Below are 72,089 nucleotides of genomic sequence, written 5' to 3'. Positions count from 1 at the left end.
AATATCAGTAGTTTTCATACCTCAGACTGACTCATATAACAAAATTACTGACCGCGTCAACAAAAACTGACCATATTTGCACTTTATTATGTAAATCTTAATAGCCGCATAGTAAATCAGTTATATTTTTTCTATATAAGGACGGATTGTATAATACAAATGACAGCAATATTGAAAAAAAATTACTAAAAAATGACAGCAATATTGAAAAAAAAATTACTAAATAATTTGGTTCGCATCAATATATAGTGCCAGCATGTCCTCTTTTTATTCAAAATATTGAATCATAAACAAATATCAGTAGTTTTCATACCTCAGACTGACTCATATAACGAAATTATTTGTCCGTGTCAACCAAAACTGACCATATTTGCACTTTATTATGTAAATCTTAATAGACGCATAGTACATCAGTTATATTTTTATATCAGGACGGATTGTATAATACAAATGACAGCAATATTGAAAAAAAATTACGAATAAATTTTGTTAGCATCAATTTATAGTGCCATCATGCCCTCTTTTTATTCAAAATATTGAATCGTCAATAAATATCAGAAGTTTTCATACGTTAGACTGACTTGTATAACAAAATTATTTGCCCGCATCAACAAAAACTGACCATATTTGCACTTTATTATGTAAATCTCATTAGCTGCATTGTAAATCAGTTATATTTTTATATCAGAATGGATTGTATAATACAAATGACAGCAATATTGGAAAACAATGACTTAGAAATTTGGTTCGCATTAATTTATAGTGCCAGCATGTCCTCTTTTTATTCAAAATATTGAATCGTAAACAAATATCAGTAGTTTTCATACCTCAGACTGACTCATATAACAAAATTATTTGTCCGCGTCAACCAAAACGGACCATATTTGCACTTTATTATGTAAATCTTTATAACCGCATAGTAAATAAGTTATATTTTAATATCAGGATGGGTTGTATGAAACACATGACAGCAATTTTGGAAAATAATGACTACCAAATTTTGTTCGCATCAATTTATAGTGCCAGCATGTCCTCTTTTTATTCAAAATATTGAATCGTAAACAAATATAAGTAGTTTTCATACCTCAGACTGACACTCATAACGAAATTATTTTTCCGTGTCAACCAAAACGGACCATATTTGCACTTTATTATGTAAATCTTTATAACCGCATAGTAAATAAGTTATATTTTAATATCAGGATGGGTTGTATAATACAAATGACAGCAATATTGGACAATAATGACTACCAAATTTTGTTCGCATGAATTTATAGTGCCAGCATGTCCTCTTTTTATTCAAAATATTGAATCGTAAACAAATATCAGTAGTTTTCATACTTCAGACTGACACTCATAACAAAATTATTTGTCCGCGTCAACCAAAATGGACCATATTTGCACTTTATTATGTACATCTTTATAGCCGCATAGTAAATGAGATATATTTTTATATCAGGATGAGTTGTATAATACAAATGACAGCAATATTGGAAAATAATGACTACCAAATTTTGTTCGCATGAATTTATAGTGCCAGCATGTCCTCTTTTTATTCAAAATATTGAATCGTAAACAAATTTATCAGTAGTTTTCATACCTCAAACTGACTCTTATAACAAAATTATTTCACCGCATCAACCAAAACTGACAATATTTGCACAATATTATGCAAATCTATATAGCTGCATAGTAAATGAATTATGTGTTTAGGCCAGGAGCGACTGAACAATACAAATGACAGTAATATTAGAAAATAATGACTACAAAATATTGTTCGCATGAATAATGGTGCCAGCATGTCCTCTTTTTATTCAAAATATTGAATCGTAAACAAATATGAGAAGTTTTCATACGTCAGACTGACTTGTATAACAAAATTATTTGTCCGCATCAAACAAAACTGACCATATTGACACTTTATTATGTAAATCTTATTAGATCCATAGTAAATCAGTTATATTTTTATATCAGGATGGATTGTATAATACAAATAACAGCAATATTGAAAAAAAATTACTAAAAACTTTGGTTCGCATCAATTTATAGTGCCAGCATGTCCTCTTTTTATTCAAAATATTGAATCGTAAACAAATATCAGTAGTTTTCATACCTCAGACTGACTCATATAACAAAATTACTGACCGCGTCAACAAAAACTGACCATATTTGCACTTTATTATGTAAATCTTAATAGCCGCATAGTAAATCAGTTATATTTTTTCTATATAAGGACGGATTGTATAATACAAATGACAGCAATATTGAAAAAAAATTACTAAAAAATGACAGCAATATTGAAAAAAAAATTACTAAATAATTTGGTTCGCATCAATATATAGTGCCAGCATGTCCTCTTTTTATTCAAAATATTGAATCATAAACAAATATCAGTAGTTTTCATACCTCAGACTGACTCATATAACGAAATTATTTGTCCGTGTCAACCAAAACTGACCATATTTGCACTTTATTATGTAAATCTTAATAGCCGCATAGTACATCAGTTATATTTTTATATCAGGACGGATTGTATAATACAAATGACAGCAATATTGAAAAAAAATTACGAATAAATTTTGTTAGCATCAATTTATAGTGCCATCATGCCCTCTTTTTATTCAAAATATTGAATCGTCAATAAATATCAGAAGTTTTCATACGTTAGACTGACTTGTATAACAAAATTATTTGCCCGCATCAACAAAAACTGACCATATTTGCACTTTATTATGTAAATCTCATTAGCTGCATTGTAAATCAGTTATATTTTTATATCAGAATGGATTGTATAATACAAATGACAGCAATATTGGAAAACAATGACTTAGAAATTTGGTTCGCATTAATTTATAGTGCCAGCATGTCCTCTTTTTATTCAAAATATTGAATCGTAAACAAATATCAGTAGTTTTCATACCTCAGACTGACTCATATAACAAAATTATTTGTCCGCGTCAACAAAAACTGACCATATTTGCACTTTATTATGTAAATCTTAATAACTGCATAGTAAATCAGTTATATTTTTATATCAGGATGGATTGTATAATACAAATGACAGCAATATTGGTAAAAAATTACAAAATAATTTGGTTCCCATCAATATATAGTGCCAGCATGTCCTCTTTTTTATTCAAAATATTGAATCATAAACAAATATCAGTAGTTTTCATAGCTCAGACTGACTCATATAACAAAATTATTTGTCTGCGTCAACCAAAACTGACCACATTTGCACTTTATTTTGTAAATCTTTATAGCCGCATAGTAAATCAGTTATATTTTTATATCAGGATGGATTGTATTATACAAATGACAGCAATATTGGAAAAAAATGACTAAAAAATTTGGTTCGCATCAATTTATAGTGCCAGCATGTCCTCCTTTTATTCAAAATATTGAATTCTAAACAAATATCAGTAGTTTTCATACCTCAGACTGACTCAAATACCATAATTATTTGACTGCATCATTCAAAACTGACCATATTTGCACTTTATAATGTAAATTTTAATAGCTGCATAGTAAATCAGTTATATTTTTATATCACGACGGATTGTATAATACAAATGACAGCAATATTGAAAAAAAATTACTAAAAAATGACAGCAATATTGAAAAAAAATTACTAAATAATTTGGTTCGCATCAATATATAGTGCCAGCATGTTCTCTTTTATTCAAAATATTGAATCATAAACAATTATCAGTAGTTTTCATATCTCAGACTGACTCATATAACAAAATTATGTGTCCGTGTCAACCAAAACTAACCATATTTGCACTTTATTATGTAAATCTCATTAGCTGCATTGTAAATCAGTTATATTTTTATATCAGGATGGATTGTATAATACAAATGACAGCAATATTGAAAAAAAATTACGAATAAATTTTGTTAGCATCAATTTATAGTGCCAGCATGCCCTCTTTTTATTCAAAATATTGAATCGTCAATAAATATCAGAAGTTTTCATACGTTAGACTGACTTGTATAACAAAATTATTTGCCCGCATCAACAAAAACTGACCATATTTGCACTTTATTATGTAAATCTCATTAGCTGCATTGTAAATCAGTTATATTTTTATATCAGGATGGATTGTATAATACAAATGACAGCAATATTGGAAAACAATGACTTAGAAATTTGGTTCGCATCAATTTATAGTGCCAGCATGTCCTCTTTTTATTCAAAATATTGAATCGTAAACAAATATCAGTAGTTTTCATACCTCAGACTGACTCATATAACAAAATTAATGTCCGCATCAACAAAAACTGACCATATTTGCACTTTATTATGTAAATCTTAATAACTGCATAGTAAATCAGTTATATTTTTATATCAGGATGGATTGTATAATACAAATGACAGCAATATTGGTAAAAAATTACAAAATAATTTGGTTCGCATCAATATATAGTGCCAGCATGTCCTCTTTTTTATTCAAAATATTGAATCATAAACAAATATCAGTAATTTTCATAGCTCAGACTGACTCATATAACAAAATTATTTGTCTGCGTCAACCAGAACTGACCACATCTGCACTTTATTCTGTAAATCTTTATAGCCGCATAGTAAATCAGTTATATTTTTATATCAGGATGGATTGTATTATACAAATGACAGCAATATTGGAAAAAATGACTAAAAAATTTGGTTTGCATCAATTTATAGTGCCAGCATGTCCTCCTTTTATTCAAAATATTGAATTCTAAACAAATATCAGTAATTTTCATACCTCAGACTGACTCAAATAACATAATTATTTGACTGCATCATTCAAAACTGACCATATTTGCACTTTATAATGTAAATTTTAATAGCTGCATAGTAAATCAGTTATATTTTTATATCACGACGGATTGTATAATACAAATGACAGCAATATTGAAAAAAGATTACGAATAAATTTGGTTAGCATCAATTTATAGTGCCAGCATGTCCTCTTTTTATTCAAAATATTGAATCGTCAATAAATATCGGAAGTTTTCTTACGTTAGACTGACTTGTATAACAAAATTATTTGCCCGCATCAACAAAAACTGACCATATTTGCACTTTATTATGTAAATATCATTAGCTGCATTGTAAATCAGTTATATTTTTATATCAGGATGGATTGTATAATACAAATGACAGCAATATTGGAAAACAATGACTAAAACATTTGGTTCGCATCAATTTATAGTGCCAGCATGTCCTCTTTTTATTCAAAATATTGAATCGTAAACAAATATCAGTAGTTTTCATACCTCAGACTGACTCATATAACAAAATTATTTGTCCGCTTCAACAAAAACTGACCATATTTGCACTTTATTATGTAAATCTTAATAACTGCATAGTAAATCAGTTATATTTTTATATCAGGATGGATTGTATAATACAAATGACAGCAATATTGGTAAAAAATTACTAAATAATTTGGTTCGCATCAATTTATAGTGCCAGCATGTCCCCTTTTTATTCAAAATATTGAATCGTAAACAAATATCAGTAGTTTTCATACCTCAGACTGACTCATATAACAAAATTATTCGACTGCATCATTCAAAACTGACCATATTTGCACTTTATTATGTAAATTTTAATAGCTGCAGAGTAAACCAGTTATATTTTTATATCAGGATGGATTGTATAATACAAATGACAGCAATATTGAAAAAAAAATACTAAAAAATTTGGTTAGCATCAATTTATAGTGCCAGAATGTCCTCTTTTTATTCAAAATATTGAATCGTAAACAAATATCAGTAGTTTTCATACCTCAGACTGATTCATATAACAAAATTACTGTCCGCGTCAACAAAAACTGATCATATTTGCACTTTATTATGTACATCTTAATAACCGCATAGTAAATCAGTTATATTTTTATATCAGGATGGATTGTATAATACAAATGACAGCAATATTGAAAAAAATTACTAAAAAAATTTGGTTAGCATCAATTTATAGTGCCAGCATGTCCTCTTTTTATTCAAAATATTGAATCGTCAATAAATATCAGAAGTTTTCATACGTTAGACTGACTCATAAAACAAAATTATTTGTCTGCATCAACAAACACTGACCGTATTTGCACTTTATTATGTAAATCTCATTAGCTGCATTGTAAATCAGTTGTATTTTTATATCACGACGGATTGTATAATACAAATGACAGCAATATTGAAAAAAGATTACGAATAAATTTGGTTAGCATCAATTTATAGTGCCAGCATGTCCTCTTTTTATTCAAAATATTGAATCGTCAATAAATATCAGAAGTTTTCATATGTTAGACTGACTCGTATAACAAAATTATTTGTCCGCATCAACAAAAACTGACCATATTTGCACTTTATTATGTAAATTTTAATAGCTGCATAGTAAATCAGTTATATTTTTATATCAGGATGGATTGTATAATACAAATGACAGCAATATTGAAAAAAAATTACTAAAAAATTTTGTTCGCATCAATTTATAGTGCCAGCATGTCCTCTTTTGATTCAAAATATTGAATCGTAAACAAATATCAGTAGTTTTCATACCTCAGACTGACTCATATAACAAAATTATTTGTCCGCTTCAACAAAAACTGACCATATTTGCACTTTATTATGTAAATCTTAATAACCGCATAGTAAATCAGTTATATTTTTATATCAGGATGGATTGTATAATACAAATGACAGCAATATTGGTAAAAAATTCCTAAATAATTTGGTTCCCATCAATTTATAGTGCCAGCATGTCCTCTTTTTATTCAAAATGTTGAATCGTAAACAAATATCAGTAGTTTTCATACCTCAGACTGACTCATATAACAAAATTATTTGACTGCATCATTCAAAACTGACCATATTTGCACTTTATTATGTAAATTTTAATAGCTGCATAGTAAATCAGTTATATTTTTATATCACGACGGATTGTATGATACAAATGACAGCAATATTGAAAAAAAATTACTAAAAAATGACAGCAATATTGAAAAAAAATTACTAAATAATTTGGTTCGCATCAATATATAGTGCCAGCATGTCCTTTTTTTATTCAAAATATTGAATCATAAACAAATATCAGTAGTTTTCATATCTCAGACTGACTCATATAACAAAATTATTTGTCCGTGTCAACCAAAACTGACCATATTTGCACTTTATTATGTAAATCTCATTAGCTGCATTGTAAATCAGTTATATTTTTATATCAGGATGGATTGTATAATACAAATGACAGCAATATTGGAAAACAATGACTTAGAAATTTGGTTAGCATCAATTTATAGTGCCAGCATGTCCTCTTTTGATTCAAAATATTGAATCGTCAATAAATATCAGAAGTTTTCATACGTTAGAATGACTCGTATAACAAAATTATTTGTCCGCATCAACAAAAACTGACCATATTTGCACTTTATTATGTAAATTTAATAGCTGCATAGTAAATCAGTTATATTTTTATATCAGGATGGATTGTAAAATTAATAAAATTGAGAATGGAAATGGGGAATGTGTCAAAGAGACAACAACCCGACCATAGATCAGACAACAGCAGAAGGTCACTAACAGGTCTTCAATGCAGCGAGAAATTCCCGCACCCGGAGGCGTCCTTCAGCTGGCCCCTAAACAAATATATATACTAGTTCAGTGATAATGAACGCCATACTAAACTCCAAATTGTACACAAGAAACTAAAATTAAAAATAATACAAGACTGACAAAGGCTAGAGGCTCCTGACTTGGGACAGGCGCAAAAATGCGGCGGAGTTAAACATGTTTATGAGATCTCAACCCTCCCCCTATACCTCTAGCCAATGTAGAAAAGTAAACGCATAACAATACGCATTATTTGTCATGTTTGTATAATACAAATGACAGCAATATTGCCAATCATGCTGCAGTTGCGTAATGCTATCAATAATTCTGCGAAGAAATACTCTCCCGCCATGAACCACTGTAGATGCCCAATTAAGCTTGCCAGCTAAAAATTGCAGCTGTTTTTTCGAAGCACGCTTGCGATTGCCAAAATCAGTTAATTCTTGTTTAAGCAGGGACAGCTTATCCCCCGGAAGCCGGAGCTCCATAGCGATAGAGTCTATCTCAACTCCTAAAAATGTAAGTTAAGTGGTAGGGTCAACCACTTTTTGCCAATTAATCATAAATCCCAGCTCTCGAAGTAAAAAAATTAGAGAATTCAGTGCTTGTATACATCTGAATTCAGATTGTTCACACAAGAAAAAATCGTCTAGGTAAGCAACTACAGTAAAACCTCTGTGAGACATCATGCGTCGCACAGCTTGAGTTAGTCTGTGAAAAATGCCAGGGGCTAATTTAGAGCCAAAAGGTAATTTAGTATCATAGAGTGTAAATTCTTGCCCTTCTGGGAAGGTCCAATTGAAACCAGTAACCTTTTGACTTCTCTTACTTAACTTAACAGATCTGTACGCAGACTTTAGGTCCACTTTACTCATAAAACAATTTTTTGTTACTAGCTTAGCAGCATCATCAAGGGTTTGAAAACGCTGCTTTTCAATTTCAGATACAAGAGAATTTACCGAAGAGCCTTTTGGCCTGCTACAATCATGAATGAGACGTATTCCCCCATCCTGCTTTGGTATCACCCCAATAGGACTAATTATACTTGGATCTGAAGAAGTGAATTTGTAGTTGCCACACTCTTTCTCATTAAGAACCTGAGTATGGGCCTTTCCATACAAAGGATTATTTGGTGAGGCTGACGGATGGTTTTTGGAAACAATGACGGAAGGGAGTTGGTCACAATCTATAATATCAAACCCAAATTCAATTCCATTTAATAAAAATTCTCTATCAAAATCATTGGTCAGTTCTCGACTCCAGACATGCAAGTCAAAAGCCCGCAAAGGTTTTACTGTATTGCCTAGTTTTTTGGATTTGAGCTCTGATGACTACCTGCAGAGTGCTTCTGCCCACATCCAAATATGCTACACGCATGCTCAAACTTACAAGAAGCAAGAGTGCAGCCATATCTAGAGTTAAACTTCCTACAAATCTCTTTACCACTGCAGGTATGGGACGCATAATTTCTGGCCCCTCTAGTACTAGCTCCCGATCCCTTCTGCTGGGTATTGGCCTGCTGTGGGTATCGGGCCGCTCTAGGCTTCAAGTAAACCATCTGAATGTGCGGTATATCAGTGCCCCACCTAAACCTATGCATGCTCTGTAGCCGTCGATACTCCCTGTCATAAAAGAATACTGATACCATATCATGGGAAGTAATCAGCTGGTAAACTCGGGTGGTATAGGACAAATAGTCTAATACTTGTCCCTGGTCCAATAACCCCTCCCCCAATAACTTGTGCAAAATGGCTAGGTTTGCCATTGACCATTGGCACATGGCTACAGTTTCTTACTTTGGCTTTGAGGGCCCTGATTTAAATACTAATTGACCACAATCAGACTTAGATATAAGTTTTTCTTCATCAAAAACCCCCCTGAAGATTGAACAAAATCAACAATATCATGATATACAACCGAACTACTACTGCTATTTAAGGATTTTAAATAAATTTGAGGGTCTTGCCATGAAATATTGTCATTTAAATTAAGACTGCTACCTGCGTTGTTCGTTGTACTAACGTGTCCACCATGTTGCGGCTGCTGTTTTTGAAGCTGTCCCAGTACTTCCCGAATGTAATTGTCTGTTACTTCCGGTTCCGTGGGTGCCGGAAGTCCGTTGTTGGTTCCTGACGACACATTTATATCTGCGTGCGCACCTGCACTAGAAGATGCCGGAAGTTCTTCACTGTTGTCCGCTATACTTGATCGCTTCGGCAAACCGCCATCGTTTTCCTCTTCCGATTGCAAGAATGTCCGACAGACAGATTTAATCAAAAGTTTCTGTTGACCGATCGGCAGTTTAGATTTAGATAAGTCCTCCTGCGTTAACAAAGCCAGCGCCTCCAGTGAATCAAATCCGAGTTGCAGAATTGTGCTTGCCGTCGCTTCACTAAGTTTTTTGACCTCGGCCCACTTCAAAACTTCATCCGCGTCACTCATTTGTGACTTTTCTATATCGTTCATATTGGGTCCGCAGTAAACTTTAAATAATTGCGTGATGCTCTCAAAACGTTAAACTGTCAACAACTTCTCTGGCTTGAACAAGCGGAACAAACGGCCTCAATGTCTTCGCAGAAAATACATCCTTCACAAAAGGCTGAACAGTCCAATTTAATCATGAAGATCACTTTGCTTAAATCGGCCTCAGACTCGGTTATATACGCACTGTATCTGTAAACTTCTTCAAAGCTCAACACATACCATGACGGTAAACGAAGAAAGTTAGACACAACTTTAGAAAAGAAGACGTGATCCAAATATTGATCATTAGTATCCATTAAACTTAGTTTAGCTTAACGTTTGTGTAACAATTGTCTGTAAAATGCCTTACTAATCGGCAATCAAAAATAAAGAAATACGATTATGCTTGATCGATTTGACATACAACTTGCTTGCTCCTTGCAAAATTTTTGAATGTTGCGAGATGCTGGGATGCATACTGTGCAAGATAAATTTGATTGAATTTATTGGATTAGGTTAAACCGGGAAATTCGAAAAATCAAAGCTGATTGGTAGATAAATATATCCCAGACAAAGCAAGATTCAAATAGGACAATCCGATTGGCTGTTGTCCGTAACCAGCCAAAACAAACGTGAAAAGGAGGTGCAGGGTTTTATAAAAAATAGCAATCAAATAATACGAAACTAAAGAATGTACAAATGCTTCTACAATACATGTATCTATATTAATACTGTATTTTCAAAAAAATACTTCCATGACAGCAATATTGGAAAACAATGACTTAGAAATTTGGTTAGCATCAATTTATAGTGCCAGCATGTCCTCTTTTGATTCAAAATATTGAATCGTCAATAAATATCAGAAAGTTTCATACGTTAGACTGACTCGTATAACAAAATTATTTGTCCGCATCAACAAAAACTGACCATATTTGCACTTTATTATGTAAATTTTAATAGCTGCATAGTAAATCAGTTATATTTTTATATCAGGATGGATTGTATAATACAAATGACAGCAATATTGAAAAAAAATTACTAAAAAATTTGGTTTGCATCAATTTATAGTGCCAGCATGTCCTCTTTTTATTCAAAATATGCAATCGTAAACAAATATCAGTAGTTTTCATACCTCAGACTGACTCATATAACAAAATTATTTGTCCGCTTCAACAAAAACTGACCATATTTGCACTTTATTATGTAAATCTTAATAGCCGCATAGTAAATCAGTTATATTTTTATATCAGAATGGATTGTATAATACAAATGACAGCAATATTGGTAAAAAATTCCTAAATAATTTGGTTCGCATCAATTTATAGTGCCAGCATGTCCTCTTTTTATTCAAAATGTTGCATCGTAAACAAATATCAGTAGTTTTCATAACTCAGATTGACTCATATAACAAAACTATTTGACTGCATCATTCAAAACTGACCATATTTGCACTTTATTATGTAAATTTTAATAGCTGCATAGTAAATTTGTTATATTTTTATATCACGACGGATTGTATAATACAAATGACAGCAATATTGATAAAAAATTACTAAAAAATGACAGCAATATTGAAAAAAATTTACTAAATAATTTGGTTCGCATCAATATATAGTGCCAGCATGTCCTTTTTTTATTCAAAATATTGAATCATAAACAAATATCAGTAGTTTTCATATCTCAGATTGACTCATATAACAAAATTATTTGTCCGTGTCAACCAAAACTGACAATATTTGCACTTTAGTAAATCTCATTAGCTGCATTGTAAATCAGTTATATTTTTATATCAGGATTGATTGTATAATACAAATGACCCTATATTTAAAAAAATGACTTAGAAATTTGGTTAGCATCAATTTATAGTGCCAGCATGTCCTCTTTAGATTCAAAATATTGAATCGTCAATAAATGTCAGAAGTTTTCATACGTTAGAATGACTCGTATAACAAAATTATTTATCCGTATCAACAAAAACTGACCATATTTGCACTTTATTATGTAAATTTTAATAGCTGCATAGTAAATCAGTTATATTTTTATATCAGGATGGATTGTATAATACAAATGACAGCAATATTGAAAAAAAATTACTAAAAAATTTGGTTCGCATCAATTTATAGTGCCAGCATGTCCTCTTTTTATTCAAAATATTGAATCGTTAACAAATACCAGTAGTTTTCATACCTCAGACTGACTCATATAACAAAATTATTTGTCCGCTTCAACAAAAACTGACCATATTTGCACTTTATTATGTAAATCTTAATAACCGCATAGTTAATCAGTTATATTTTTATATCAGGATGGATTGCATAATACAAATGACAGCAATATTGGTAAAAAATTACTAAATAATTTGGTTCGCATCAATTAATAGTGCCAGCATGTCCTCTTTTTATTCAAAATATTGAATCGTAAACAAATATCAGTAGTTTTCATACCTCAGACTGACTCATATAACAAAATTATTTGACTGCATCATTCAAAACTGACCAAATTTGCACTTTATTATGTAAATTTTAATAGCTGCATAGTAAATCAGTTATATTTTTATATCAGGATGGATTGTTTAATACAAATGACAGCAATATTGAAAAAAAATTACTAAAAAATTTGGTTAGCATCAATTTATAGTGCCAGAATGTCCTCTTTTTATTCAAAATATTGAATCGTAAACAAATATCAGTAGTTTTCATACCTCAGACTGACTTATATAACAAAATTACTGTCCGCGTCAACAAAAACTGACCATATTTGCACTTTATTATGTAAATCTTAATAACCGCATAGTAAATCAGTTATATTTTTATATCAGGATGGATTGTATAATACAAATGACAGCAATATTGAAAAAAAATTACGAATAAATTTGGTTCGCATCAATTTATAGTGCCAGCATGTCCTATTTTTATTCAACATATTGAATCGTCAATAAATATCAGAAGTTTTCATACGTTAGACTGACTCATATAACAAAATTATTTGTCCGCATCAACAAAAACTGACCATATTTGCACTTTATTATGTAAATTTTAATAGCTGCATAGTAAATCAGTTATATTTTTATATCACGACGGATTGTATAATACAAATGACAGCAATATTGAAAAAAAATTTCAACAAATAAACAAATATCAGTAGTTTTCATACCTCAGACTGACTCATATAACATAATTATTTGACTGCATCATTCAAAACTGACCATATTTGCACTATATCATGCAAATCTATATAGGGGCACATTTGTTATTCATGTTCAACGAGTATATTTTTTCGGACGTCCCCGATATCATTTATAATCGTAATGGATAAGTCTGTCTAAATTGACGAGATGGTACAAATGTACATACTTATACAACACCTTATCAATATCCCTATATATACACTGTACAATTTTCGATTGAACATTTGGCAAAACAGAATCTCAAATCATGTATGTCCAATGCAAACAAGGTGAATTACGATTAAAAATCCATGTATTATGGAAGAGACTGTTAAAAATGGGGAACGAAGCAACGAAAATCATGATGTTGATATCCCATCATATAAAAATATTTTCGATGTGTTGGATAACCTATATATCCGCCACGATTTTTGTAAATGTAACTTTTTAAAACTTAAAATAGCAAATCTGCTACTCAGTAAAGTTATTGGAACTGATTTTATGTAATTAATAAAAGTTAATATTTAGAATTAAAAGTGATGTTGAATTGTTCTGGTTTGAAACAGATATACGTAAAATATTAAGATAAAAGTCGTTTTTAAAACAAACTTTAAATTACAAATGAACACGAAGTTTATTTCTTAATATACACAATCAGTTAAAGCGAAAAGTAAACGTGCGTTTACTTTCAAGTGCACGTAATAATACAGTTGTGAAATCTGTAGTAAACGCCCGTTTACTTTTAAGTGCACGTAAAAATCAACTTGTGAAATCTGAAGTAAACGCCAGTTTACTACTGACTAAACGGACACAGAGTAAACGTGCGTTTACTCGAGTAGACATTAGAAATTTCCATTTTGACCAAGTTAACGTAATTATAGTAAACGCGCGTTTACTAGTAAACGCGAAAATTGAAGTGAACTAACGGAATATGTGCACGCGGCGTTAACGTGCGTTTACTTTATGTAATGCTTTGTCTGCACCCAACTGTAATTCATAGCCAATGCCATGAAAAAGTATCAAAAATTCTTTCAAACTCTATGAAAACTGCAATTAACCTGTCATCTTTTTATAACAAACAGCTGACGATGTTTGAAAAAAATTGTTTTTGTGGTATCTAGAACGAATTCCACGAAATCATTGAATTTCATTAAAATAAATTTTTCAACAAATGGCTTAGACATTTCATTCAAAAGTACATTGGAATATTCATACCATGCTTTCATATGGTAGTGCTGTGATATATCAAATGAACATTTGTGATATACTAAAGATTCTACCACTGTATTGAGTGTGATATAATATTTCTTTTCTCGAAGACAGTTAAATGTTCATATTGAACAAATGCGAGGCTTGCCGAGCATTTTAAATATTGAAATGTTACTGTCGTGAGAGAAAAATATCGTTTTACACGAGATGCAGTGGTAGAATAAATATATATACTCGGTGAAATCTGTTTCTCTATTGGTTTATTTATTACAGCATAATAAATTGACATCATAATTGAATTTTGACCAACGAAGAACTCAGATTGAACACATCAAAACATTGATTATTTTATGTACATATATTTCACAAACAAATTGTTCATTTGAAATGAAGAAATATAAACTAATGTCTTACCTGCAGAAATTTCAAAAGTGAAGAACATCAAATATACAAACATTTTTGTGTGCATATTGCTTGCTCCTAACAGTACGTCTGTATCACATAAATTCAGTATACACGTAAATCAAGAGGACGTGCTATCTATAAATATATACCTTAGTTGAGTGATTTGATATTTTTTTTCAAACCTGTTGCAACTTACAACTTCCTTGGTTACATTAAACAAAATAATCAATTGTAATTACGTTTTTAGTTAGTTGATAACAAGTGTGGATACAGAATTGTGTTGTCTGATGAAGTGGCAAATTCAAGACAGCAGGCTCATATGTCTCTCCAAAATTAGTATTTCTGTTTTGTCTTCTGATGGGCGATTTTGGACACCAATAGTACTACGGAAATTTCAGAAAGTCATCTATACTATTCAATAAGAAAACCTCATTTTGTGTGTCGATTCTCTTCCTTCCACAATAAATTAATCATCATGCCTCTGTGTCCTAAATCTGAGCGTCACTGGATGGTCTTGTGTGGACGAGACGCACGTCTGGCGTATTGAATTTTTTTAGCTATTATTCGTGTGTTTCTTTGTCCTATATGTTCTCTCATTTATTTGTATTGTGGTCCTGTCATGTGGTGTTGTCGTTTTGGTGTTGTGTTTGACGTTGCCATTAAAGCGGGAGGTTTGGCATGCCACAAAACCAGGTTCAACCCACCATTTTTTTCTTAAAATGTCCTGTACCAAGTCAGGAAAAATGGCCATTGTTATATTATAGTTGGTTTCAGTGTGTGTTACATTTTAATGTTGAGTTTTTGTTGTGTCGTTGTTCTCCTCTTATATTTGATGCGTTTCCCTCAGTTTTAGTTTGTAACCCGGATTTGTTTTTATCTCTATCGATTTATGAGTTTCGAACAGCGGTATACTACTGTTGCCTTTATCTATAGGTACCATGCATAGTCGCATTTGTCATCTATTCTAATGATTATTCAGTTTGGGTTATTTTGGGAGAAAAACGAAAATAAAGGCGTCCGGATATTGTTTCCGTCATCGGACGGACTTTTAAGTCATAGACAAGACTTTCGCTTAGGACTGTTTTAATTACACATAATTTTCATAAGTACTCGGGGACAGGACACTTATTTTCGCGTTTATCTGCATGTATACTATGATCATACTACTATAAAATATAGAGACTCTCTATATAATATATCAGTGACCGCCGTGGATGATAAAGTTGGAATTGATAGTAAATAGCAAATATACTTTATTTATGATAAACAATTATGTATGTTCATAGTATACAGAAAACGCGAAAATAATTGAAATTAACAGAAAACAAAAAAATAACGGACTTTGGAAAAAAGGGAGCGGGCTAGAAAATATTGTCCTGTCGCAGTACCTATGACTTTTGATACCTTTCCTGAAATTCTCCAGTCATAAAATCTTTTACAAAAATTCATCCTACTACAGTTTGCATACTTTCAACCACACTCTAAATGCCCGCGATTTCGCGGGTGTGTTCTAGTAATACATTAATACTGCTTGTCAACTCTCAGGGTATACAATTACGATCACTTATGTGGTTCTACAATTATGTTGTTTATTGAATTTTGTAATGCTTAAACTCCCAAGACTAAACTAAACTTTAAAGGATTGGAATAGAAATAAATTGTCATTGAATCTTTGAAAGTTGTTAACACTTCAGAATATCAGTGATTTTTTTTTATAAAGATACTAAAATTGTAATGAATACAGAAATCTTTTGATATTTGCATTTACAAGTTATAAAAAGCCTCCTAATATCATTATATTAATTAATTAAGGCATATGCTAAATACACGTCATTTGTTCATCTCGGTTGCGAAATATTTCATAAGATAGTTAATTTCATGAAAAAAGAAATGAAAGTTATACAAAATTCGGAGACGTCTTGTATTGATAAAAGTAAAAATATCCAACTCTTTTAAGTTTAATTTGAACATTTATGGACCGTGCTTATAATGACAATAGGAATAAGAATGCACAGTATTTATCGTTGAAATCTCGTTTTGGAATTATTTCCAAAACATGTGATACATGCAGAAAATATCAATGAATTTTAAAAATTTGATAACAAGCTTAACTCTGTGAAAAAAATGTGTATTTACAATAAGTAGTTTTTGAGTAATTTTTTTTATTTAATTTAATACAAATCAAGTCAGTCTCATTAGCCAAAAAGCTGAGAAAATTGATGGAGGGGTACAAGAAATGATTTTATCAGAAACATGTATGTGGCACCGTTAAAGTCCACAATTCCTCTAAAGCCCACAACACCGCTAAAGTCCACAACAAATTTCCGCTATAGTCCACAACGCCGTTAAAGTCCACAATTTTTCCGCTAAAGTCCACAATTTTTCCGCTAAAGTCCACAAAATGACCTCCGCTAAAGTCCACAAAAAAACACCGTAAAAGTCCACAATAACAAGTTCCGCTTAAGTCCATAAAAAAACACCGATAAAGTCCACACAATTTTTTTTTTATTATCTAATAATCAATTCGCTTTTTTTTTACTCCCGATTTTATAAAGATCTAAGAAAAATCACGGATTTTTGTTTTTTGAAGGTATTTTTTATCAGCTTGAATTATATTTTTTGATAAATGAAAAGATTATAGTATATTATTTTGATACCCATAAATTTGATCTTTGTATTGCGATTTTCTATCAATGAAACAGACAACATTTCTGAAAAATTTTCTGGCTATGGTGCTCTTTTTGTATTTTTAAGTAAACATTTGTACACCCACAAGAAACTCCAACATAGCGTTCTCTTTATGTATATGCTGGAAACACTGACATATGTTGGAGCCTATATTTGACATTGAAATTTCCTTTGCAAATTCTATAAAACAAGAAATAAATCCATTCAGTGTCTGTTATGATCCACAACACCGGTCCAGACCGTACGCGTACTTTTTGAGTACGCACACAGTCTGTCAGATTATAAGAAGTTTTCACTCGCAGACAAAAATTACAATAAACCTGAATACTTGAATCTTTAAAAAAACATAGTTTATCTATTACTTATAATTGCAATTGACTTTGAACTACATTTCGATTTCTTTTAGGTTGATACTTTGTTTCTTTTTTTTTTTTTTGTTAATTATTTTGTGTGATTATAGTCGGAAATATGTTTATTGTTTCATATGTATTGGTAAATCAGACTCCATACGATATTAATATTTGCGGGTAAGAGCACGAATTAACTGGTATGCTTGAAACAACACTGTACGTATGAATTTTTACATACAATTTGAAGCAGAAATTGATTTCACAATCCTAAATAAAATGGAATTTATAATATGTACAAGAACTCAATGACTTTTGAAATATACATCGTTTTATTTGTTCGAAAATATTGAAACACAAATAACAATTTCGAAATAATGTACATAAAAAGTCAAAATGTCCAAAATTAGGGAACAATCACAGATCTGAGTGGTTTTTTTTTTCTTCTGTAAGATTTCTCGACAATATAAACGGGTGTGCAATTTCAAGAGAGTAGAGGTAAAGGCTATAAAACAAATCTGATAAATATTTGTAATGTTTCATGTTGAAGCGTCATTATTTTATAAATTTAAGGTGGTACCCAACACCTTGACTAATATTAATTTGGCTCGTTTAATTTTTATAAAATTTTGACAAAATGTTAACTTTGACCCTTTGACAAAAATATAAAAAATTCAAAAAATTTGAACCAACCACTTTATCAGAAAAATTTCATTGGTTATCTAGCAGTTTGACAAACACTAATTTTGATCATTGAGAAGCTTAATATTTCCTTAACAATACAACGTAGTTAAAACGTTTAGCTGATTTTTACAGAGTTATCTCCCTGTAGTGTTAGGTACCACCCTAACATTATCTTTTACCATAATAAAACTAATATTTATCTATAAGGCGCTCCGGGTAAATCAGGAACATATATATTGGATATATTGTTCCCAGGGTAAACCAGATCTAGATATTCATGTTTACACAAATATAAAAACATGTTCAATGTTTCATTCGAACAAACGTTGGTCCGAAAGAATAAAACAGGAATTACATATTTTTTTTTACGCACATGAAAATATATACATTTTGTAAGTAAATACACTAAACGAAAGAGTAAGATGAATTGAATATTTGAGCGAAAGTATTTTAAGGTTTATGTTCTCGGTCATCGAAAGGAGAAGAATTGATTTGATTTCGAAAAGTGCACGGTGTATAATCTCGAATAGACTAAGCTATATGTTATTAAACTTTGGTCGTTGAAGGATTTTATTGCAGGCATAATATCCTTCAAAGACCAAATTTTCATTTGATACTTAAACTCACACAATGAACACAAACTATTGTTTTGATAAACTATTCGATTGCTTGTTTGATATTCTCCCAAAACACAACTCTTTCGTTAGCGTCGCTTGGATATTCAATGTAAGACTGCTGTTGTACCACCTCCAGCATCACCAAAGGAAGATTTTTCGACGGAATATTTTCATAAAATACAAGAAATAAAATGTTCTGTCCTTCTCGCGAATAAATACTCTCCATTTTAGCCATGTTAAATTCAAACATGCAATAATATGAATCTAAAAAAGATTGAGTGACAATGCAGATTGTTTTGTTACTATCGTGTATTCCATTCGTTATATTTTGGGTGATATCTTCTCCAGCAACGAAGTCACGATGATGTATACACAGACTTAAATTTCTGTTTCCTTCTAATTCAGGAATGCATTCGTTTTTAACAAAAGCTGCTTCCTCGTCAGCATAGGAAATGAAAGCATTGTATTTGTAATCATTATTTTCTTCAATTTGTTTGTATCGCTTGTATCTATTTCTTGTCATATAGTACACATAACGCAACCTCCAACGATATCGGTATAACAATCCGCCCGATAGAATTAAAAGAGCAGTGACTATTGCCAAGGAAATACAAATTATCAAGACAGTGTACGTTTCACAGTCTTTTTTTAGCATGGACACAATATGTTGAAGTCGATTCAAAATCATAAAAGTTCCGTTTTCCGCTTTACATTTATATGAATGGATATCATTAAAAATACCATGGTTTTCGTGCATCCATTCAATAAATGCAAAGGACGCACAGCTACAATCTAAAATATTTTTTGACAAATCTATTTTTAGATTGGTCTTTTTAGCTATTCTTGAAATATTTTGCATTGTCATGACGTTGGAAAATTTCTTAATCTTGTTTTTCGATAAATCAAGAAATCTTAGCTTAACCATTTCCGAAATATCCGGAGTAAAATCTGTTAATGCGTTGTCACTGAGATTCATTGTTTGAACATTACAATGGCCATCAAACACCTGAAATAACAAAGCGTTTATACCGTTTTGTGATAGGTCAACGTTTTGCAATGCGATTGGTCCTGGAGTTTTGTAGCCACCCTTTTCTAACATTTTTCCCAACTGATTTTGTCTTAAATTCAACGTTAGCAGATCACGCATCTGAAAAACGACTAAGGTTAGAAAATTCTCCGAAAAATCTAAAATTTTAAGTGTGCTCGGTATATTTCCAGTAGTGCCTGTATGCGAACCTACAAAGACGTTTTTGTTCATATAAATTTCGGTAATACCACTATTTTTTAAATAATCAAACATATGGAAAGGGGGGTATGCTGTGTTATAAAATGTTTCTGACATATTTATCTTTTTTATTTTTGTCTCTTTAAAATCAAGTGCTAAAAATTTGAAGGAGGTAAAATCACATACAACTTTAGATATATCGAGATATTTGAAATTATTTAAGTGACAAAAAATACACCCCTTTCCAAACTGCGTTATTATGCACTCAGACAAATGTATTATTTCCAAGAAGGGTAAATATATAAACGTATTATTGTTGACCATTTCCAGTTTGCACTTCCCTGCCTTCAATAGTGTGAGGTGTGCAAGGTACGAAAACTCTTTCCCGAAGGCTATGCCTTCTGTTGATGAAATAAGATCAGTTTCCAAATTTCGTAAAGAATGAAGTTTTCGAATCATATCACCAGGTAGAATGTTTAGTATTTCTTGATGTTTCACATTTAATAACGTGAGCGATTGCAATGGATTTAATACAGTTGTATCAAACGACTCTTCGGTATAATTCAAGCGATTGGCTTCGAGCGAAAGTTTCTCTAATTTACCAAGCCCTATAAACGCATTTGCCTCTATACGTATCAGTTTATTATGTGACAAATCCAGCTCCAATAAATTTGTTAAATTTTCAAATGTGTCATTCTGCAGAAACTCAATATAGTTAGAATTTATATTGAGAATATCTGTTTCTGGTGGGAAGTTTGGTATATCTGTCATGTTAGCATTTGAGCAATCAACATGCCGCAAATGCTGATCAGTCCAACATCTGCACTTAGAGTTGAAAGAACATACTGTGTCATGCTGATCTATGGTTTGACAACGAAAGTGTGTGGTCAACAGCATTGCACAAAGAATTACCAATCCCATGCTTTGTTAAAAGAAATTGCTGTAAGAAAAAATATATTACATCAACTAGTTATAAAACAAAAATAAGATACATGCAGTTATTAATAGTTTATTTTTTAATGATATGACATTTCAGCATATTTTCTTTTAGTTTAAAATTTCTTTTGAATTGCGATTTGCAGATGTCATATGGCACGTTCTAGTGGAGAGAAAATAAAAAATTCAAAGACAATTTGAAATAAAGAAGGAAACATTGTCATAATATCTGCAATGAAATGCTCACAAATAGGAATATTCAACCAAAAATAACCTCTGAGCATTGTGACGTCATCAGCTGGAAAAGACGTCGTATATGACATTATACATTGCGGAAACGGAAATGAATTTTATGTCTGTGTAACTAGATATTGTGCGACTGGAAGGAAGAACTGCGCATGTGTGATACAGAGTCACGTGTCACAGAGATGGTAATGAAGGTTTTCATGCTAATATTGTAAAAGCATGCCCCGGAAATCTTTGAACCACCTTTTTGAGAATAGGAGTGCACTGAAAAATTTTCCGATACTTTTTCGTTTGGAAAGTTTTAGATGTGTAGAACATGTATATTTATCTTTATGTTTTTTTTAAGGTTTCAAAAGTACAAAAATTATAACAAAAATACCAAACTCTCAGGTAAATTCAAAAAGGGGATGTGCATAAAAAACTGATGAAATCCAACGTTATCAACCAACTGCACGAGTGAAAAACAACTGTTATATTCCTGACTTGGTACAGCCATATTCAAAAGAAAATGGTGCATTAAACCTGGTTTAATAGCTAGCTAAAGCCCCCACTTGTATAACAGATTTTTTTAGTTGTATTGACATAATTGGGCGAGTAACCCAAACAGACATGAAACTCTACACTAAAATTTACGACAAAAGAGACGATTTATCGTTCCCTATTGTTAATTTTCCTTTTTTGTACGGTGATGTTCCTTTGGCACCATCTTACGGTGTTTATATATCACAACTCGTTCGCTATGCCCGTGTCTGTTGTGCCTTTTAGAGTTCAATGAACGTAATCTATGTATTACTGGTAAATTATTAAATCAGGGATTTCGTTACAACAAATTACTTAAAACCTTTACTAAATTCTTTCATAGATATAAAGATTTGGTTTTGAAGTTTGAATGTACCTCATTTCAAACGAGATAGCACATTCTCATTTTTTACAGAGATGTTGTTTACCGCGCCCGAAAACTTAGAAACGATCAGGGTAAACTTATCGATCCTTTACATAAACTTAATCAAAAGGTTACCAAATTCATTTATGTGACAATGATGGGGATCCAGCAGCCAAAACTCTGTGAACATACATCACAGATATTCAACACAACTGACATAAAACTCAAACAAACATACAAATAATTTCAACAAAAACGCAAACAAAAAAATGTGTTGTAGTTGACACAGGCGCTTGGGTACAGAACTTGTACAATTTTTGCCCACCGTTATCACCGAACATTCAACCCTCTATTACCACACCAGACACTGAAAAAATTTGTGCAAAAAATACTTGGTGGAGTAAGAGAAAGTTTCAACTTCCATATTGGGTGCTTTCTCAAAGATTCACATTCTAAACCATTACCTTGTGTACCTTATGTGTGTGTCAAAAGGGAGCTGACAGCGTATAATTATTCAAACAGATTAAGTTTGATTTGTTGTAGAGTTAATGGCTATGTTGAAAAAAATGTCCACGCTATTTTTGGAGATGCCTTAAGAGCTTTGCTCTATATTTTCGGGAGTTTAAAAACGGCTTTTGTATGTTCTTGCGTTTTCAAGTTTTTATTTTAAAATTTTTGTGCTGCTGTTGCTACTGGAGGATTGAATATTGCTTCTGCTTCGGAATAGGATTTGTTAATTCTGTAACGAGTTTTGTTTGGTGCAATCGTGTTCATTTAACTCTTTTTATGATTTCGAACTTCTTTCAAATGCTGCCGCTGCTGGTACTGCTGCTGCTGCTGCTGCTGCTGCTCAAGGGTTGCATATTGTTTATGTTGCTGCTGTTTAAGGATTGGATTGTTTGAATGAAGGTCGACAACGAGTTTTTCTTATTTTTTTGAAGTAGTACAATTTTCAACAACAATGGCAAGTATTTGGACCTAGTTGGATCTCCCTTTATTTGCAAACATCAAGGCTGCTCCCGATGTTTTTTGTTGCTCAATACTGCTCATTGTCTGTTCCCGATATAAAGTTGCTCTTTATATTTTTTAAGATGCTCCAGGCCGTTCCAAATATTTTTCAGTTTGCTACAATATGCTCTCAATAGGTTTCTAGATAATTCAGATATTTTTGAAGACGATTCCAAGCTGCTCCTGATATTTTAACGAGTTACTCAAGACATATCCCGATATTTCTAGAGTTGCATCAAGATGTTCCCGATATTTTTCGAGTTGTTTCGGGCTCTTCTGATTATTAACTAATTGCTTCATGTTTATCGTCAGTTTATATGATGAGAGTTGAAAAACTCTGTTTGATATTCCTACGGTCTATTCCTTAATTTATATTCCCGACGAAATATAACTGTTTATCTCGGTTTTGACATGTAGTGTCGCCATAGCGATCCTTGAACCGGAAGAAATACTCAAACCAACCGGATTTACAGCAGCATTTAAAGCCTGAAACAACCAAAATAGTTAGATTGACACGAGTGGGGCAACCAAGTACCATTTTGAAATCAGCCTGATCCTATTCGAAAGTAAGAACAGCAGTGGCAGTTACAAAACCTCAACATTGTGACTCGAGTACCCAGAAGCCCTTTCGTAACAAAATCACAAAAAGGAAGAGAAAATATTTGTGCGATTTGCAAAAACAGCATAAACAGTAACTCTCAACATAATCATGACCACCTAAAACAACGCCTTCCTCTTGAACAAATACAAGAAAAGAAACATAGGAAAAACTAAATTGTCTCCCCTCGTAAACATGAAAAGGAAGGTACCTGATAAAGCCATCAGTTCCTTTTGGATACACAAATAAGGAAAAAAAAACAACGGCATTTACATTTGGACTCCCTCTGAGCACATATTAGAAAATAGCGATAAACATCAAGGATATTCAAAGTTAAGAACGCAGACGTGAATGTTACAATAAACCATTGAGTACCATAAGAGTAGCCATTGAAACGACGAAAACATGATAATAAGAATAAGAGAATGGTTTATCCTGATTGGTCTTTGTGTCCATCCAGTATTTATTATTACTATACATCTCGTTGAATGTCCCATATACCAAACGCAAAATGATATATTTGATTTTGTCATAAATGCACTAAAAATACTGTGACGTGTATGTTTAAATGAGGTAGTCAAGGAGGATAGGTAAAGATTGCGTAAAGAAAAGCAACGACAACCTACATTGGTTGGACTAAAAATATCTGAAAACCAACTTTCTTTAGTATTTATCTCGAAAAAAAACCTACTATTATCGTATATGGGAAAAAGGAAATGTAGTTTGCAATCAGAAAGCGCCTGAATTTGAATGTATTTGTGGCATTAACAGACTTCAGAAGACGGAGCTCATTTCTAGAATTCAAACTTACCCGTTACGTAACCGGACATGAGAATTGAAACCTCCGAGATAGAAATTATTCTCATGTGACATGATTGTGGCAGGACTGCAATTTTCCGTCAATGATGGTAATGTGCTATTATAGATCTCTAGGCATGAAGCCTAAATGTATTTGTTCATTAAGAAATTGAGTGATGGTGGCATGACTTTTGTCTGTCTTCAAATTTTTCACAATCTGTGTAAAATCAGATATTTAAGTATAAACTAAGCAATAAAAGGCCCTGACATGACACAATGTGGAATAGGATCCCAGTCCAGTACCCACGAATGAAGTCTCTTTATAAATCTACCATTTTTTAAATGGGATATTGTACCGAGATGAAAAATATGTAAAGATGCTTAAAATTGTAGTGTATCTAAAGGGTATTTATCAAACATTCAACTTCTGTTATATTTTTAAGTGATTCTGAAATGTATAAGGTGGATGAGTGTCCGAGTAAATGGTCCAAATTTTATTTTCGATTTTAACCGAGAAGTTAACAAAATAACCCCATTAATACTCAAAACAGTATTGCTCTCTTAAATGCTGGTCATGATCCTCTAAAAGTTTACCAAGAAACCATGAAGGGGCTACTAGTATGAGAAAGTAACTGAAATTTTGCAGTCTAATATTGGGAATAAAAAAATCTGCCCCTCAATTTGGATAAAATTGCACTGAATTATTGGGGGAAATAATTGGGTCCCCGTTCCATGTAAAACAATTCAAAAGAAGAACGAAGCCCTGATTTTTGTACATAACAACAAGCGAAAAAAAAATACAAAGCGAAACCAACTACACCAACTAAACTACATGCTCATAAATTAGGACAGGAACATATAGAATGCAGCGGTGTAAAAAAAATTCTCATTATTATCTTTCCTATTGAAATAATGCAATTGTTTCTGCTTCAATTTGTTAGTTGTATTTTCTTGATTGGTTGAATGATAATTGACATACACTGCTTAATGTTAAACGGCAGTTTAAAACAGTTTATCGTTATTCTGATTGATGGTTGTTCCAAACGTTACCGAATTAATTATGTGTAATCACTGTGATGTAAGCTTTGCAGGTAAACGAAAACGATAAAAAGCGTTCATGATAAATATAATTAACATACCTGGAATGTATCGATCTGAATTGGCTGTTAAGCCAAACTAATTGCAGCTTGATAATATGAAGCACAAGGAGGAAGTTTTAAAATTTAAAATAAAATTTATGTATGAATACGCATAATTATAAGGAACTATATACAAAAGATTTTATAATTTGCACAAAATCATTATAATTCATGAAAAATATTTCCGCATACCTTGTATTTTATTTCAACATGTACAATGAAGGCCAACTATATTGCACTAATAAATTTGACCGATTTATGAAACCAGTGGGAGATATTTTCTAGGTTAATTCAACAAACCACACCTTTTTGAAATGCAATGTTCAAATGATAGCTGTGCGATATCCGTTTTGTATATTAATGTTTTCTTTTGATATTTCAGACAAACCTGTATAGTTTGACACCCATGCAGTGCATTAATCTGATAGGGTTATTGCATAAATATAGAGGACTACTTTCAAAGCAGTGTGTCATCTCGCACCACCTTGCGAGTGTAATATAACACTGTGAGAGGAACGATATTCTAAAATATTCATGAAATTACTCTTTTATTATCTATTAATAGATATATCAAGTATTTATATTATTTGTTCAAATAAACTTGTGTTGTTGCAATGAAAGGTAACAGTATGATGCACTTATGCATATATGAATGACAAAACTAATATTTGCTAGTGTAATATGGTTATTTTTTCTACTTTTCTTACTAATTTTAATATAATCTGTTTCCGTCATTTATTCTACCTCGTCCGAACTAACTATATAATAAGTATTTGGATTTTGCCCTTTCCAAACTGTTTTAATTCTAATTTTTTTCGTAGAATTGACCCTTGTTTTATCATTGAACTCGTTGTCTCGTACTTTACAAGTATACTCAAAATTGCGTTCTTATCAATGTCAACTTTGCAATATATATCAGTCTACAGATAATGTTTTCCGCCATTTTTATTTTGAAAGACAAGGATGCAATAAGTGTAATTGGAGTTGTTCCGAAACGCGAAAACTTCGCGTGCAAAACATAGATCGTTCGAGTTTGACTTTGGATTGACAGTTGTATTATTATGTAATAATATATATTTTAGGAAAATGTCATAAGACAAATGATTATATAATGTTCATCGAAAATAACACATATTGTCAAACCAGCAATAATTTGAGTTTATTATGCTTTAGCAAAATCCTATGGATCTATGAGTTAAATGGTTCTTTATGTATTTACTTGCTGAATTTAATTTGCGTTTGTATATTCCCTTACAATCAAAATTAAAATAAAATTTCAACCTAAACATGATCCCTGAACCATAAAATTGAGACAACAGTAGCAAGTTCTTACCACCGTAGTTAACAACTAGATGAATTCGTTTGGAAAGGAACACTGTGAAGATACCTATCACAGCATCACATCAAGCAACTTTAACTTTCATCCAAATACATTAAATCAAAATCCGGGAACAATATCCTTAGAGACTTCTATTTTTTTAATCAAATTAACTTTTGTGTTATTTTGAACTTAACAACTCAAGCTGGCTGAAATGCTGGGCAAGTCATTTTTAATCTTGATAATTCATTTTTTTTTTCTCAAAAATGGATTCATTTCATCTTTAATGGGAAAAGCGGTGCTAATTTGTTTCCTTTATGATTAAAAGAATTCGGAGTATAAATTTGTATTCTAAAGTTTTGATGATGGAAATATTTAAATGGTTTGAAGGACTTAAAACAAATGTCAAATGTCAACTGTTGTTAGAATTGTAATTTCCTGTGTCACAACCCAACGGTTAAATGCAGTGTGTAAATCTGATCATCCCTATAATTCTCCTGATGATAGCAAATTGATTGACGTCATGTTTAACTTTGAAGACACGCAAAGAGAAATTTGGTTTGCGCACGGGTCAATAGAAGTCTTGGAACCGGTAGAAGCTGTCACATGCTAACTCAAAAACGACTTCATTTTCATTCTCGCTCAGCGCATGCCTTTTCGGTTGACTGATTGCCAATTTCTTTAAATGAAAATACCACTTTATTAATTCCGTGCGTCCGAAACCCTTTCCTTGATTTTAGCAACTCATACAAATTACTAGTTTACAAGTATAGTTCAGGTCATATAGCGGTGAATTTACTTAAGGATTCTTGTCGTTATCAAGCGAAGTGAAGTCATTTATCACGAAACCGAACTGAATTTATGTACATTTATGACTGGGAGGCACTCTTTATTTTCCGCCACTCAGAAAGAATACTCATTCAGAATGGGAACCTTCCAATTCCTTGACCAGCATAAGAACGCGGACAATATAGAACCCGTTTTCATATTAATCTAATCCTATCAGTTTCGTAGCCAGACTTCCTATCCAAAATTGCAGGAAATTCTCCGTCAACTCCAATTCCCTTATAGGTGGTGTAATTTGCAGTCACGCATGTGCAGTAATATCTAGCTAATGGTCTCTTCTGCTTACTGTACTAGTTGCCAGGCATGCAAAGTAAACATTACTAGTCGTGTTACTTCCGGTCAAATTTCTTGATAAATGACTATTTATATAACGTGACTATCCGTAGATGACATCATAATTAGATGACACCACGAATCCAAAGTTTCATCATTGTGCTTGCCTACACACATGAACGTTTCAGCAATAAAGTTTATCGACAGGTTTAAGGTATTCCTATGGGCACCAATTGCGTCCCTTATAACAGACTTGTTCTTTTTTGTCATAAATCACTGTTATGGCCTAAAACAGTAATGATCTATTTAACGCCATTTGATTGAAAATAATTACAATATTTATCTTTGTCCTTTATATTATTTTCGCATTTAATATTCAAGAGTTCTATGATACTTCAAAAATTTCCAAAAGAAGTTTTAAATCAATTTTGATAGAACATTATTATTATCCGATTTGAATATTTCAAATCTAGAAATCTCAATTTCAGACTGGATACTCCATAAAGAAATACAGTAAAATTGTAACCGTTTAAGTTATTTGTACCGCTGTTTCGATACCTCTGCTTGTGGACTGTAAGTCCCTGAGGGTATCACCAGCCCAGTAGCCAGTGCTAAAATGAAAACGCGGATGTTTGTGTCACTTAAATTTGCTGTAACAAAAATTTTAGAAAAATAATTAAGGAAATGTATCTCTCTCATGGAAAGCTCTGGTTCCTTGCCCGGCTTTGGTTATGTTATTTGTTCTTTTTTGGTTTACTATCTACTTGTTTCTTTGATAAGTGTTATATTTTTCAAATGTTTTTGCCTCAAGTATCACTTGTCGAAATGAGCATCTGGGCCAACTGGTGCAGTAAAATCGGTACCGTATGCAGCTATTAAAACGTATTAGTCCTACTTCTTTGTCGTATAACGCTCATATGTTGGCACTGCAAAACGTTGTGCTTTTGGCAGACATAATTTATCTATTACTGTGTTGTTAACTGGCTATTTCTGTACTGTTCCTCTTATAGATTCGAGTGAAGCTGTATTAGCCCCGAGACTCGATCGAGTCGTGAACCAATACAGCTGATCGAAAATCTATAACAGGGACAATACAGAAATAGCCAATTCATAACACTTTTATGAAATGATTATAATTCTTCGATTAAACTTACCATAAAGAATATACAGACATTCATATTTTAAACTTGTCTTTTTGCAGTCAAGATTGATTTGTGTCAACATTCATGAAATTTGTGATTTCTCGTGCAAGTACTTAATCGATGCAAATTCAAATATTTTTATCTGCCAAATATAAAGTAGCTGGGAAGAATAAATCAGACATTTTAACTATCCGTACTCTTTAACGTCTGCGTTCTGATGATTGATCAACGGAATGAAACAAAGATAATAATCGAAAATGTTACTCGTAAAGACTGTGGAAATTTCCGCTTTAAAGAGTTTTAAAACACAGAATATCATTAAAACTTTTTTGTGTTATTTTATTTTACCAAAAATGATACAAATGTATCTTATGCATCATGTGCATGATGATACGGCCAAAGTTAGATAATGCGTAAAAAAAGAAACAGGAAGTGAACGTCCAATACGGCTTTTTCGGTATTGGACCGGGCGGAAACGCGATATTAACTCATGATTTATATCAACAGGTCGAAGTCATCCGTATTTTACTTGCTGATTTATCAGTATTAGGTTTGATTTGCTCATATCTTTTAAAAATATATGTTATTGACTTTCAACAATATTTCAGTAACTAGGAGCCGTCTTAGATTGGTAGTTTGTTTCTTTTTGTAAGTTTTTTAATCTTCAGTTGGATGTGCTTAGTCAAGTCTTTACTAACTGTAATCATGTTATGCACGCACAGCAATGTTCTAAGTTGGTTGGACAGCTGAGTGCCCGCAAACATGTCAAAACCCATGTTTTAAGTCAGAAGTCAGGATTCTGTACTGCAGTAGTGGTCTTTATTCCTGTATGACATATATGTTTCACTATAATTATTGTTTTTGCATAAATCAGGCAGTTTGTTTTCTCTTTTGAATTTTGTTGACTGAGTGTTAATACGTGGCTTTTGATGCATACATACCTTACCATTTAGACTATTTGTTTTGCTCCATTGTTATTTCAATGTTCTTAATGTATTTATTTATTTATTTATTTGAACATCAATTATCTACTGTTTCCTTTAATTGATATCGATTTTCACGTATTCAAGTAGTTATACAACCAAGTTTGAACGTTCCTCATAATGTTTATTAAGAGAAACGCGTTAAACGCACCAAGTCTTATTTTCATTATTGGTCAATTTATTTTATAAACAAGCAAATGTTAAGTCAAAAATTAAGAAACAAGTTTCACTATCAATTACTGAACTGCTTACACATCAGTTTATAAAACTAATGTGTCTTCTTAATCAAACATACATGTAACAGTTAGTTTAGCTCAACCATGTCAGAGTTGTATATTTGCGGTGGCAAAATGTAAATAAAATGTACACATACCCACAGATAAGTTAAACACTTGATAACATTCTATAAAATCTAACGATATAGGTATATGTCAATATTTGAATATTGATATTTTATGGGCATTGTGGTATAAAACATTTTCGAAAACTAATCGATACAGACACGTTACACCTATGCCTTAGACGACAGGTAACATTTTGATAAGGGTCATCTCAAATTACGATGATCACAAGTAGATGTACAAAAAATTATTTCATCATTCAAAAATTTCAATACCCCAATTTCTCTCACATTAACGAAAAGCTGGTCTTGTATACATTTACACTATTTTGAAACTGTATTTTCCGTAAGTTTTATTCGAAAAATCCAATCAATATACAATTCTGAAAATGTCGACATTTTGACAAACCTCCTCTATTTTTAGTCCGCGTATGATATAATGGTCGTATATGTTTGGATAGACGAATTTTCGAAAATGTCTGAGATATTATTTGAGAATAGCTGAATTAGATTCTTTGGACGTCTTTCTGTAAATTTATAATTTGTGAAGGACAACATAATTGAGACCGACTGTTGTACTTTGAATGACTCATATTGTAAATACGTAATTTTATTTTGATTTATGTTATGGTAAGTTTAATAAATAAATGATAACTATGTTTAAATAAGATTAAACAACATCGTTTTTTACAAATATTGCAGCACAAAAAATGATCTTCATCGTTATCAATCTTTTTCTTTAATGAAATAATACGATGTTGAAATTCCTTTGTGTTAAAATACACCCATTCTTACATATACTTGTTTCTTTTAAATCTTACTGAACGTTCTCCAATAGAACTCAAATCTTGTCTTAAATGTGTACCTATGCATAGTATAGTAATAAAAGATATACACAGCCCCTAAAACTAATGACCAAATCTTAAAACAACTGCTATTTCTTTCTGAGAATGCCAGTCAATCACGTTAGGTAACTTTAACCAGACTCTTGCCTTATCCTCCTACTTGGGATCATTCTATTTCAACCATTAGAAATGTAAGCAGTTTAAGTTATCGATGTCGTGGTTAAACAGATGCTCATTGGGAGCTTCTTAATGCTATACCAAATATACCCATTTAGAAAATTTATGGCATTGGATCTTGGGTTCCTTAATATATCTCAACTTCTTACTTTATTTGTACTTATAACTTTTTTAATCGAGCGTCATTGATGAGTCTTTTGTTGATGAAACGTCGTCAGGCGCACAATCTTAAAAGCCTGTCATCCTTGATGACTTTTGGGAGGTCATCACAATATTGGAGACCACAGATTGAACTTTTGAAAAAAACATTGAAAATTATTTATGGCAAGTGTGAGCTTTTTTCATAATTTGGAAATCGTCGTTTTTTAACTTTTATAAATATAATTCCCTCTGAAACTACATGAACAATTTGAGCTAAACTTGGCTACAATTTTCATAAGGGAATTTGTTCTTTTAAGCTTTTTCTTATCAACTGGGAGCCTAGGCACAATATGTAACAGTTTATTGGTTAATGTAAGTTATACATAGAGACAATCAATAAAAAGGATATGCAAAATAGTACTACAAATATTGCAACATGGCCGAAACCGTCAGTTCACTCCGATTCCTTTGAATGACGATTTTTGTCTGTTTTGTGACGAAAATATAAAAATACATGTATGGGAGAAAGTTTGAATAGAAAAAATGATCAGTAAAAAAAATCAATGTAAAAATATTTCAGCATGGCCAAACTCATCAGTCAACACCTTATCTTATCGACATATTGCCCTTGAACTAGTTTTGACCTAATTTTTTTTTAGGAAAGTAAGTCAACATGGAAGAAATCATCAAGCGAATAGAAGTTAGTACCCATAGATGACAATTTGCACAATTTTGTTGCGGAAACTATTGTTTAGAGAGAGAAACTGTAAATTATAATTATTTGATCTAAAATTAGTAGAAATGATACAATCGCAAGTAACCTCTTTACGAATTTATTGTTCTAAACCAATGACTTTTTTTGCCAATTTTATTTGTTCTCGTAATATTTTAAAAAGTATGACTGACTTTTAACAGCAGAAACGATCAGTAACACAGGTACAAATAAGTCAAAATTAATGAAATCGTCAATCAACTTCTAACAGGACTTTGTACCCCTGAATCATATTCTTAATCCCGTTTCATTGTTGCTTATTATCTTTCATTGATAAAAAGAACTACCTCCGGGAACTCATGTTTGTTGATGTTACGAAAAGGATATAAGCCGATAACAGTACATTCTGTAAAATATTGTACAGGTTTGAGGCAGCAGGCCGAAGACCCATCCAATATTTTACAGAATGGACTGTTGGAGGCTAACAGAAATGTTACAGAATGGACTGATAGATGCTTTTAAGAAGAAAAAAAACTTGTGTGTAAGCAGTCTGTAGTCACTTATTGATATACTTCTCACTATTTCAGGAAAAGATGTCGTATTAAGTATAAGTAAAACATGATCAATGTCGAGAAGCCAAACGAAAAAAATGATAATGTATAAGATATCTACCAAACACAATAACCCCTGAATAAACGAATATACAAAATTCAAGCCTGATTTATACTGACAAAAAACAAAAAACAAATGACGACGGCGTCCCTGTCAACAGAAGAAGAAAATTATGTGAGAATGAGCCTGTTACTTACTGGGGTTTCTCCACGTCTTTGATAGTGAATTTGCACCAAAATGCCTTGATGTCTCAATAAAGAAGGAGTATACCAAACTGAAAGACCTTCAATTGAAACAGAGAATAAACCAGTCTTAGTAGAATCTACTGTTCCCAAGATATCCTGGTTAGTAAAAATGTAAATATGACAAACAATAGATTTAGGTTAATGTCAATGAGACAGCAACTCATTATCATAAAAGATTGAACAGGTCACTGATCCAGTTCAAATGTATAGTTTTCTACAAAAGTCAGGTGTTTTCACAATATTTCATGATTTAAATTTGTTTTTCGAATATAAAAAAGAGAAAAAATTTAAACAGTAACAATCAAAAGTTTTATACCTTCCCTTGAGAAATTGCTCTCTTGACACAACTGCATTTTATGCAAAATATTGTAGAATGTCGAATGTGCAATGAAAGGGTGTCAAACAACCATGGCATGGTGGTGTTAATTAGTTTAAAGCTATGATTATTTGTGATTTTGAAAAAGGTTGAATTTTCTATAATTTTTTTTTAGAGTCTTACATTTAGTTTTAGGAGGAGTTTATTTGCCCATGGTAGGGGTCCAGTTACCTTGCATGAGAACATGTGTTTTTGTTATAATTTTTTTTAATTTGTCTTTATTTCAAGATAATTACTGGAGTAGATGCGAAGATGAAGTAGTTTTTATATTATCCCGACGCCTATTATGCGACGAAAGGTGTTGTTATTCTTTATAAAGTTCCTTACAATTCAACTAATATTTTTGGGGAAAAACATGGCTAAGAAAGGTCAATAATCTTTATAAACAAATGTGTTTGATGCAATATACTCTTTGCGACATTGTAACAAGATAGAGTATTTTGAACGCTATGATATTTTGACATTAAGAAGAAATGTGTTGAATAATTATTCGAACGCATTTTATGTGATAAGAATAAAAGCCTGAAACATTTCTAAAAGCTATCTTTACCATTTTTTTTTTAAATGATAATGATATCAGTACGTTTCAGAGCATTGGTATTTAAACTTCTACGCATGGGAAACTCTCTCCAACATATAATTTTCTCGACATTAGTATTTTGATCACAAATATGAGAAATTGACCCCTTGAAATGTCAAAATCGCACACTAACATAGCATTTGAAATTCTGTATATAGTTTTTTGTTCCTACAACATTTTCGAAGGGGTATTTCAACACTTTCTCTTTACTAATGTGCAAGAAAGATTCAAATAACTATCCCTGTCAAAGAAAATATGTTTTTAGATTGTATCATTCGTTTCTGTTTGCCTCGGGTTCAGAAGCAAATAATTCGCGCATGTTGAGGACGAGTAGGAATTAACAATTAAAACAATACGTAGGTTCTAAAAGGTAAAGGTCGCTTTGGATGAAGGGCAGATAATTTGAACTGCCACTTCAAACTGTTCGTTGGGAAATTTGGCTAATCTGTATGTGTTTATAGTTAATTACGTGGTTTGAATTTTCTTTTCATTTCCCTTGACATTTACGAAACGACTTCCATGTCTACTTTCACTTAAAATTATTAAATAAAAATAGCCCTTACATTTACGAGACGACTTTCAATGTCAACTTTCACAAAATCTTATCAAATAAAAATAGGCCTTGCTAATTTGTGTGGGTTCGAAGTGCATTTCTGAATTATTTTTCATCAGAAACGCCGAAACCCAAACATTTGAAGACAAAGGAAGTAAAAATGTTTACAAATAAATAAAGACACAATTAATAATCCTTACACCTAGAACAAAACTTATCCTGACAAATTGTCGATTTTTGGTGATAAAATGTTTGTATATTGCCTTTACCGGTACTAGTATTTATCACAAGTTCCATATATAACTGATCTTTATTGCAATCAAGTTACCAACAGTTAAGCTTATTCATCTAGACTTCTAGTGATTCAATTGTTTTTGTATTGTACAATGTTATGCTTTTCCAATATAACATATGACGTCTATACCGTACTGGTTGTTATTTTAGTTTGGGAAAACGTATTCCAATAATGATTTTTTTTAGTAAAAAGTAAAATCACAAAAATACTGAACTCCGAGGAAAATTCAAAAAGGAAAGTCCCTAATCATATGGCAAAATCAAAAGCTCAAACACATCAAGCGAGAACTATTTTATCTTTTTTTTGTTTTGTTTGTATCTGTGTTATTTGGTTACTGATTTCATGCTCAAAGAGAAAAGAAATTTGGAAGCATATGTATTTGGATCAATAATTGTAAGTCCATTGCAATCGGAAGATGCCAGTGAAATCACTGACTTATATATTATGTTATCCTTCACTCTAAGATCATAAAACATTTTACATAAAAACTGCAATAAAATAGAAATAATGTTGGGCTCACTGAAGACACTTGCGTATATATCTCTTTGAATTGTAGGTGTCAAAAACAAGTTTAATAACAAAATACCGAACTCCGAGAAAAATTCTAAACGAAAAGTTCTTAAGCAAATGGCAAAATCAAAAGCCCAAACACATCAAACGAAAGGTTAACAACTGTCATACTCCTGACTTAGTTCAGGCATTTTCTTATGTAGAAAATGGTGGATTAAACCTGGTTTTATAGCTAGCTAAACCTCTCACTTATATGACAATTCCATTATATTGACAACGATATATGAACAAAAAAAGCAGCCTTAATAGGTAAAAATGTCATAAATAGGGAAACAGCAGTCAATATCGTGTTTTAATCTTAATCACTATAAAAACAAGCAAACATGTCAACAAAGATAAACAAAAAGGCATATAGACAAACACCTTTAGCAAAAACGAAAGACAAGAATACAAAAAATACAACAGCACAATAACACAATGACGGGATGTACAATTACCGAGCCACGACAAATTGTTATCGCCAAAATAGACTTAACAGTAGAAGTTATAATTTACAAAGACAAATAAAAGAATACCTTAATGCGTTATTAAGAAGATAAACAACGTCAGTACCTAGAATCTATACTTCAAGATCATCGTGCATTGTTTGTGAATTTGATATGGAATATTTATCAACAAGGTTTTGGTATCTGCTAATGAACTTTTACAGAAAAAGGGCGAGACGTTCTTTGACATACGTCATCGTTTCGATTTTGTAAAGAAAATATATGGTTAGGCAGTATTAGAATATGTGTTTCAGACACGTTTTAAATGTTCCAATGTATTAGTATTGTTTTTCTTTTACAGCCCTCACCAGATAATTTAAACCTCTCAGTTTTCATATCATATGTATTCGATTTTTTAATTTCCAGATGTTCCCGATTCAAAAACGTTTGACGTCACGTTGATGATAGCATTACTGAGAAATCTAACTCCCATGACTCCTCCTGCTGGTGGATATGATCGTTTACCATCAACAGTAGAAGTCACACCAGGAGCTGATTTAGCAAGAATCAAATATTACAGGAACTACTTGGCTCATCTGGATGATGGGAAAATAGACACTACATTCTTCAATACTGCATGGACTGATATAACTGGTGTATGTAAAACTATTCGGTTTTGTTAAGATAAATTTAATATATTTTATAGCCTTAAAGGCCACTATGAAATATTGTTATCACCTGGTGTTGAAAATGTTTATAAAATATTCTATTCTCTGTAGCCAATTAAGCAATCTGTGACCAACGCGGCTTTTTCATCCTGAAAGGTTTACTGTAACAGTTATGTTCATTGACATTCACAATACATATTATTAAAAAGAAAATACGACAAAACGGTTAATGAAAAATAAAACTTATGAAGAGCTTATTTCTACCAAATTAAAGTTAAATAATATATATTCATTACAAAAATCTGATTCAAGATTTTGGTTCAGTCTCGATGAAGTAGTAGAGTGAAGATTTTGACTTAGTGACGTTGGTGGCGTCTAAAATTTGTTACGGTAGTGAGTACATCAACTACAAGTGCATCACTCATGATAAGTTAATGATATAATATGAGTACTGATACAAGGAAATGCGTTCTCAGTTTATTTTTGACTTATGAGTTTGAATGTCCCTCTGGTATCTTTCGCCTCTCTTTTTGAAATAACAAAATTTAAATACAAAAAATAAGAAAGTGTTGAAACTGGATTCTAGTCGACGGTAAACACTTGATGAGTTACATGACATTAGCATTTAAAACATTTGAAACAAACATGCCAAATACAAATGTTAAAATAAAAAAAAAAAAAGGCTGATGACAATGTTAAATCACAAAACCAATAAAACAGATATGCAAGTGACTTTTTCCAAAAAGACCCTTCATAAAATACTATTATGCACCATCATTACATACGGCTAATTTGATATATCATTCGAAAGCTATTTAGGACTTTCTGAATTTCCTTGGAAAGACCTTCTGATTTTGTTCTGATTATTTTTTTTCTTCAGTCACTCTTGTTTCTGAGTGTCACTTATATTTCGCAACATGTCGATAAGATATTTGGATTTTGATTAACACTGTTATTGCGTTTTTGAAAATAATCATTTTTAACCGAACACTTTTCCACATGGATGTTAACTCCCGTATACTGTGTTCTTGCTATCGATTCTCATCAGAAACCGTGATAGTTATTGCTTCAAGTTTTTTTACCAGTATGTGCGTTATTTACTCGGAATGATATGTTAAGATTGGACCAAAGCGATCCGGTTACATGTAATAAGATGTATTTCCCTTTTTGTGTTCGACATCATTTGTATGTTAGTATAACTTATAAAACCTAAAGCCATAGCGACCAAGAGGCCGATCACCATTTATAAAGTCTTTTGAATTGATGTCCTTGGGCAATAGCAGGAGATTAATTTTTTTTTTGTTACCTTTTTTTGGCAGCCGATATATTTTGTAACCTTTGTGATTATAAAAATAATTTTAGTATAATAAATTCCGATCATCTTTAAAAGAAAACAAAGTAACAAAATTTCCAGAAAATAGACAACGGAAAGTTGATATGCACTACTTTTATCAAAAGGTGAAAACATAGGGCTGTGTGGCATATTTTCAACATTTATATGCTTCGGACTTTAAACTTGAATTTAAACTAATACTAAAATTCTGAACTATTCCTCTCGTTATTTTGTGTCTTCCTCAGAATTCAATTTTCTCCGCTTCCATGTGTTTTTATACTGATAAAATTCCAAAGTTATGTGTCTATGAGATGAAACATAGAGATTTTATATGGAAACCAGTGCGTAAACAAAACAAAAGATCTATGAATATTATGTATCTCCCCAAAAGAGGCGTGGTCAGTTAAAAAGATGTATTTACAAAGTGCAACCTTTAACTTCTTTTTTTCGAATGGATGAATTAATTAAATGATCAATTCCAGATGTGGTTAAGGCAACAAAGAAGACAATTTTTTATGTAACTTGAATTGAAAATTCATAGAAATTTCGCCTTTTATGAATTAATTCATAATGTATCTATTGATAAGAATTTGTCCGTATATATCTCTTTAAGTGTTAATTCTGAAAATAATAAAACAAAATTGAACGATTTTTATTCATGCTGGCAGTTACAATATATCTTTAATTTTTATTTAATCAAAGATTTGATACCGACTCCTAAATTCAAGTTAAAAGCATACAATCCGTGTGCATTATTTTATTCAAAATGTTTAACTTTTCTAAAAATTGTGTGTTTTAATGTGATATACACTGAACATATTTTTTAAATGTGGAAACAAATTTTGCATATGCATGGCATTTGCATGAGTTGTAATGGTTGGCTGTTAAACGAAATGTATTTTTTGGTCAACACAGATATAAACCTATGTCTAAGAGATGACTGACAAGCAATGTCATTTGTATCGTAATAATTTACATCTAGTACCAAACAGTTTTTGTACAAATCTGAGTTAATGTTTGATAACAAAATAATTACATTTGTAGCATTTGTTTGGTAGTTTTGTACAGAAGTTGAAACCTTAATAAAAATATGTAAGACAAAATTCAAAATATAAAATCTGATGACTGACAGTTTATTAAAGTGTTTTTACCACCTTAAGAATGTTATTTGGCAGATTAAGGATTAACTTTTATTTTCGAAATCAAAAAAGCAAAAAGGTAGTCAAATCTTCTCCTGATCAATATTATCATGATTCAAGTATATGAAAATATCGTTTTACAGATTTCGGAAAAGTCAAGGTTTGTTTTTACCAAAAAAACCTGAATAAAATAGCAAATTCAGGTAGGGTCAACTTTGTCGGATGGAGTTTGAATCTTGGTTTCTTGATAATATATTCATCAATGGTATGAATCCAATATTTTTCAATAGAATCTTTATTTATCAACGAGGAATTTAAAAATTTTAGGTCATTTCAACCTTATAAATAACTACTGAGCTAATGATACCCTCGAGTCTTAACGGTCAACCAGCAATGGTGTCAACCCAGTGCAAGTTACTTAAAATAACACGTAATAGATTGTGTGCATCCAAAGAGCCTTATTTGATTCAACTTCATCAAAACGATAAATCCTGAAAAAAATTCTAACGCCAGGGATATAAACATACATAGAAACATTACGACTACAGTCCACCAGCAGTGGAATCCACCCAGTGTAAATTCCATGCATGTGTCGGAAGAGCTGTTCAGATTTCATCTTCATCAGGAACGCAAAAAATTAAAATAATTTGAACATCAGGGATGTAAACATTTTTAGAAACGTTAAGAACTATATGACCAAAGTGAACCAAAAATTAATTCATCCAAGATCAACATTGCCTGATGAAGTTGGAATAAGTTTTTTAATCATTTCTACATTTATCAACGGGAAATTTTATAGAAGTAGGTGATAAAATATGTCAATACTGTAAAACTGATTATTAAACTGATGATATCATCAGAACTACTAGTTGACCATCAAAGGTATCAACTAAGTGCTAATTAATGTTATTGATCATATAAAAAAATGTCCTAAGCACTAAACAAAACATTTATTTGGGTTAATGGATTAATTGTTCAACAATAATCAAAAATGGTGGATTCATGTCACTTTTGCCAGTTTATAACAATCGTTATCTGTATTATATTGTTTTCTCACTATCTTGTATCTATTGATTCCGTAAAGAACGTATCACTGCATTGACCGGTGTAAATAACTGGATATATTTCAGTTTTTTTGTGCAAATAACATTTTTTACACTTGCTTTTAGCTATTTGTTTATATCTTAAAATATGAGCATATTTTACAATCTTGGATTCTTATATATCTATTACAGGCCATAAATAGATTAGGAGGACAAAAACTGAAAACAAAACCTCTTGATCAGACAAATCAAGAAATAATGATGGACATCAAACGCTCTAATGATGACATCAAAGAATCAAAAGGGTCATTGGAAAATTTGAAGTTGTCACATATTGAAATGAAGCATGCATTGCTAAAGGAAAAATTTCCGACCTCTCAGCAGTTAACAATGGCGTGGAATGTTAGAGGTAAACATTTGCAAGTTACGCTGTCAAGCTAGAAAATGCAGTCAATGCTCGGAGGTTATGTGCAGTCCTTTGCATTAGAAAAAGAGGGGAATGATACGAGGGGGACATTTAAGTCACATAAGTGGAGAGAATTTGAAAATACCATGGCAAAAAGAGAAAGACATCGAAAAGAAAACCAAATGCTACATATAAAGCTGTTACAATTCCAGGGATAAACAATGAGAGGACAAAATGTGAATGTTTAATGTGAAAATGATAATCGGGGTATATCGTTCAAATGATTGGATAAAAAATTTGGCACGTTATTCTATAGCTAAATACTAAGATTTTGGTTTATTATGATCCTTGAATTTCAGGAATAAAAACAGTTATCTATAAGAACAAAATATGATGCAATTCATTGGGGTGTAGTATTATTTCCTATTGATGCAATATAGGAGTTGAGAATTAAGATTTGTACGTATAAGTTATTTTAACTTAACTATCCATGACCATCCCAGTTTTAAACTTTAAGGTCTAACCTTGTCAACAATCTGTTTTATTTTTTGTAATTTAACATTGTAGCACAATTCAACAAAGTTCTAGAAAAATGGAAAAACAAGGGTAGGAAGTTTGAAAGTACACAGGCTCCTTATTATGTATTGAAACATTTACAGGAGAATAGTTGTGTAACCATACCTGCTAGTTCTGAAGTAGGGGAAACTGCCACCCTCCAACGTGAGGCTTTTCAAATGCATGCAGATGGGTACAACATACTGTTAGTGACAGATCCAGGTGACATTGTAAAACATTACAATCCCAACCGTAAAACCTTGTTTGTGATTGATGATTTTTTTGGAAATCTTTCATTAAACCAGACTGAAATCAAATTTCGGGACACAGTAGTATATTGTATAGAACACATTCTTGTAGATATAAAAAAAAAAAAAACTTGTTTGTACTATGTAGGTAACAAGTGTACCAAGATAATAAGTTTTGACACATTATCATTTTTTTTAATTCATCTGTGTGTAATGTATTGTCAAAAACTAAAAAGCAATCAATATCTGCAGTATACCTCGAAACAAAAGCTATTGAGGTTACCGATAATTATGATTTGTACGATTGTTATCAACTTTTATGTACACATAATGGAATTTTATGTGACCGTCATACAATTGAGAGATTTAGCTAGCTTTAAAGTCAGGTTTAATCCACCAGTTTCTACATAAGAAAATGCCTGTACCAAGTCAGAAATATGACAGTTGTTATACATTCGTTTTATGTGTTTTTGGGCTTTTCATTTTGCCTTTTGATTACGGACTTTCAATTTTGAATTTTCCTCGAAGTTCGGTAATTTTGTTATTCTACTCTTCTTATTTTGGCATGCATGCATGTATGCATGACCATACAGAAAGAGCAAAACGAATATTAGATAAAGGACCAGATTATTATAATGGTGACACAAAGGATCGGTTACCTTTAAATATGGGTTGTAAATATGTTCACACAGAAAAGAAAAAAAAACTGAGGATGTTGTTTTACAACGGAATAGACCATGATAAATATGACTCAAGAGGCCGGTCACCACTAATGAAGACGTGTGGACAAGGTTATAGCAATATAGTAAGAATGTTGTTACACAAAGGAGCAGACTATGACAAATGTAACGCAGGAGGCGAGTCACATTAAATGAAGGCGTGTAGAAAGAGTTAGAATGTTGTTACACAAAGGAGCAGACTATGACAAATGTGACGCAGGAGGCGAGTCACATTAAATGAAGGCGTGTAGAAAGAGCTAGAATGTTGTTACACAAAGGAGCAGACTATGACAAATGTGACGCAGGAGGCGAGTCACATTAAATGAAGGCGTGTAGAAAGAGTTAGAATGTTGTTACACAATGGAGCAGACTATGACAAATGTAACGCAGGAGGCGAGTCACATTAAATGAAGGCGTGTAGAAAGAGTTAGAATGTTGTTACACAAAGGAGCAGACTATGACAAATGTAACGCAGGAGGCGAGTCACATTAAATGAAGGCGTGTAGAAAGAGTTAGAATGTTGTTACACAAAGGAGCAGACTATGACAAATGTAACGCAGGAGGCGAGTCACATTAAATGAAGGCGTGTAGAAAGAGTTAGAATGTTGTTACACAAAGGAGCAGACTATGACAAATGTAACGCAGGAGGCGAGTCACATTAAATGAAGGCGTGTAGAAAGAGTTAGAATGTTGTTACACAATGGAGCAGACTATGACAAATGTAACGCAGGAGGCGAGTCACATTAAATGAAGGCGTGTAGAAAGAGTTAGAATGTTGTTACATAAAGGAGCAGACTATGACAAATGTGACGGAGGAGGCGAGTCACATTAAATGAAGGCGTGTAGAAAGAGTTAGAATGTTGTTACACAATGGAGCAGACTATGACAAATGTGACGCAGGAGGCGAGTCACATTAAATGAAGGCGTGTGGAAAGAGTTAGAATGTTGTTACACACTGGAGCAGACTATGACAAATGTAACGCAGGAGGCGAGTCACATTAAATGAAGGCGTGTAGAAAGAGTTAGAATGTTGTTACACAAAGGAGCAGACTATGACAAATGTAACGCAGGAGGCGAGTCACATTAAATGAAGGCGTGTAGAAAGAGTTAGAATGTTGTTACACAATGGAGCAGACTATGACAAATGAAACGCAGGAGGCGAGTCACATTAAATGAAGGCGTGTAGAAAGAGTTAGAATGTTGTTACACACTGGAGCAGACTATGACAAATGTAACGCAGGAGGCGAGTCACATTAAATGAAGGCGTGTAGAAAGAGTTAGAATGTTGTTACACAATGGAGCAGACTATGACAAATGTAACGCAGGAGGCGAGTCACATTAAATGAAGGCGTGTAGAAAGAGTTAGAATGTTGTTACACACTGGAGCAGACTATGACAAATTTAACGCAGGAGGCGAGTCACATTAAATGAAGGCGTGTAGAAAGAGTTAGAATGTTGTTACACACTGGAGCAGACTATGACAAATGTAACGCAGGAGGCGAGTCACATTAAATGAAGGCGTGTAGAAAGAGTTAGAATGTTGTTACACACTGGAGCAAACTATGACAAATGTAACGCAGGAGGCGAGTCACATTAAATGAAGGCGTGTAGAAAGAGTTAGAATGTTGTTACACAATGGAGCAGGCTATGACAAATGTAACGCAGGAGGCGAGTCACATTAAATGAAGGCGTGTAGAAAGAGTTAGAATGTTGTTACACACTGGAGCAGACTATGACAAATGTGACGCAGGAGGCGAGTCACCTTAAATGAAGGCGTGTAGAAAGAGTTAGAATGTTGTTACACAATGGAGCAGACTATGACAAATGTAACGCAGGAGGCGAGTCACATTAAATGAAGGCGTGTAGAAAGAGTTAGAATGTTGTTACAAAATGGAGCAGACTATGACAAATGTAACGCAGGAGGCGAGTCACATTAAATGAAGGCGTGTAGAAAGAGTTAGAATGTTGTTACACAATGGAGCAGACTATGACAAATGTAACGCAGGAGGCGAGTCACATTAAATGAAGGCGTGTAGAAAGAGTTAGAATGTTGTTACACACTGGAGCAGACTATGACAAATGTGACGCAGGAGGCGAGTCACCTTAAATGAAGGCGTGTAGAAAGAGTTAGAATGTTGTTACACACTGGAGCAGACTATGACAAATGTAACGCAGGAGGCGAGTCACCTTAAATGAAGGCGTGTAGAAAGAGTTAGAATGTTTTTACACACTGGAGCAGACTATGACAAATGTGACGCAAATAAACAGTCATAATTAATGAAAGCATGTAGACAAGGTCATTCAGAAGACAAGGTCATTCAGAAGACAAGGTCATTCAGATATAGTTAGGATGCTGATAGACAGAGACGCATATTATAATTAACATTATGACAAATGGATCCAGTCACCTGTATTGTTGGCTAGTAGAACTCGTCAAATAGAAACAGTGCAAATGTTGTTGGACAAAGGAGCAGATTATAATACGTGTGACCATCTTGGGCAGACGCCGATACTAATGGCCTGTAAAACTTACCAAACAAAAGTAGTAAGAATCTTGTTGGACCAAGGAGCAGATTATAATGCATGTGACAATTTTGGGCAGACACCGATACTGAAGGCTTGTAAAACTGGTAAAACAGAACTCGTAAAAATGTTGTTGGACAGAGAAGCAGATTATAGAATATGTGACAAGTATGGACAAACGCCTATAAAGATGGCTGACAAATACTGTCATTTAGCAGTTTTGCGGATGTTGTTAGACAAAGTTAATGTGTAAGATTTTTAATCTTCATTTGCTAATGTTGTATTTGTCATATTGAAAAGGAGAGACCGTAGAAATCATTAACGGTACAAATTCCACTGCAACAGATGTCAACTTCTGCACTTATTATTTGTTCGGCGATTTAAGAGTCTAACACATTGGATATTCCAAAATCTAATACAAACGTTAAAAACAATATTACCCCCCCCCCCCCCCTAAAAAAGCACAAGCATAGCAAAAACCGGACAAAGAACCAGAGCAATGCAAAAGGAGATATACCCTTTAATGTTTGACTATAAATAGAACTGAAACAGATAAAGAATATGCACATCAATAACATAATATTTCTGTTCAAGGAAACAATGAATTTGTATTCAATGATCATCAATGTCCGACAGTTAAAGTAGAATCATGAATCAATACCACTATATTTTTTACTTTATATAAGATTTACAATATAAGAAGTGCTGATACAATGACGAAATAATGATTGTAATTTGTTTCATATCTAGAAAGTTGCTTTACTTTCAATGTTATGGTTGTTTTTTAATGCCTGTGGCTGGTTAAAATATATGCTATATCCTTTTTTTCAATTATTATCATTAAAGATGTTGATTTGGATATATATGTATGTGTTTAAGTACGTCTATGTTTTCCTTCAATGGGATGGAATATGAGGATTCACCGACTGTAATACGTATATTTTGGTCAGTTATTCTCCCGTGCTGTACAAGCATATATAAGAATAAATGAAGTGCGGAATATGTTTTTATGATATTCAGTATTTATCCTGCAATTAGCCATCTATTATACAAATAACAGGTATACAAATAAATTTTTGCTTTATTTGTACATGTACAAATAAAGCCTCCTGTTACCCCACTTCCATGTTGAGCAAGCGGTAATATGAATATTTCTGTTTCCGAACCAGTTCATTTTGGGGTTCTCTTCGCGGTCCGCGTTTCAACCATGTCGATTTCATTGAGAAATTAGAGACAATGATTTAGATTTTAATAACTGAAGTTTCAAGTGTTGGGAGTAATTTCAGGATAAACACAATATATGTACATTGTCGGAAATATAAAATTTATTTGTACTCGCTTTGAAACAGGAGAAAAGCTCGGTGGAGCCTCGCTTTTCGTCCTGTTTCTAAAGCTCATACAAATAAATTTTATATTTTCCGACAACATACATATATTGTATATTTATAGAGTAATGAACATACATTTTTAGTTTAAGATTTATAACGATGATTGATTAACATGTGTCACGATTCACTTTATATATGGTACTGATAGTTCGAACATCGATAAAATATTATTCATTTTGTCGCGTTATTCCAATATAGTTAATTATCTAAATATTAAAGTAGAATATTTACTCAGCATTATGAATAATTTGGGTTGTTGCATTCAATCAACAGTTTGAAAATCAATAGTCCAAACTCATATAATGTGCTTCTTTTGTGATTTGCAACATCAAATTGCTTTCCGGTTCAAAATGTCTATTATTATCATCCTATTTCCATAGTATTCTATCTGTAATATGTGTTTTATCTATGAAAATTTTACAAAAATTAAGACTGTTTTGTAGTATAAAACCATTCATATGATTCCAAATATATGATTGGATTTGTTTTATTTGTTCTTATATTTTAGTTATATTCTTATGAATGATTTTACACCAACACCAGACTAACGCCTAACTATTCTGACCAAATCCCGTTTAATACAGGCTCAGATAATTGCTACCTCCCTGATGCTGTTAGTCAAAGACCATCATTCAATATTAAAAAAGTATATAAGAAATGTATTTAAGCCGTTGATACTGTCTTCATAGGTCAAGTGATTATATTGTAGTAAATATTTCTAATTTCCTGAAAGATGAAGCGACTCTAGTGCCTAATTTACAATTGTTGTACGACACTATTTATCACTTTGGTTCTGACTCAATAATCAATTTTAAGTATCTGTATCAAAAGTTAAATAGAATAACTGATATTAATTTTAAAACTCTTCCCAATGAACAATATACAATTTATTAAAAGCAAATACGAAGAAACAAAGTATGTGTAAAAATCCATGTCGATCAGCCATTTACTATGTCATATACATATATTTATCCCGAGAAAGATCAAAGCATGTATGATAGTTGATGGAGTGTTTAAGGACAAAATATTTTACAAGATGGGTTGCATGAGCGTAGCAATAACTGTTTACACTTATCACAACTATTTTCTTGAAGCGTGGTTTATGTCAACTTTTATTGTAGGTAGATACAGGGGACCTAAAATTTTCCCAATCTTAATTATCAATCACAATTTATTTGACTAATAGTACTGCAAAAAGTAAAATCACAAAAATACTGAACTCCAAGGAAAATTCAATCAGAAAGTCCCTAATCACATGGCAAAATCATATGACAAAACACATCAAACGAATGGACAACAACTGTCATATTCCTGACTTGGTACAGGCATTTTCAAATGTAGAAAATGATGGATTGAACCTGGTTTTATAGCGCTAAACCTCTCACTTGTACGACAGTCGCATCAAATTCCATTAGATTGACAAAGAAAGATGCGTGAACAAAAGGTCACAAATAGGGGCACAACAACAACACGAACCCCACCAAAAACTGGGGTGATTTCAGGTGCTGCTCCACATGTGGCACCCGTCGTGTTGCTTATGTTATTACAAAGTCGGTAAATATTCGTGTGTATTGCTCCAATAATTTTGATGAAGATTAGAAAGTCGCAATGTCTGACTTTAATGGTCAAAGTTTACATTAAATCCCTCTGTGAAATTATATTTTGACTTGCTATTTCATCAGATAAAAAATACGGAGACTTAAAATGAATGTAAACGAGTCATATAACCACTAGATACCAATCACGTGGATGTAAGCAAATATAGGTCGCCTTCGAACAATGAGCAAAACCCATGCTGCAATATATTATAATCAAGGTATAAAAGGTCCCGACATAACAAAATGTTAAACACAATTCTAAAAATTATCTTATTAATCAAAGAATATGTACAAAATTACATCGACACAATCAAATTAATTGTGGAGCAACTCGACCTAATGACTGAACGTCATAAATGTAAATATAAATGATGGAGCAAATTGACGGATATGAAATTTTTAATAATCAGAACACATCTAACGAACGGAAAACAACTATCATATTGCTGACTTGTCACCTTTATCGGTGGATTTTACATAGATAAATAAAATCGTATAATAAAAAAGCCTTTTTGTGCTTCATTGTTACATTTGTTTGTTTTTCTAGTGATTAAAATGATAACACAATGTTGACTGCTGTACACCTATTTTTTACATTTTTGCCTATTGTGTCTGTTTGTATTGTTCACGCATTGTTGTCAATATAATGGAATGTGATGCGACTGTCAAACAAGTGAGAGGTCTAGCTAGCTATAAAACGAGGTTCAAATAACCATGGTCTACATAAGAAAATGCCTTTACCAAGTCAGAAATATGACAGTTGTTATTCATTCGTTTGATGTGTTTGAGATTTTGATTTTGCCGTTTGATAAGGAACTTTCCTTTTTGAATTTTCCTCGGAGTTCAGTATTTTTGTGATTCTACTTTTTTTTGTACAAGCTAGGACAGCTACCTTGAAGTTTTAAAGTTTTATTCTTGGATGGTATTACATCTATGTCTTTAGCAATATGATGGTTCTTAATAATAGGTACATCGACACATACTTTGAAATTGAACAAAACCTTTTTTTATAGATTTTAAGGTACTACCCGCAATCGTAAATAGAGTGGTACACCTTAAACTGACAAAAGAAACATTTTATGACCAGACAAAAATTGAAATATAGATATTACTCTTTCCTTTAAAACAATTTCTAATCGTGTGATGTTCCGGTACACTAAATTCGTTAACTAAGCGTCTTTTTCGAGGCCAGGTTCAATCCACCGTTTTCTACATTTGAAAATGCCTGTACCAAGTCAGGAATATGACAGTTGTTGTCCATTCGTTTGATGTGTTTTATCATTTGATTTTGCCATCTGATTAGGGACTTTCCGTTTTGAATTTTCCTTGGGGTTCAATATTTTTGTGATTTTACTTTTTGCAGTACTATTAGTCAAATAAATTGTGATTGATAATTAAGATTGGGAAAATTTTAGGTCCCCTGTATCTACCTTCTCTCTATTTCGAGATTACTTATTATGAATTTTGTCAAATGAAAACCTTTTGTCTATAGACAAATAAGATTCACAACTTATATTTCGCATACAAAAATCTATTTATTCTGATTTCATCCTTATGTCCAAATGATATATTTTTCTGTCACCGGTTACAGATTAATACCATAACTGATTATACTTTAATTTAAATTTATTCGAAATAAATCTTTTCAAATTGGATATATATTTGTTATACTTCAATGTCTAAATATTTGATAGCGAATGAACTCATAAAATTTAATGAACTTTTTTACTATGGTTCGATAAAGATTTGGATACAGAGAGGGCTTTAACCAATAATTGTTTATCTGCGTTTGTTACACGTGATTAGTATGGAATAATGGCAACAATAGTATACCGTTACTCAAAAGTAATTATTCGAGGAAGCAAAAAAAGAAAATCAGGAAAACAAACACCGAGGGAAACACATCAACTTTAAGAGGAGAACAACAGAAGAACAGAAACACAGAACCAACATACATAGAAACGGATTTAAGTAAACAATTGCTATAGTTACAGGACATTTAAAGAAAAATGAAAACATATTCAGTATTTCTTCAGTAAATATTGGATATCTTCCTAAATCATCGTCATGTTTGTACTTTTCCCTACTCCCAGGGGAAATTTTCAGATGCTTTAATTAACTAATTCAGTTTACAGTTCTTTGCATAATTTTTCAAAACAATAATTTCCTTTGTCAGCTAACTTTTTTTTAATCTAAAGCGCCACAAATTTTATTTCCATAAGCTAGAATTATTTTCTATATCTGGTGAAATATATGTAGTAAGGTTTCAATTTTTGGTTAATGACCTTTAAATATTTTTTAAATTTTGAAAAGGGCTTTGTGTCCTCTTTTCAATAGATTATATTTTAGCAATTGCCTCTGTAAAGCACCAAGAAGTACTGAAGTTTATTCTAGCAATGTATACTAGTTATAAGTTTTCAACATATTCTGCTGTTTTCTGCTCTTTGGTTGGGTTGTTGTCTCGTTGACACTATCCCCATTTCTATTCTCACATTATTAACATTGGGTAATGAGAAAAACTACAGAAAATGCTCGAATAGGAATAAGATGGAACATTTCATCAACATTAGAAAATCTTGATTTTGCCGATGATCTGGCTCTATCACATACCCACCACCATTTAAAAGAGATAACAAACCGTCTTAATAATTTTGCCAGTCAAGTTGGACTAAACATCAGTCAAACGAAAACAGAAGTCATGACCCTTAACATCAATAACCCAACTTCTATCCTTATAGATAGAAAAGATCTTCCAATCACAAAAACATAAACATACATAGGAAGTACAATAAAAAACAATGAAGGTGCAGGAAATGACATCATGCACAGAATAAACAATGCAAGAAATATTTTTAGATCACTAAACAATGTATGGAAATCATAAACTGTACCAGAGTTGTGTATTATCTACTCTGTAATTCTGAAATCGAACCAAACACTAAGGAAGAATCCTGCGCAATTTCTGGCCAAACAAAATATCCTATGAAGACCTTCTAAGACTGTAATCAAGATAGGCACAATTTTACTGAGAAGGCGTTGGAAATGTATTGGGCATGTGATAAGAAGAGATAGAAATTCCATCAATAGAATACCATTACATTTGACTCCAGAAGGAAGGCGTAGGCGAGGAAGACAAAAAAATAATTAAAACATACTGTTGAAGAAGAACTGAAGACCATGAATAACACATGGGGATCAGTTGAAGAGATGGCAAAAGAGAGACAATGGAAACCTTTGTTCCTGTCCTACATGACAATGGCATGCCGGGCAGTAAGTATGTTTCGAATCAAATCGTTGTATCTGTAAAAAAGTATAAAGGTTTTTATTGATTAAATTAACGACATCTGGACATTTGGATAGTATTGCTGTTTTTATCTGGGTACAAATGTAATGAAATTGTGAAGTCTTAGGAATTAGTACAGCTTTTTGCGTAGAATGGGGCAATGGCGATTCAATTTTTAAATCACATAATCTAATCCGGAAGTTAATTTTATATTTTGGCATTCGAATTTTAACTGTGATATTAACTAAAGCTTTAATTCCTGGAATGACATACCAAGACGCTTAGTCATTATCCAATATCCCGGAATTCCAAGTACGTGTAATCTAAATGTATTCTTAAAGAGGATGTTTGCATGCTTTATTGACTCTCAAAAAAGCCTCGTGACAATTCGTGTTCGCCCAGTAACAAAAATCAGTTGATTAAAAGTTGGAATACTAGTATACACTTTATTTCTCAATATCGTTGAAGGAATTTATGAAATTCATTAATTCCTGCGCTCACATTATGAAATGCGAAATATTTTTTCATGCGAAATTGGTTCATAAGCAGGTCGATTAATCAAGTTTTCAAATTCCTTTTTTTACCTATTAAGTCTGTTTTATTGTCTTCTTTCCTTTTATCCACTTCTTATTCTCATACCTTTGGAGATATTTTTTAGCCATGGCGTTGTCAGTATATTTTCAATCAATGAGTTTAACTGTCCCTCTGGTATCTTTCGCCTCTCTTTTAGAAAAAATCGGAATAACTACTTCTTAATCTATTTCTTCAAAGTCAGGAATCTCATCGGTGCCATCCGTTGTTTTATAATGAACATTGAAATATATTTCATAAATATGTATGTAAACTAGACCAATAAAGCCATGCTTCATTTAATATACAAACAAGCCATTAGAATTAAAACAAATTGTAAATCTCTCCATGATGAATATGTTGTTTTTTCTGTGGACAAATATTCAAATAATATTGTCTTCGTATGTAGGCCGTACTAATATGTAATACGAGTAGTCTTGTAAAACAATAAGAATAAATGATCACTCACAAAAACATATCATTTGACTAGGCATGGCATGGCTTCAACGATCACGATATGGAACAGCAAATTTTTATTTCTTACTGTTTGTATTATATACTTGAGTTTCACAAAATTCAAAAAAATAACGGTACATTGCGGGCTCATCTGCACGTTCTACAAAAAAATTTGTCCATTAGGTTTTCCGCAATGATTATAGTCTTTAGAAATACTGTGAACCTGTTTATTCGCGTAGTGGTATTAATCATATGATGCTTCTAAAAAACTTCTGGAAAATTTTTATTTTCAATCTTTCACTTTAATTAATACTATCAAAACTTTTGAATTTTCAACCCAATATACCACCATTCCCAATGTGAAATTGAAAAATCGTCTAAAAGAAATTATCAACAATGCTTTTCATTATAAAAATGGTAGTATACGCTATAAATTTCATTCATTTTAGCATAGTTTGTTAAGAGTGAGCAAAAAGGTAGAAAATACTACAAAGAAGAACAAGTGATCAGTAGAAGAACAAAGAAGTTAAATCATTTAATCTCACATTTAGAAATATTGATTTTTTTTTCTTTCTTTTCATTAACAACCCAAATTTTTCTGATTGAGTTCTATTGGTATATATTTTTAAAAATTTAGAAATTAAAAAAAAAAAAAAAAAAAAAAAAAAAAACGCGGCCTAATCGGCCTCATTTCAGACTTACACCTCAAATTTTGGATAAACAGTATCAGAAACTGTGACAAACGAGACGATTTTAGTTTTTGTTAAATTAACAATTTCCACCAGCTCAGAAGCAAAATATCAACTTCACCTGCATATATATACACTTCCCAACTCATTCGGTTTTTAAAAGATTACAGCTGCTACTCAGGTTAATAAAACGTCACCAGTGTCTGAGCAGAAGGTTAACGAACAAGGAATATGTCAGAGAACGCCTCGTCTTTAAAATAAAAAGATCATCGAAAAATGCGTTCACTTTGTTGATAAATATTACGATCAATTTCATAATATTCCTAATATTCTAGGTACTTTATCTAAATTGCATGTTATAGTGTCCTTTTTTTTTGTAAATTATAAACCTTAACTGTTCAGTCCAGTCTAGATAATATCATTTTGGCGTGGGTGTGTACGTACTTATGTATCCCGCCATTATATTGTTGTGTTGTGGTCATTTGTTTGTATTCAAGTTCATGGCTTTCATTTTTGCTGATGTACTTTGTCTAAATGGCATTTAGTTTTTTCATTGTATACATATTTGTTTATTTTCATTCTGATTAAGATTTATAACACAATGTTGCATGCTGTACCCCTATTTTTTTCTTTTTTATTTATTATGTCTGTTGTGTTCTCACTTTGTTCTCAATATCGTGCAATTTGATGCAAATGTCATACAAGTGAAATGTTTAGCTAGCTATAATCCAGGTTTCATCGACCATGTTCTACAAAGAAATATCTGTAATACGCCGGGAATATGACAGAAGTTCTTTCCATTCGTTTGATGTGTTTGAGCTTTTGATTTTGCCATTTGATAAGGGACTTACCAATTTGAATTTTATTCGGAATTTGATATTCGATCGATATTTTTTTTTTAATAATTGGACAAAAATATAGCCAATCTTTGCTTAAAATGACTGCAACACAATTTACCATGACCCAATATTTCGAATTTTATTTAAAACAAGTATTTTCTAAAATCCTGAATACTCCACCTGTAATTATAGGTTTTACCAGAACACACCCGCTATATCGCGGGTCCGTGACTGAATTAAAGTATATAACTATGTGTAAGCCTTATTTTAGCCTGGATTTTTAGTATTGGTATTGTCATCTGCTTTCAAAATTTTTCTGTTTGAACCCGTTGACCTGGAACTTATCAATTATTGGTAATATTAATTATTTGGAAAACAAAAGGGCCTGGAATGGAGTAATTTTAATCAACAGCATTGTCCTATATTGGTTATAAATCAAGTTGAATCATTTGATTCGCCGTTTTTACGTCATGCCGGCTAACAAATTGGAAACTGTGCCTATACGCCTTATTTTAAGTCTAGATTTTTAGTATTCGTATTGTCATCATATAAAGTCATGCTGATTAAAATACTACAATAGGAAACAATGTGACAATGATTGAATTTAGTAGTGTCAACCCAGTGATTATGACCCGTGTATATAGCAAATCCTTAATACACCGTTTGGTGGTGCGCATGACAGATGCGGAACGTACAGATAAGGTAATATGTAACAGGTGAATATACTATTGGTATCGGTATCGGATTCGACCCGGAACTTGTTAATTATTGGCAATATTAATTATGTAGAAAACAAAAGGGTCTGGAATGGTGTAATTTTAAATCAACGCCATTGTCCTATATTAGCTATATATAAAGTTGAATTCTTTGATTTGTCGTTTTTAACCCATGACGGCTAACAAATTGGACCTCGTTATTTTAGTATTATAGATAAGGAGTGAGAATGGGATATCGCATGATATCAACTCGAGTTATTTATATAATATAATAATACACGAGCCTTCTTAAATAAAGTAACGAGAGTTGGTACTAAGCGATATCCGATTTTCACAAGTTGTTGAACCTATTTGTCTTATGGTCAACGCTCTCAATGTTTTAAACTAAAATTCCGCGAAATGTTGATCTAGTCTTTAACACATTCCAGTATGACGTCATTTGTCCTTTTCTTGTATCAAACTTTAACATCAGACATCTTTTTAAGACTTTTTGTTCGCTTCAGAATGACTACAACCTTAAAAGAATATTTGATAGTGTGGCTGCAAATATGGAACACTATTGAATTTACCTAATCTTGTAGAATGTTTTAATTTGTTGCACAATCGTCGTGGTGTTTCAAAAATCAATGAGGACACAGTTGAGCAACTTAAAGTGTTTGCATTAATTTGACAGTTCGATAAAAGAACGTAGTTATTTTGTAAAAGGCAAATGAAAGTACCGTTATCAGGAATGTGTGACTTAAAATCATGTGAAGGTAGCACTGCTGGTTTTTTTTATACATAGCCTTCATGTCGTAACTATATGACAATGTTGTGTTTATTTTATCATGTATAGAAAAAAAATCATAGACAAGATTCGCCAATTCACAATTACATTTAACTTCATTAGCTGATTATTTTAAGTTATAATACGACGGGTACCACATGTGGAGCAGGATCCGTTTACCCTTTAGGAGCACCTAAGATCACCCTCGGTTCGTGTTTCTTAGTCATTATTTTTCTATGTAGTGTTTTGTGTACTACTTTTTGTCTGTTTGTCTGTTTCTTTTTTAGCCATGGCGTTGTCTGTTTATTTTCTATTTATGAGTTTGAATGTCCCTCTGGTATCTTTCGACCCTCTTTTTAAAAAAATGTGACTATGCTTAATTGTCTCACAATATGCATAAAGGACAAGGTACGATAAGGCCTGTTTTGCCCCCCCCCCCTCCCCCCCCCACTCCCCCCCCCCCTATTTTCTCATTTTTCGGATTCGGTTTTGGAAAGCTACTTATTATGTTAAAATATTCCCTGAGGTTTGAAGTCTGTTTGGATGAACTTTAAAAAAACAGGCCTTATCGTACCTTGTTCTTTGACATATGCATCATTTATATAGTAATGACAAGAAAGAACTAAAAGATATTTGTGACATTTAGCTTTTGGAATACATGTAATGTGTGTGAACATTGAATCTATTCGGAGATTTAACTGTTATTTTGTTAATGGAAAAGTAATCTTTTATACCAGTGAGCTTACAGCTCATGTTTTAATGATACACGTAAAACAGCTATCCATTTTGTGCTGATATGCAATATATTTAAAATGACTTAGTTTTTGTACACAGAAATGTTACGACTTAAAATGAAAAAGTATGTTTAAAATCATTCAGGCTTATTTTTTTTTTTGTGAAATGAAATGATGTTTTCGACTTTGATAAGATAAGTTTTTTTTTAAATTTCTTTTTTGTTGGTATAAACCTGTAATTGAAAACAGAAACAACCTTTACAGATCTTGAGATATACAGTAGTAAAGTACACAAATAATTCAGATATACGGTATACTATCTAATGACTTCTTACATTTCAGGTTCTTGGATTTGGTATAATACATGAATCTTGCTGAGAAGCAATATTGGGTTGATATAAAGTAACTCAAATGGCAGCGGCGTACCTGTCAACAGAGGAAGAAAACTATGTCAGAATGAGTTTGTTAATCACGGGGGTTTCCCCACGTGGAGTAAGATCTTTGTTTGATAGTGAATTTGCACCAATATGCCTTGATGCCTCAATAAAAAAAGAGTATACCAAACTGAAAGACCTTAAATCAAAGCACATAATAAACCAGTCTCAGTGGAATCTCCTGTTCCCAAGAAATCCAGGTAGGTACAGAAATCTGATTTTTATTCTGCTCAATCAAAGCCTATTACCAAGACATCCTTTCAAGAAAAGAGATGTGTTTGAACAAATGGATGCACGTGTAAAACATCAAAAGAATAACAAATAATCTACACAAATAACAAGAACCTTTATACTATACAAAGTGTTAGACTATTCGTGATAAAGTAGATAAATAGTCACGATTGGTTTTTTTTTCAAAAATATTACAGATTGATGAACTTCGTCAAAATTAAACATGCAAGTTATTTTGTTTGTTCGACAAAACAGCCTCCTACAGTCAATTCATGATATGCCAGATAAAGATACATATACTGAAGGTATGCATATTGTTCGGATTTAGATTTTCAATAGATTTTTTCACAAATGACAGGCTGTTAAAATTTTGGATTAATTATTCATGGACTTTCTCATTAACACCTCGAACAGGTGTCTAGTTAGAACTTTTATAGAAAGCTGATTGTTTGTTCATATACCCAACGTTTGCTTTTTGTCATAATTGTGATTTCTTGTTATTGCTGACACATGACAGGATGCTGAAAATAGTTATATGTATACCCATGTGACAACAACTCCAATAGTTTGCCTTTGATTCTAAAAGTTTAAAAATCACTTTTAACCTAATACAAACAATGTTCTCTCATCAGTTTGCAATTCATCAGAAATAATTGTTAACTGGTTATTTTAAGTCACATTCATTGTTTCACCCCCTGTTAACTTTGAAGAATTTGGGTCATGAAGAAAATTAAAAAAACTATTATCCTTGAACATTGATGGTGATGATTGGATAAATTCCTCTGAGTGATGTCTCAATGGACATCCTGATTTCTATTGTAAGACATAAAGTTGAAAGGTCAAATATCCCTTTTATTGTTGGTCAGGTGTTCAGATAGGTTGCAAGTTTTTGCACCTAAGCACAAAAATGGGCATCTTAATTTTAGAAAAGTGTGATAAAAGATACCTATAATGCTACGGGTTATGGGAAAAAAACTAGAAAATACACTTTTGCCATCTTCCTGATTAAAATCCAATTTTAACAAATATATCCCTCTGAAGAGAGATAATTTTATTCCTCTTTAAAGGGTGAATTACTCTCTGAAGGTATCATCACCATATAGGGTGTGTGTTCCCAACCTGTGTAACGTTTAATTTATAGAATTAAAAAATGTACATGTAAGTATGAGTAAGTAACGGTAGCAAGAAGTAATCCTGGAATGAGCTTCTTCTTGATTACATTGTGTAAGATACGGTCAATTTATTTGTCCTAAGAATGTTTTTTTACCTAAAACTGTAGTGCGATCATCGAATAATGCCTTATTTAGTACTAGCATTGATTTAAAATTCAAAGGTTTAATGCGAAACTACCAGACATATAATGCTAGCCTGTTATTCAGACCTTTAATATGGTGATGCATTCTGCCGTTACTAATATTTTGGTATTGCACAAGGTCATGCTATTTTCATAATGCATATGACATCTTTCCTAAAAACTCTTTAAATGTACTGATGGATAGTATATCCTTCCTTAGCACATACAATTACGTTGTTCACATTATCTATATTGGGTTTTGTTGCAGCAAGCCTCGGACCAATAACAAGGCCCATACAGAAATATTCACGTAATTATATCATAGCACAAGAAAATCTTCAAACACAAATAAATGAGTGCGTATACTAGCCTGTCGACAAAAGATTCAATTATTCGGATGACATTTTGTGACATTAAACTCACCACCAGTAAGTTCTTAGATGCCTCAAGATGTCAGAGTATACACTAACTATTACATTATTCTTATATACGTACACTTTGTAGGAATGATTGGTTTTATATTACTTTTTATGACTGTGTTTAAAATATATATGTTTAGGACGTTTCTGATTAAGTGCCTTCAGAACATGTTTTGTTAACCCCAACTAGACAAACATCACCCCTGAGTATTTGTTTTATATGTGTCCGCTCTCTTATTTTTAGATGTTCCCGATTCAAAAACGTTTGATGTCACGTTGATGATAACATTACTTCGACATTTGACTCCTATGATTCCTCCTGCTGGTGGATATGACTGTTTACCACATACAGTTGAAGTCACACATGGTGCTGATTTGTCAAGAATCAAGTATTACAGGAACTACTTGGCTCATCTAGATGATGGGAAAATAGACACTACATTCTTCAATACTGCCTGGATTGATATAACTGGTGTATGTAATGTTATATTTTTTTCTCACTTAGCCCCCAAAAAATGGTTACTTTTGCCTTTTGTAATCATTTATATCCGGTGATTTTAATTTTAGTTCATTTCTATGTTTTTGGGTTTAGTATGACGTCCATTTTCACTGAACTAGTACATATTTTTTATTAAGGACCGGCTAAGGCCCGTCTCCGGGTCTGTGATTTTCTCGCTATGTTGAAGACCATTCGGTGACCTTGGCTGTTTTCTGATTCTTTGTTCGGGTTGTTGTCTCTTTGACACATTCCCTATTCCAATTCACACTTTTTTCACGTACTTTTCTATCTGTGATCAATTAATTAAATATAGATTGATATCATACGCAACAGGTGCGAAAGATACCAGACACAACATAGAAAACTAAAGACTAATCAATACGATCCTCGCCAAAAACTGGGGGTGATCTCAGGGAGGATAAGCAGAATCTGCTCTGGCACCCGTCGTGTTGCTCAAGATATTACAAACCCGGTACATAGTCTAATTCGGTAGATCTAATTCGTGCAAAGGGAACGGGATTGTAGTTACGACATAAGGAACATATCCTATATCATCTATGAAACGGTTATTCCATAACGATCAACCAACTCGTGATGGCGTCCGTAAAAATTACGAAGGGATGATTTCAACTTCACCATTTAGAACTCTTGGTTTAATAGCTTTCTTGTAAGCAGCAACCCTCTATCAAGAAAATCATGATAGGAAATATAAGCCCGGGATTATCGTTACAATTGGGAGATATATATTCCGTATGCAGGCGCAGATGGAATGTTGCTACATAGAAGTAGTAAGTTCACAAGTGGGAGGCTGTAATCCTCTCTTTTGTCGTAAAGTTTTTTTTCAACCGACCCTCATTGTCAATTTCTAGATGTAAATCAAGATATGAGGTAGACTTTACTGTATCCTGTATCTCTAGTTCGATGGGATAGATGCGTTCACTTTAGTCACCAAATTATGAATTGTTTAGTGAGAGAACATCATCTATTAAGCGGAAAATAAATTTTAAGGATATTGCTAACTTCTTTCTACCTAAGATATTCCTGTATACAGCCAGCCTCATAATAATGAAGAAACAAGTCTACAAGAAAAGGGGCACAATTGATTCTACCTGTGTGACGTTTACATTCTGACGTCATACGCGCGATTCAACGTTAGAGCCATGTTGATCTAGCAAGTCGGTCCCAATGCTTAAAACCTTTCAATCGTTTATGGGTGGATTAAACATAAATAAATAAAATTCAAAAATAAGAAAGTAATGAATGAGGTTGTGACATTTGATATATGCCTTTTTGTGCATCTTTGTTAAATATTTGTTTGTTTTTATTGGTATTAAGATACTGTTACATTCTGTCATTATTGTTTATGATATTCTCGTATTCTTTTCTTTCATTTTGCTAATGTGCTTTGTCTATATGCCTTTTGGTTTAATTTTCCATCGTTACATATATGACGTGGCTTTATACTTATACATCCCGTCATTGTATTGTTGTACTATGGTAAATGTGTGTATTCTTGTCTTTAATTTTTACTAATACGCTTGGTCTGTATGCCGTTTTGTGCTTCTTTGTTACATGTTTGTATGTTTTTTGGTGATAAGGATTATAGCACAATGTTGACTGCTGTATTATTGATATTTTTACCTATTGTGTCTGTTTGTTTTGTTCACACATCATTGTCAATATAAAGAAATCTGATACGACTGTCATAAAAATGAGAGGTTTAGCTAGCTTTACAACCAGGTGTAATCCACTATTTTGTACACAAGAAAATGTCTGTACCAAGTCAGGAATATGACAGTTGTTATCCATCCATTAAATGTGTTTTGGCTTTTGATTTTGCCATTTGATTAGGGACTTTCCTTTTTGAATTATTCGTCGGAGTTCGGAATTTTTGTGATTTAGCTTTTTATATCAAGTTTGGTAATTTAAATAAATATCTCTACATTTTTCGTTTACATTTAAGACGGCACCATAACCACTTGTCAGCTTTTTTTTATGTTGCACTTTTTTACTGTAACTTACATTGTTTATAAAAGTGAAGAACACAATTGCTTATTTTTGTACTGTTACTGTCATGGTATTGAATATTACGAGACAAATAAGGTTAACATTACAGATGGTACACAATTCAAATTCTTGTTGGAAATTCTTCTGTAACGAATCCGATTTCAGATATGCCATTGACAACGACTTTCCAATTTTCCTGCACTTAGAGTGAGACGCGTAGATAAATTTGTAGGTATATACATCTATACAAATATCTAACTTTACACCAAAAAAGTGTTAGTACCTTTGTGTTTTTACAGGCCCTTGTTAGATTTGGAGGACAGAAAATGAAACAGGATTGTGACCAGTTGAAAATCAAACATCTAGATCAGACCAGCCAAGAAATAATGAACGCCATCAGACGTTCTTATGATGAAATCAGAGAATTAAAGGCATCAGTTAAAAATTTGCAGTCGTCTGAAAAAGAAATGAAGAAGTCATACGAATTATTACAAGAAAACTGTGAAGAAGTGCAACATTCGCATGTAAGGCTTCAAAAAACAGTGGCGACCTATCAGCAGGATACAGTGCCGTGGAATGTTAGAGGTAAATATTTTAAATTAAAAGCTGTAAGGCTAATAATTGTTATACAATGGTGTAACGCACAGTTTATAATTCTTTTTTGTATCCTGGTATGCTGTCGTAAATATAAAGAAGGTGTCGTTGTTATTCTGTGGTTTACATGTTGTAATGTTCTATTATTTTGTTTATTAATGTGTTTCTCTGTCTCGTGTTTTCTTTCGTCTATCTGTGTTGTATTTCTGACACGTAGTGTTGTCATTTACGCAGTATTTTTACCATTGCCATATAAGCGGAAGGTTTGGCCATAAAACCAGGTTCAAATCACCATTTTTTGTATTAAAATTTTCTGTACTAAATCAGGAATATGGAAGTTGTTATCAAATAGTCCGTTTTTATGAATGATGATGTTTGTTTTAGTTGATGTGTTTCACTCGAATTTGGTTTGTGATCCGGATTTGTTTTCGCTAAACGATTTATGACCATTGAAAAGCGGTATACTGCTGTTGTTTTTAAAATATTATAATACCCACTTTATTATATTCTATTTCAAATTTATATCTAATAGGTTAATTTTTATTCACAAAAGAAGTGTATTTTCATGAATAACATATGCACGATTCATCAATTTTTGACACCTAGTAACTCAGAAATTAGAACGTTGACCAATACTTTTGATTATATTTTAAAAAAGCATGGCAAAATTGTCAATTTAGGAAAGTATAAGTATAAGAAATTTTTATCTCAGGAAATATATAGTTTATATGGTTTTGTTTTCCACACATGCGAAAATTTACTTAAAAATAACTGCCAAACAAAAGAACAGCAAATGTTTCGCACTTACTAATATTTGATTTGTTTTCTCTAAATTCAAAGTATCGATAGTTTTCTTGTTTTTCTGCGCACTGTTGTTTGTCTGTTTGTGGTTTTTTTTTCATGCTATGGCGTTGTCGGTATATTTTCAACTTATGAGTTTTACATGAGCCTTTTGTATTTCTCCTCTCTCTCTTGACATATGGATAATATTTTGACATCTGTCATTTAACTTCATGGTAAATAACAATTGAGCATGGTGTAAAATTTACAAATTGTCAACATATAATTTATTCAAAAAGTGAAAGTATGTCATATTTGGAAATCTGTCAAATAACTATTAGACACTATTTGTCCATGATGTTTATTAATATTCTATGATTATATGTCTCTTCCATTTAATACTAGTATGTAACATTTATTCTAAGTATTTTTTTCAAATATAACGGGAAGAGGATATTTTCTTATTTAATAATTATATGAAGATGTGGTATGAGTGCCAGTGAGACAGCTCTCCCTTTAAGTCACAATTTGTAAAATGTAAACCAAAGTAAAGTCTTGACTCACACCGAAAAAGTGCTATTAAGGGTCAAAAATGATGTGTGTAAAACAATTCAAATAAGATTATAAGTTTCCAGAATTCTAAGCTAAGGCAGATTGCTACTTTAAAAAAGAGGCGAAAGACACTAGAGCTACATTCAACTCAGAAGTCGAAAATAAACTGACAACGCCAATGATAAAAACGAAAAAAAGACCAACAGACAAACAGACAAACAATATTACACAAAACTCAATATAGTTTTGACAAATCCAGAACCCCACCAAACATTAGGGGTGTTCTCATGTGCTCTTGAGGGTTAAGCAGAACCTGCTCCATATGTGGCACCCGTCGGGAATCTGTTAATAAATTCTTGTCGTCTGTTGCTATATATCATATCATATTTGTTTTTCGTGTATTATTTTGGTCATAGTTCAAGTGTTGTCGTTTGTTTTTCCGTTTGAATTGTTTTACATAAACATTGCTGGGCCTTTTATAGCTAACTGTGCGGTTCGAGATAGGTTAAATGTTGAAAGCCGTACGTTGACCTATAATTCTATGTCATTTTGGTCTTCAGTGTAAGATTTTCTCATTAGCAATCATACATTATTTCAAACCATTATGAATTTCTAAATTTTAATCAATGCCAATAATCTGGAGAAATAAAAATATTTTGTAGCACAAAACAACAAAATTCTTGAAAAATGGAAAACCAAGGATCGAATGTTTGTAAACACAAGAGCTGCCAAGCATGTTCTGCAATCTTTACAGGAGAATAGTTGCGTAACCGTAACTGCTAGTTCTGGTGTAGGAAAGACTGCCATCATCCAGCATGTGGCTTTAGAAATGGATGTCATTGGATACGATGTACTTCTAGTGACAGATCCAGGTGACATTGTAAAATTTTATAATCCAAACAAGAAAACCTTGTTTGTTATTGATAATTTATGTGGGAACTTCTCTTTAAACCAGATTGATATCAAAATATGGGAGCCAGTGGTCAGTCGCATAAAGGAGTGTCTTGAAGATAAACATACAAAAATTATTGCAGCATGTAGATTGCAAGTGTATCTAGATGATAAGTTTAACACATTATCAATGTTTAAATCATGTGTTTGTAACTTGTTGTCAGATACCATACGCTTGTTAATACCTGAAAAAAAATCAATAGCTGAGGTATATCTCAAAACTACAGCTTATCAAGTTACAGATTATTATGACTTGTATGATTGCTTTCCACTTTTATGCCAATTATACCATGAAAATCCCACACTTGATTTAAAGGATTTATTTCAGAATCCTTTTTCCGTTTATGAAGCACAGGTTGACGAGCTACAGAAGAAAGGAATTTATGCTAAATATTGTGCCTTGGCTTTATGTGTTGTATTCAATAATAAAGTGAACGAAGACATATTGACATTAGAGATTGGTGAAGAAACCAGAACCATCATTGAAAACACGTGTGAGGCGTGTAAACTTGATAGAGGGACATCAAGGCTTCTTTTGAAAGACGAAATGGATTCTCTTTTAAATACATTTTTACAGAAACAAGGCACAACATTTTGTTACCTAGAAAACCAAATCTTCTACACAACTATGCATGATAAAGTATTCGACATTCTTGTTAAATAGTTTGGACAGAAAATATTCGACTGCTTGATAAAGAATGCTGACAGCGGTTTGATTCGGGAGAGATTTTTACTGGACAGGAAAGATGACATGGGTCAGTTCATCACTTTTGTGCCCTCTAAGTATCATCAAGTGTACATGCAGAGAATGATTGACGACTGGTCAAAGGGAAAATTACAAGATGTATTTAATAATAACAATATGAAGATATATCAGTTCAGACAGAGATTCTTGAATTATTTGAATAAATATGACATATCTTTTCAGAAGAAATTAGTTCATACCTGTGATCTGAATTACAATAAGTATAATTCTGTAGGGAATCAGGTACATGATAAAGACGTTATGTGTGACACTGTCATGTTACAGTGTTGTTCTATAGGAGACATTTCAATGATCCTGTTTTGTCTCGGTCATGATGCTAGTATGGACCAATGTGGTTATCGTGGTCAGTCCCCTTTAATGATTGCTTGTAGATATGGTCATACAGAAGTAGTCAGAATGTTGTTAAACAAGGGAGCAGATTATAATAACTGTGATAATCAAGGTTGGTCACCTGTTCTGATAGCTTGTGCGCACGGTGATAAAGACATTTTGAGACTGTTGATAGAGAAAGGAGCAGATTATTCTAAATGTAACAAAATTGGTCAGTCAGCTGTGATGGTGGCTTGTTTAAATGGTCATACAGAAATAGTAAGAATGTTGTTAGACAAAGGAGCAGATTGTAATGAGTGTGACAGTTATCATCAGTCACTTGTAATGAATGCTAGTCGAGATGGTAATAAAGAAATAGTAAAGATGTTGTTAGATAGATACGCGGACTTTAATAAATGTGACATCTTAGGCAAGTCACCTGTAATGATGGCTTGCATACATGATCATACAGATATACTAAGGATGTTGTTAGACAAAGGAGCAGATTATAACAGATGTGACACTTTTGATGAGTCGCCTGTCATCATGGCTTGTATACATGGTAATACAGAAATAGTAAGGATGTTGTTAGATAAAGGAGTAAAATGCAATAAATTTGACAAGTATGGTCAGTCACTTGTAATGAATGCTTGTATTCATGGTCATACAGACATAGTAAGCATGTTATTAAACAGAGGAGCAGATTTTACTAAATTTGACAGGGATGGTCGTTTACTTATCATGGCTTGTATCTATGGTTATACAGAAATAGAAAGGATGTTAGACAAAGGGGCAGCTTATGATAATACTTACGATAAATGTGGCAACCATTATAGGTCACTAGTGATGACAGCGTGTCAACGAGGCCATATAGAAATAGTAAAGATGTTATTACACAAAGGAGCAAATTATAACACATTTGACTATTATGGTCAGTCACCTTTGATGATGTCTTGTGAACATGGTAAAACAGAAATAGTAACAATTTTGTTAGACAAAGGGGCAGATTATGATAAATGTAATAAAGTGGGTCACACACCTATGGGCATAGCATGTAGACGTGGTCATACAGAAATAGTACGGGTGTTATTAGACAAAGGAGCATGTTATGATAAATGTGACAATAATCGAAAGTCAACTGTCATGATGCCTCGTAGACATGGTCCCACAGAAATAATTAGGAAGTTGTTCTTCGGAAAAGGAGCAGAAGTATTAAAAATGTTTTTAGACACAAGAGCGGATTATGATAAATGTGACGATGATTGTCAGTCACCTGTACTGATAGCTTGTAGATATGGTCATACCGAAATAGTTAAAATGTTATTAGACAAAGGAGCAGATTATAACATATATGACAAAGATAGTTGGTCACCTGTAATGATTGCTTGTAAACATGGTCATACTGAAATAGTAAGGATGTTGTTAGACAAGGGAGCACATTATGATATACATAATAATGAGGATTTGTCACTTGAAAGGATCGCTTTAGACAATGACCATGCAGATATTGCAAAGATTTTATTAGACATGTTATAAGAAAAATATCATAATATCTATGTTTTTCGTTTATTCACTGGTACTTACGGATTGCAGGTGTGGTTATATATAGACAATAATAGTGCATTGACTTGACATATCAACGATATAATGATGAGGCTTAGAAACAGGCAAATGCGAGACACAGCCATGCTTTTTCCCCGTTTCCGGCCGAATCCTTTTATCGTTGATATGTCAGGTCAATGCACTATTATTGTCTTTATACTGCAATCTAGAAAAAAAAACATTTTCAATTGTTGTTTAAGTGTTAAATGTTGTTTATTTGATTAAAATAGTAAGATCTCCTTATCGAAAGGCCTCATATCAGGCGGAGAAATTTACAACACGACATGAAATGTACATTACCTGTTGAAATCCACAATCGATGGTGAACGAATTCGTTTGAGTATGGACTAAAATATCAACAATAAGCATAAAAACATAATGATTTTTAGGTTTCAAACAAAAAATTTAACAAGTGAAATTTGTTTTTCCAAAATTGCAAATGAAATAAGTTTGAGTCGTTCCACGCTTCGTTCTATGCATTGGAAACAAGAACAGGTTGAAGAGGTCGTATGGATAATTAAATATAGTTTCGGCAATTCTATTTAGATATTCATGAGGAAAAGTGATATCGGGTCAGTGACTGTATATGAAATAGAAATATACAGTCAACGCATTTTGACTGCTCAAATAGAACGAGTGCAGTATAAATAGAAAAAATAAGTATGTTGGTAGAAATATTTTGATACGTAACACAAACTGCCAATTAACTATATTGATAGGTTGTTTAAAACGGTATCCAGAAATTATAAGGACCAGAGTATAAATGTGTCAATTCAAGCTAAAAATTGAAATGGGGGCCCTGGAGTTTATGTTGTATACAGGTCTTGTATGTTTTATTCTTCTGAAATAATGTACCATTTGTTGAAGGTCCATCAGAGCTTCTCTTGAAAGACGAAATGAATTCTCTTTTAAATATATTTTAAAGACTTTTTTGAAGGATTAACAACACTGGTAAGTCAAAAGGTAGTAATTTTTTAATAATTCAATGATAATAATATCAAAAAATAGTTCTAATGAGGTACGGTTATACTGGATTGATTTTTTAAAAATTTTCTTCGATAAACATTTTTTGAAAAATGTTGAGATTACCTATATTTTAGTAAAGTCATTTACATATACCGGTTATAATCTTTGTGTTTTCTTATATATATATGTGTGTATGGTTTTATACAGTATATAATGCTGCCACTGAAAACAAGTTATGGTTATTTGTAATAGTCTCAATGGTTTCAGGGTAGAATTGTGTTTTATTGGAAAAGAAGTTAAAATGATAATATATCTTATATATCATGTATATTGTATACAATCTTTAATAAAGAAGAGTGTTGTCTTTCTACAACAAATCTTTACATGTATAAGTGATATATTTGAATAATCGATCAACAACTCCTTCCTGCTAGGCATAATACATCCTTAAACAGGACACGTTTTACTGCTGTTTCCTATTCCTTTTTTGAGGGGAGGGGTATTTTTGCTTATATCATATGTTGTACACTCCTTTGAAATGGGTTTACAAAATTTCATCCATAGTGCACAGTTTATTTTACAGAACAGGCAGTAGTGAAACCACTGATTGAACTTTGGAACTGATTGATATTTCGAGATTCCCATACAAAATTATTGACTTCAATATAATCAATCAACAGACATTTTCCTTACTAGATTAACACGTATTTTATGATTTTTTATTTTTATTTTAAAGGGTAGAAAAGTTGTGCCATGTTTTCGAATTTTTATAGCTTATTAGTCATATTACTTATAATTTTTAATGTATAAGTATAAGTATAAATGTGTTGTTATTGTTAGTAAAAATGCATTGCAACTATGTATTTAATGAGAAATAAAATGCATGCATTCAGTTATCAATTCGAGACCCAAATACAGAGTGTGGCCATAAGTATTCGTCACTTGAGATTTTTCGCAATATATTGTATAAAAAACTATATTTTTTCAAAATATATTTTGGGGTAATTTTTGGTTTGATTTTCAGCAACTTGGTACCAATAGAAGCAATCGTCACAGGTTTATTTGTTTATTTGGTTATATTTTTATTGTGGATCATTTTTATTTTTTTCACAAGATAAACACAAATATAATTTTCTGTTCAGAAATTCGCTATATATTCAACCAAATTAAATTATAAAAATGTATTGTATGTGTTCACATCAAGAGAAAGACACCTGAAGACAAAACAAATAAACAAACATACTTTAGACAATTCTACGTCTTTTAAGGCCTTGTTGATAAAATCCAACCATAAATGCCCTCAAAATATTTTTTTTTTTAAATGTGTTTTTATATGAAATATATAGCAAACAAATGCAGATGACGAATACTTTTGGCCAGGTACTGTAGATCAAAACATATCTGAACAAAATTTAAAACAACATTCTCAAATTCTAATAAATTGTGTATTTATTTTAATACACCTTCAACCCTTTTTTTCAGAAAAATTGTCTCACATCGAAAATCAATTATCAAAAGCATTACGTGTCGACTTTATCTTGAGATTTATATAACTTTTGATGTAATTAAAATAATATCAGAAAATCATTTTGTTGTTTTGTGTAACATCTTAAAATTTCCTCGATCATTAGTGTTATGATTTATAATCAAATGACTTTGGCCAATTTTAGAATATTAATTTAATATTCAATGCTACAGATGTTGATTTATGTATATCATATACGTTAATTATTATTCATCATGTTAGATGTTAGAAGTTGAGTTTTATGAATTACCAATTGTACTATTCATTTTGAAAACATAAATATTCATTAAATTTTGAAATAGATACATTTTGTTTGTTAGTTGTTATTTGCTTTGAACTAGTTTTCAGTAGCTGTGAGTAACTTGTGTCTTTCGGGTATTTTGTTTGTTGTTTTTTGTGCATTATATCGATTTGATGACTTAAATTCATTCCAACTGTTATTTATGTTTGTTTTTATGATGTGCTGTTACACTACTGTCCAAGGTTAGGAGAGGCTTGGGCGCCCGCCGCATTTATTATGTATCTGTTCCAAGTCAGAAGTCTGTATTTCAGTGGTTGTCGTTTGTTTCTGTATATCATATTTGGTTTTCGTTTATTGTTATGTACATAAATAAGGGCGTTAGTTTCTCCTTTGGATTGTTGTACTTTGTCATCTCGGGGCCTTTTCCTGGTATGGGGTTTGTTCATTGTTGAAGGCCGTATGGTGACCTATATTTGCTGACTTCTACGTCATGTGGTTTCTGGTAGAGAGTTGTCTCATTATTAGTCATACCAAATCTTCTTAGTTTTATATTAATATTCATTGTAATTTAGATTGTACTCTGTTATCACAATATGCATTATGTTATAGATTGGACTTTTAAGATTCATAACTATATAAATGTATTCTGTGTAGTATATCAAACTTGACATTGTAATTGATAATCTACTAAAAATGTATTGAAATAGACTGAATTGATGCTTCCAATCACCCACAGTATTTAAAATCAATATTTTAACTTCACTTTAATAGCTTTTGTATGGCTTACGTTACTAGTAATTGGATATCATTCCTTTTATAGTATATATGTTATATTAACATTTTGTCTTTGGCAATTCATAATTTTACTATAACAACAGTTTTAGTAAAATTATGAATTGCCAAAGACAAAATTTTAATATAACATATATGGCAAAGTATCAACAGAAAAGATAGCCTTAGCTGTATTTGCCAAAATCTTTTGCTTTTGGAGTCCTAATTGGCTAACGAGTCTTTTGCAGACAAAACACGCGTCTAGTGTACAAAGTTTAAGCCTTGTATTTATGATTATCAATTCAGGTAGTTTTGTCCCAAAAGTGAATGCAGAAACGAAAATGGTCACTATTGGTCTTCCGAACGGCAGAAAATTCCTTGTCAAAGTGAGGCACCCGCTTGAATGTGTGGGATGTACAAGTATACAGACACGTCCGGTCAGAACAGGGTCGTTAAATCCGATGCCTCATGTATAGAGAATGCCACGCTCTCCGCACGTGAAGAACCCTAGCAACAACTCGTTGAGGGATCTGTATGTGACATGTTACAAGGCCAAGTTTCTGTTCCTGTCCAGTATACTATCATTTTCCAATGGCAATCCCAATTCCCCTGACCTTCATCCCATGTATCCAGAACCTATAACTATTGAAAATTTAAGATGGTTTAGACTTATCAACAAAAATGATAGATTTTAATACTATGACGAAAAGAATTTCTTATCATATTGCAAAAGTATAAAAAATATACAGCCGGTGACAATATATAAAAAACACATAGCTGAGAGGGTGATAGATCAGATTGGTACCCCGAGAAAACATTGTCAACCGCGGCGAAGCCAAGTTTGACAATGCGTTTTCGAGGGGTACCAATCTGCTCTATTACCCTCTTAGATATGTGTTATTTAATTTATTATACTGAATGTCCTATCATTATTGTATTTTACAGATGAATTTCATTTAAGAGTATTTTCTATGACGTCACGTACATAACAACGTTACCGGTATTTAAATTTCTGAAAAATCAACAGAAATGAAGAAAGATGTTTTATTTTTTTATTTTGACAGTCAAATAATAGAATCTGAACCAAAACGTAAAACTTAAGCAATGGCTTTAATAACTTGATGTAAATTCAATTCATTGTTCTTTAAATTATCGATGTTTGATTGGTCTGGACGAGAGGGTGACATTCAAACCAATTGTCACCCGCTCATCCAAGTGATAGAGTAAATTAACACCCTCGTATTAGCCAATCAAAATATGGCATTGTAACGTAAAGTATAATAAAACGTTTTGTAAAATACAGGTTATATAAAATCCATATGCCTTCTTTTTGTAAGGAATTTAAACAGAAAACGATAGTTATTTGACTAAAAATAAATCCTTGGATTCTAAAATATCGATATTACTCTTTTTGTTAAAAATAAAAGGCAAATTCTTTAATAAAATAAAATCTCAGAGAAATATTCCCTTTAATTTTGCATTTTTGTATCGAAATTCTCGAAATATGCCAGAATGCTACCAAGTTAAAAATGCCTGTACCAAGTCAGGAATATGACAGTTGTTATCCATTCATTTGATGTGATTGAGCTTTTGATTTTGCCATTTGATTGGGGACTTTCCGTTTTGAATTTTCCTCGGAGTTCAGTATTTTTGTGCTAAAACGTTTAATTTGATCATTTTATAAAACAAATATTGGATTGACTCAAGCTAGCAAATAATTGTAGCGAGCATTTAGGATGTATAACTATAAACCATCACATTGCATAAGATAATCACATTTATGGGTTTTGAACTAACTTATTACAATTGTAACAGGCAGAGGAGACGTTATAATGATTGGAGCATTGTTAAAAACAATTCAGAAGGGTTTATGTTCGAAAATATGAAGTTAGGGTGAACAAAAATTGTTACTATATCGATTCCAATTTTTCTGCACAAGATACGCATTTCGACAATCAATGTCGTTCCGGTGATGCTCGAAGTCAAAATATCTGAATAATTCAAAACTTATTAATAATAGAATACGATTAC

General features: G+C 32.2%; 2 protein-coding genes across 2 annotated transcripts; one reads left to right on the top strand and one right to left on the bottom strand.

Annotated features, from left to right (window-relative positions):
- Positions 1-18,260: 18,260 nt before the first annotated feature.
- On the bottom strand, positions 18,261-26,067 carry LOC127704366 (toll-like receptor 4). Its single transcript, XM_052208398.1, has 2 exons — positions 26,012-26,067; positions 18,261-21,343 (listed from the first exon to the last, which is right to left on the bottom strand). The coding sequence occupies exon 2, from the start codon at positions 21,322-21,324 to the stop codon at positions 19,219-19,221; it is 2,106 nt and encodes a 701-aa protein (XP_052064358.1). The 5' UTR covers positions 21,325-21,343; positions 26,012-26,067; the 3' UTR covers positions 18,261-19,218.
- A 38,973-nt stretch (positions 26,068-65,040) lies between these two features.
- Positions 65,041-66,489, top strand: LOC127705513 (ankyrin repeat domain-containing protein 50-like). Its single transcript, XM_052209841.1, has one exon. It carries the CDS (start codon positions 65,041-65,043, stop codon positions 66,487-66,489), a length of 1,449 nt encoding a protein of 482 aa, XP_052065801.1.
- The last annotated feature ends 5,600 nt before the right edge of the window (positions 66,490-72,089 follow it).

Source organism: Mytilus californianus, unplaced genomic scaffold (genome assembly GCF_021869535.1).
Source record: "Mytilus californianus isolate M0D057914Y unplaced genomic scaffold, xbMytCali1.0.p SCAF_6, whole genome shotgun sequence".
Lineage (NCBI taxonomy): Eukaryota > Metazoa > Mollusca > Bivalvia > Mytilida > Mytilidae > Mytilus > Mytilus californianus.
Note: the sequence above shows the minus strand (reverse complement) of the source record. Positions and strands in the feature narration are given on the sequence as shown.

Coding starts and splice junctions, on each gene's coding strand:
- LOC127704366 (XM_052208398.1), bottom strand. CDS start 21,324: ATGGGATTGGTAATTCTTTGTGCAATGCTGTTGACCACACACTTTCGT.
- LOC127705513 (XM_052209841.1), top strand. CDS start 65,041: ATGTTGTTAAACAAGGGAGCAGATTATAATAACTGTGATAATCAAGGT.